Source organism: Lycium barbarum, chromosome 5, assembly GCF_019175385.1.
Source record: "Lycium barbarum isolate Lr01 chromosome 5, ASM1917538v2, whole genome shotgun sequence".
In the NCBI taxonomy this organism is placed as follows: Eukaryota; Viridiplantae; Streptophyta; class Magnoliopsida; order Solanales; family Solanaceae; genus Lycium; species Lycium barbarum.
The window spans coordinates 112,727,279-112,799,367 of NC_083341.1; the positions used below are offsets into that span (position 1 = coordinate 112,727,279).

The following is a 72,089-nucleotide window of genomic DNA, read 5'->3' on the forward strand; positions in this document are numbered from 1 at the left end:
AATTTTTTTTTTTTTTTTTTGGGTTTAAACTTAATGTGCCTAGACTATTTTAAATTTTTTGGGTAATGTATTAAATTTCAATGGGTGTTCGGTTCTTCGATTTGGCTATTTTAGTTTCGATTTTTTGAAGGTGGACACCAAACACCGAACCAAACTAGTTCAGTTTGGCTCGGTTCATTAAAGTTCTGTTCGGTTCAGTCCGATTTTTTGATTTTCGATATTTATGCCCAGCCCTACTTCCATGTGACAGAGTTAGTGGGAGATGCCCAAAGATAGACTCCACAGAGACACCCATACCCGCAGTCTACAAAATAATTGCATGAACTATGCTCCATAATGGGTTTTAACCTAGGAAAGGTTTGGGAAAAAACTTACACAGCATCACAGAGCCAATTCTCATTCCCCAGGATTATTTCTACTTTGGACTCGGTTATGTCCTAACTGAGGATGAGATAACTACCAAGAAGAAGAGAGATGTTGCAGAGCTCCGCAAGACTAATCCCGATCTGTACCAATCATATCCGAACAAAATGCCTATGTCAAATAATGCAGACACGGAAGAAAGGATATGGATGCTATTCCAAGAAGAAGACTGCTCACGGATACTGGCTGAATGTGCAGTAGCGCCACTATCCGAGATGCTAATCCAGGAAAGCAACTGTCCAACTGGATCTCTACCCCGATTTTAGCTCTTCGTAATAAAAATAACAAAGCAACCCTAAGTGTCATGACATGTTACGAAACGAATGAGTCAGACGGTATAAAGGAAGAAAAGTATGAGGAATATGATGAAGAAACGATACTACCTGAGGGTCTTGTAAGAGGAGGTAGAACATTTTGAAAAGGAGCAGAAGTAGAATATGGACAAAACAGAAGCAGTAAACCTAGGTGACGAAGAAAATGTCAAAGGAACTAGGATAAGTGCACACCTAGAAGTACCTCATAAGGAGTTGATAAGTTTACTAAAAGAGTATGTGGACATTTACGCATGGTCATGCGCTGACATACCGGAATTAAGCACTAGCGTAGTGTCCCACTAGTTGCCCATCAATGCGAGCTTCACCTCCATCAAGTAGAAAACCCGATAGTTCAAATCGGATCTCAATATTTGCATTAAGGACGAGGTGGAGAAACAAATCAAATCAGGAGTGGAAGAAGTGACCTCATACCCTACATGGTTGGCCAACATAGTACCGGTACCCAAAAAGGACAAAAGGATACGGATATGCATGGATTATCTGGACTTCAACCGAGCCAGTCCCAAAGATAACTTTCCACTCCCAAACATCCATATACTCATAGACAACTGCGCCAAGAACGAGCTACAGTCGTTCGTGGATTGTTTCGCCTATTATCACCAAATCCTAATGGACAAATAGGATGCTGAAAAGACAGCTTTCATCACCCCATGGGGAGTGTACCACTACAGGGTAATGTCGTTCGGTCTTAAAAACGCCAGCGCGACCTACACAAGAGCTATGACTACTACCTTCCATGACATGATCCACAGAAAGATTGAAGTATACGTGGACGATGTTATCATCAAGTCAAGGGAAAGTTCGGAGCATACCGCATATTTGAAGAAGTTTTTTTACAGGCTCTGAAAGTTTAACCTGAAGTTGAACCTGGCCAAATGTGCATTTGGAGTACCCGCCAGAAAATTACTAGGGTTCATAGTCAGCCGAAGGGGCATAGAATTAGATATGGCCAAGATTACAGTAATCCAAGAGCTCTTCCCAAAACCAAGAAAGAAGTCATGAGTTTCTTGGGGAGACTAAATTATATTGGACGATTCATAGCCCAATCTACCATTATTGTAGAGCCCATACTTAAGCTCCTGAAGATAGACACGCCCACAAAATAGGCAGAGGAATGCCAAGAAGCTTTTGATACCATCAAGAGGTATCTGTCTAATCCACCAGTTATGTACCTCCCAGGCCCAGGAGCCCACTTTTGCTATACCTGTCAATTTTCAAAAACTACTTTGGGTGCGTGTTAGGACAACACGACAAAACATGGAAAAAGCTCCATCTACTACCTAAGTAAGAAATTCACCGCCTGCGAGGCAAGATATACACTGGTGGAAAAGACTTGCTGCACATTGACTTGGGTGGCCTAGAAGTCAAGGCATTATTTGCCATCATATACCATACACCTCATATCCAAGATGGATCCATTAAGGTATATCTTCCGCCAGCCCATGCCCATCGAAAAGTTGGCCAAGTGGAAACTACTGCTAAACGAATTTGACATTGTGTACATAACACAAAAAGCCATTAAGGGACAAGCCTTGGCCGACCTATTAGCTGAAAGTCTAGTGGATAAGGATGTCGAACCCTTTCAAACTCATTTCCCGGACAAAGAGGTATTGGCCATAGAAAAAGAAACAGTGGAGCCCTACATAGGATGGAGATTGTTCTTTGATGGAGTGGTCAACTATAAGGGTTCTGAAATTTGAGCAATTCTGATATCAGAAACTAGACAACACCACCCAATGGCTGCAAAGCTCAAATTCCGTTATACCAACATCATGGCTGAATACGAGGCTTGCATCCTAGGCCTCAGGATGGCGCTGGACATAGACATCAATGAATTACTGGTCATAGGAGACTCCGACCTCCTAATCCATCAAGTGCAGGGCGAATGGGCCACTAATAATGACAAGATCTTGCCATATATGAACTTGGCACAAAGGTTGTGTAAGAAGTTCAAAAAGATTGAATTCTGGCATACCCCAAGAGCTCAGAATGAGTTTGTCGATGCGTTGGACAAGATAACGTCAATGATTTAGGACCCCGAAAGCAGTCACATTGACTCGCTGGAGATAAGCCTGAAAGAAGAGCATGCCTACTGTTTCCATGTGGAAGCAGAATCGGATGGAAAGCCATGGTACAATGACATCAAGATGTATTTGTAGAAGCGGGAATATCCTGAAGGCATCACAAGTGGGCAAAAGAAAATCATCAGAAGAATAGCTAAAGGTTTCTTTCTAAACAAGCAAGTACTGTACAAACAGATGCCGAATTTAGGTTTACTCCGATGTGTGGATGCCGTTGAGACCATGAAACTCTTGAAAGAAGTACATGATGGGACTTACGGGCCCCATATGGACAAATTTGTGCTAGCCAAGAAAATTCTCCGGACAGGATATTACTGGATGACAATGGAAAGCGATTGCTGCAAGTTTGTGCAGAAATGCCATCAATGTCTCACAATGATTTGATCAAGGTCCCACCGAGCGAGCTCAATGCCATGAGTTCATCGTGGCCCTTCGTGGCTAGGGGTATGGATGTCATTAGACCTATTGAGCCCACCGCTTCAAATGGGCATCGATCATTTTGGTTGGCATCGACTCGCGCTTACCAGAAATTCCTCGTTGAAGATCAACAATTGCAATGATCTATCCCCACCACGATGAAATTTCAAAGATTACTCGGGCTTATCGGCATTGACTAGTTTACTAAATGGGTGGAGGCAATGTCACACAAATCAGTGACGAAGAAAGTAATAGCCGACTTTGTGTGAAACAACATCATATGTCGCTTTGACATGCCTGAGTCCATTATAACGGATAACGGGACAAATTTGAATAGCCACTTAATGAAGGCTATCTGCGAGCAATTCAACATTACTCATCGGAACTCAACAACTTATCCGCCGTAGATGAATGGAGCCATAGAAGCAGCCAACAAGAATATCAAGAGGATATTGAGGAAGATGACGAATAACTACAAAGGTTGTCATGAGCAATTACCATATGGTTTATTGGGATACCGTACCACAGACCGAATTCAACAGGGGCGACACCTTACTTGCTCATTTATGAAACTGAAGCGGTCATACCCGCCGAGGTCTAAGAATCATTCAAGAGGTGGAATTGGACAATGCAGATTGTGTCCAAGCTCAATATGAGAAATTTATTATAATTGATGAAAAGAGGACGGTTGTCGTATACGATGGTCAACTATACCGATACAGGATGGTGCGAGCCTTCAACAAATGAGTCATAGCTCAAATTATTCAAATAGGGAAAATGGTGCTCAAAAGAATTTTCCCACACTAGGATGAGTACAAAGGGAAATTTGCTCCTAATTGGCAAGGCCCCTATGTGGTTTGCAAAGTACTATCTGGAGGAGAGGTAGTACTAGCAGAGATGGACGGGCAAGAGTGGCCCAAGCCAATCAAATCGGACGCAATCGAGTGCTACTATGCGTGAGGATGCTTTCGTTTCAATTATAATGGTATCTATTTGTAATCGTCATTTTATTTGCTTGTATTAGCTATTCCTTTACTTGTAATCGTTTGTAATAGATAGGAAAAAACCAACAACTTCCTTGTAATATGAACTACGCAATGACTTGATTTCCCCACAGTGGGACATAGGCATTCCATTTGGGACCCAATCGCATTATTAATAAGAACCAAAACTCATTTACTTTTATTTCGAACTACGTTCGACTTGATTGCTGCTGTGACAGGATACGTAGGCGCTCTTTGAGCTTAGTTGCACCAAAAGAAAAAACCAAGGAACCCCTAGAAAGCCTCATCAATAGGACATCAAGAAGAATAAAGATCTAGCACGAGGAGATTTCCACACATGCCTAACTAGGGCAGAATTTTTAAGAGGGTCTAGAAAATTCGCGCCACCAACCCATCACAAGAATCAGACAGCCCAAAGTCTTAAACTGGGGCAGAACTTTTGAGAGTATCTCAAAATTTGAAGTCATTAACTAGTTCAACCCTAAACTGGGGCAGAAATTTTGAGGGAACCTCAAAATTTCCAACATTTAAAGATTCGGCGCGGGAGTTCGCCAGTCAGATAGATCCAAACTGGGGCAGAATTTTTGAAAGGGTCTCAAAAATTTCGTAAAAGGAAATAAGGAAACCTTAGTCATCAAGCAACACAGAAAGAATTGTTTCTCATTTAAAGACACATGTCATGACAATTAGTTTCACAACTCTAAAAACGATGCATTTGTTTTCATAAATGATTATCTCTTGATTAACATTGACGAAATGATTTTCTTCCATGATTGAAATAAATTCATCTTTCGACTATTGAACCCAAGGGGGTTTGAGTCCAGGAAATTCGGCCGGCGAGGTCAAAGATGCGGCCAGAGTCAGCAATACAGATCAACTTTAATAGGAAACTAACCCTTTGCTAATGCAGGCTCCCAGGTCGTCAGGAGGACAATCGTTTTCTCTAACTTTGTTTCATGTGCATGTAAAAATGGTTCGCCATAAGAGATTGGGGCCACCGCCAGAGACAGGGTTTTGAAAAAATATCTAGCCACAAGGGCTATAAAGGATCTGAACGTCATAAGGGCAAATACTAGCCACGAGGGCTGACAAAAGGACATGAATGCCATAAGGGCAAATATCTAGCCACGAGGGCTGACAAAGGACATGAATGCCATAAGGGAAAAATATCCGACCAAGGGGTCACAGCAAAGCAAAAAGGCATATCTAACCGTGAGGATCACAACTGATATAAAGAACGAAAGAAAGAAGATTTAGTCGAAAGAGCCATATCTATCATTTTTTATATTTTCCATGATGTCCATTCGTTCTTTTATTTGACAAGTGGGCCATTCCATACAAACATTGCCATGAGGACCATTCATACAAACATACCAATAGGGCCATTCATACAAATATTGCCAAAAAGGCCATTCATATAGACATGCCATGCGGGCCATGCATACAAACACTGCCAAGAGGGCCATTCATACAAACTGCCAAGAGGGCCATTCATACAAATATTGTCGAGAGGGATATTCATTAAAGCACCAGCTGAGAGAGACATTCATACAAATAAGCCATGAGGGTCATTCATAAAAACATGGCAATAGGGTCATTCATACAAACATGCCGAGAGGTCCATTCATACAAATATGCCGAGAGGGCCATACATATAAACATACAGAGAGAGTCATTCATACAAGCATGCTGAGAGGGCCATTCATACAAACACGCTGAGAGGGCCATGCAAACAAACACTGCCAAGAAGGCCATTCATACAAACACTGTCGAGAGGGTCATTCATACAAACATGCCAAGAGGGTCATTCATACAAACTGGCAAGAGGGACATTCATACACACACTGTCGAGAGGGTCATTCATACAAACTGCCAAGAAGGACATTCATACACACACTGCCGAGAGGGCCATTCATTCAAACCCTACCGTAAGTCCATGCATCCATACAAATTATCAGACGTAATTAAAGGGTCGAAGTAAAGTAAGTCCGGTCAGATGACCGCAGTTTTCGCTCTGAGGGACAAGCAATGTAAACTCGATCAGATGATTACAGTGTTCACTCCGAGGGTCTAGACGATGTAAATCCGGCCAGATGGTCGCAATATTCTTCATCAAAATCAATCACAACGTTACTCATCAAGTGGGAGAATATTAGCAGTCGCCAAGTGTCGCAGGTTGATCAAATCAGTTCCAGATACATGTGGAGCAAACATGAAACTTTTTCTTACGTTGCCGATTGAGATAGGGTGCCTATGAGATTCAAGCTCTCCGTCCAGGATTTGGAAGATCGCTCTACTCTATGCTCAGCCACACAAAATTATTTATTTGCTTATTTTCTTTATTTTTCTTTTCTTTAATTTTCCTGCGACCAGTCAGACACACTCCAACACACACACACACACACACACACACACACAAAGGCATTCCCGCATAACATATATTTTTCCTTCTATTAAGTCGAACTATAAGTGAATTGATTTTCAAGACCAGGCATATGTAGGCGGGCTCAATATCAAAGAGTCAGTCACTCTCCAACCAATCACGCCTGACTTCTCGATTTTGATAATTGGGAAATTCAAAATTTGCTAAATTCACATTTAGAAGTCCGAATTGAGTTGAACTACAAGTGGCTTAAATTCTCATGTAACCTGAGATATGTACCCAGAAACCAGGGTCCGGCAATATATTTGAAAATCAACAAAAATGAGAGGTAGTTTGGAATTAGTCAGTCACAAATCAAGGTTAGTCAAATTTCATTGCTCAGGAATGGTCCTACCATCCCCGAATGCTAAAAAGGCAGTTGTTAACACCTAATTTTTGACCTCCCGCAATTTATTTTAATTACCCAGACTCCTTGGATATCAAACGGAGTGAAATGTATATTTTATACAAGTCAAAATGATTTTATAAAATTATTTAGATAGTATTTTTCCATTTCATTTGGCAACTGCTATAATATTATAAATCATTTAGAAATTAATTTACACATTTTTTATAATTAATATGGAACATTTGCTAAATTCAACCAAGAAGATAATTTGAAACAATTATTTATTTAATTGTTAAAATTACTGGAAAATCAATTCGCAGGCATTTTACTCTATTTAATTCAAGGAAATCTGATTAATGGAATAAATTAATCATTTTTAACCCCCTCAATTCTTAATTTTGCATATTCAAGGTGCATTTGTATAGTTTATTATAATTAATCATAATAAATTAAGTGTTTAATTATGGTTAATTCCATAATTGTTCATTATGTGGCTAATAGTGGCTACAACTGAAATAATCTATTGTTAGTTTAATTCTGATTCTAATTGAAATAGCCAATTTCCTTGGTTTAAATCAATGGAGGTCATTATTATAAACTTAGCCTTTAATTGTTAATTAGTTTAATTCTGGCTTTAGTTGAGATAGCCAATTTCTATGGTTCAGGTCAATTGAGGTCAATATTGCAATTCTAGCCTGAATTGAAATAGTCAATTGCCATGGCTTAAGTCAATTGGGGTCGATATTGCAAAATTAGCTTCTAATTGGTTAATTAGGCCAAATGTGGCCATAATTAAAATGAACTATTCCATGGGTTAAGGTCAATTAAGGCTATGTTTGCAATGGGAGTCCATTTGCATAATTAACCATGTTTGTTAGTTTGTTTAATTAGTTAATTAATCATGTTTTATCTGTCACAACCCAAACCGGAGGGCCGCGACTGACACCCAAGACCCTACTCGACTGAGTGCCACACTACCATTCCATCCACGAGTCATAACTTTTTGTGAACCTTTAATTTATGAAATGACGCTTCCGTCAAGTAAAACAGGACAAACTTTTCAATAAAACTCTTTCGTCAAATGAGGGACTTCTCCCTTATCGTCAATTCGAAGAAAACCTTTAGTCACAATAAAATCTTTAAAACAAAGCATAAAAACACTTCGACCTATATGGTCGCTTTACACAACTGTCGACATCTCGACTCGCTATCCACAGGACACTGTCTGCAAAAGTCTCTAACATACACGAGATACCATAACATAAGTACTCGTGACTCGGCAACACTCCGAACTGAGATGGAGCTCACCAATCCAGCTGATAGCCTAGGAACATCCTATAGTCAATGTCTTCTACTCATCTCTATACACCTGTGTGGCATGAAATGCAGTACCCCCAGGCAAAAGGACGTTAGTACGAATAATGAACTCAGTATGTAAGGCAGAACTGAAACAAGATATCTCAACTCGGATAATAAAAGAGTAACAGAATCTGTACCTGTAACCAACTCTGATAAACATGTATGTGCACATGAATTTTTGATGCAACATGAGTGTCACGACCCAACCGGAGGGCCGCGACGGGCACCCGGTGCTAGCCCACCCGGGCACCCCTTAACGTACCTTTACATTTACATCTAGGTGAGCCACATATTTAATCATACATTCCCATCCATCAATCATGCTAGTCCCATTAGACAATAAATACCTTTATATCATCATTGGCGTTTATGCCATATCCATGTATATAAGCCGACAAGGCTAACAAAATGATATATAAAATATAGGCCGACAAGGCCAAACACATCTAACCACATACACATGTCTACAAGCCTCTAAGGAGAGTATGTCATAACACATAGGCGGGACAGGACCCCGCAATGCCTATAATTATGCACACAAAAGAATCAATACCAAAAGCTATAGCTCCAAATGAAATGGAGCTCCGCTATGTAGTCTCTAAGAATGTAGCTATGGATCAAGTCTGTCTCCCTAGGCACCTGCGGGCATGACGCAGCGTCCACAAACAAAAGGACGTCAGTACGAAGAATGTGCTGAGTATGTAAAGGATGATCAATATCAATATAGGAGCATAATAAGCAACAAAAGAAATAGCATAAGATGGGAGATAGTAGCAACGTCGTCATAAGCACTTACTTGCTTGTCATAAGGACTTTCCATTTCTAGCGTATATTCGTGTACATACATCCATATCCGTATCCGTACTCATATCCGCATTCATTTACATTGCGTCCATAATCGTATTCATATACATAGTCTTATTCGTATTCATAGCCGTATCATGTTCGTATTCATACTCATATCTGCATCATATACATAACATTTACATAGCATGCCCGACCACGAAGGTTCGGTGTTTCATACATACTTGGCCAACCAAGGCTCAAGGTTACACATACTTGGCCCTACCAAGGCTTCAGGGTTACATCTACCTGGCCCTACCAAGGCTTCAGGGTTATCCGTACCATCTGCAGAGGTGTGCGCGTGTTACGTAAATAGATACATATCCTACCCGGCCTCATAAGCTCGGGGTTCCATAATAGTCATACATTGATACACATACATAATAGCTCATAAGCATATTACTATTATCATCACTATCATTATCATCATCGTTCATTCCATCTATCCTTAAAGGATTACTCGTTGTATGAGGAACTTAGTACAATCGTAATACATATCGAGAGTCATAAGCTGAGTAGCTTTTGAAGATATAATCATTTGGAATACGTCATAGACTTATAGAAGATTTAGATGATTGGCCAACGAACCATGCCCTATGAAAGAAAGGATTAGCCTTACATACCTTTCCGTTCGACTATTCTATCACTTGCACGTGCTTCTTCAATGCTCACGTTCTACCTTCATTAGAGTGCATACTAACATTAGAGAATTGATAGCTTAGCATTCATGACTAAAGCTAGGGAAAATTTGACAGCATCTCCTTTATTTATACGACTTCCTCCATATCATATATCAACTCCCAAACATCAATAATAATATTCACAATATCATCACAATAGCCTTTATTCACCTACATCATCCTTACTTCTCATTTCACCCCAATTCATCCATATTCATGGTCATATCACACAATTTCGTTCATTCATATACAAAGTCTATTCCACGTTCTCAATGTTAATTATAACATGATTATAATCATAATGTATCAAGAGTCATAACTCAATCCAAACATTTACTCAAAAGTGACACTATTCCCACATTCATGACCCATTTCCTATTTCCTTATATAATCCAAGTGTTTCAACTTGCAAGTACCTTAAACAACAAGGAAATGTCATAAAACTTACCTTAGATGGTGTAGGAATGAACCTTGGGTGCAAACACTTCACTTGAGAAAAACCCTAGTTTCACCTTCACTTGGATTTCTTGCTTTGGATGAACTTTAATGGGTTTCTTACACTTGATTCACTTAGCTTGATGTAGATGATCACTAATATCTCTTGAATTTGTATGGGAGAAATGTTCTAGAGAGTTCTAGAGAGAAGGAGTGAAATGTGGAAATGAAATAATGACCCTGGTCCCCTTTTTAATAACCCAAAAATCTGATCTGTCAGGACATTATACAGACACTTATACGGTCCGTATAAGTGACCGTGAAATGGACCATTCCTTCACTCGTCTTTGTGACCAATATACGGTCCATTATATGGGCCGTATAAATTTATGCGGTCCGTATAACTAATCGTATAATCCCACCAGTGAGCGATCTTCACTGTGATGGTTCTGCGATCCATTATACGGTCTGTATAATGAGCCATATTACCCATCAGTCCACTGAACTTGTTCTCGCTACTTCGTTTGATCTCCAATCCTTATGGGATCTTCTCACCACTTCTTTAACACTTCATTAACAATCCAAGGGACGTTATAACTCTTCCCCAAACATCATTAAGCCGTCATCAACTTGTTACTCATAATTCTGGTCTGATACTTATCGTATGCCTTGCCTTCTTTTGGCAACTTTCTTGTCTAACATCGGATGTCTTTGAAATCTTACTTAGGGTCATCAAATGTCATTATTTACTTATTGAAGTACCATACACTTCGTGCTCTTCGTTATCCCATTCACTGTGCATCGATAGGAAATTTTTCCGAGGTGTAACATTCTTCCCCCTTAAGAACATTCGTCCTCGAATGTTAAGCACTCGGGGATTCTACGAAAATTTCGCCAGAGTTTCCCCTATAATATGGAACTACCATCCTGTCACAACAATCCACAATAACAATGCCTCACAGGGCCACAACATAATAGCAATGGAATTTGGCCACACACGACCCAAATGCATAAAAAGGAAAACATACATACCTTATGATCTTAATGTCTCATCTTGGCCCTCTTCCGGGGGCTGAAATAAGTGTGGGTACTTGGATTTCATGATTTCTTCCGCTTCCCATGTCATCTCTTCTCGGTTATTATTTCTCAACAAAACTTTAATTGAGGCCACTTCTTTGTTTCTAAGCCTCCGTACTTGCCTATCTAGTATGGCAATGGGTATTTCTTCATACGTTAACCTTTTTGTCACTTGAACATCATTTACTGGGACGATCCTAGTGGGATCTCCAACACATTTACGAAGCATCGAGACATGGAAAACTGGATGAACTGACTCCAAATCAGGAGGTAGATCTAATTCGTAAGCCACTTTTCCTACCTTGCGCACAATTTTATAAGGCCCAATGTAGCGGGGACTAAGCTTCCCCTTTTTGCCAAATCTCATAGCGCCCTTCATTGGAGACACTTTCAAGAATACCCAATCTTTAACTTGGAACTATAAGTCCTTTCGACAATTATCCGCATAGGACTTTTGACGACTTTGGGCTGCTAACAACCGATCTTGTATGAGCTTAACCTTCTCTATGGCTTGCTGGACCAAGTCTGGCCCTATCAATTTAGCCTCTCCTGTTTCAAACCACCCAATTGGGGATCTACACTTTCGCCCATATAACGTTTCATACGGTGCCATTTGAATGCTAGAATGATAACTATTGTTATAAGCAAACTCAATGAGTGGTAAGTGATCATCCCAGTTACCTCCAAAATCTAACATACATGCCCGTAACATATCCTCAAGAGTCTGAATGGTACGTTCGGCTTGTCCATCAGTCTGCAGGTGAAATACCGTGCTAAGGCTCACCTGAGTCCCCAAACCCTCTTGGAAGGACTTCCAAAAATTAGCCGTAAACTGGGTTCCTCTGTCTGAGATAATAGATACTGGAACACCATGAAGTCGCACTATCTCTTTAACATAGAGCTTTGCATAGCCTTCTGCCACATACGTCGTTCTGACTGGTCAGAAATGAGCTGACTTAGTGAGTCTATCCACAATCACCCATATGGAATCATACTTACGTCGAGAACGGGGTAAGCCTGTAATGAAGTCCATGTTAATCACTTCCCACTTCCAAGTTGGGATTTCTATAGCTTGCAACAATCCGCCCGGCTTTTGGTGCTCGATTTTTACTTGTTGATAGTTGGGACATTGAACTACAAATTCTGCTATATCCTTCTTCATCCCATTCCACCAGTATATAGACTTAAGATCATGATACATTTTCGTTGCTCCGAGGTGGATAGAATAACGAGAACAGTGAGCTTATCTCAATATTTTGTGGCGTAGACCTGCCACATCGGGGACACATAATCTGCCCTAGCATCGAAGAACTCCGTCTTCTGAAAGCTCAAATGATGAATCCTCCTTCCGAGGGAGTACATCTCTATAATGCATTAGCATGGAATCTTCGTATTGCCGCTCTCTCACTTCCGCTACTAGCGACGAGACTGCTGAATTCTGAATAGTAGTTCCCCTGTTACCTGAGTCCACTACTCGAACTCCTAGGCTAGCTAACTGTTGGAGCTCACAAGCCATTTCTCTTTTCTCTGGTCGAACATCACACAAACTTCCCATAGATCTACGGCTAAGAGCATCAGCCATAACATTCGCTTTTCTGGGGTGATACAAGATATCAACATCATAATCCTTTAGCAGTTCCAACCATCATCGTTGCCGTAAATTTAACTCTTTCTGCTTGAAGATATACTGAAGACTCTTATGATTTGTATAAATATCCACATGGACACCATATAAATAATGTCTCCATATCTTTAATGCATGAACCACTGCAGCCAATTCTGGATCATGGGTTGGATAATTTTTCTTATGTTTCCGTAATTGCCTTGAAGCATATGCAATCAGCTTACCATGTTGCATCAACACACAGCCTAGCCCAACGCCTGAAGCATCGCAATAAACAACAGATCCTTCCATTCCATCTGGAAGTGTCAGGACTAGGGCAGAAGTCAATCTACCTTTTAACTCTTGGAAGTTATGTTCACAAGCATCTGTCCATTGAAACTTTGCTGATTTCTGGGTCAGCTTTGTGAATGGTGCAGAAATAGAAGAAAAACCCTCAACAAATCTCCTGTAATAACCTGCTAGGCCCAGAAAGCTGCGAACCTCCGTAGGAGTTACGGGCCTTGGCCAAGTCTTCACAACCTCAATCTTTTGGCTATCTACCCGAATACTGTCGGCTACAACAATGTGCCCCAGAAATGTCACTCAGTTCAACCAAAACTGACACTTGGAAATTTTTGCAAACAACTCTCGAGTTCGAAGAACTCTAAGGACAGTACGCAAATGATCCGCATGTTCTGCCTCGGATCTATAATACACCAAGATATCATCGATAAATACGATCATAAAAAAATCTAGGAAGGGCCTGAACACATTGTTCATCAAATCCATAAATACTGCCGGTGCATTAGTTAGCCCAAACGACTTCACTCGGAACTCGAAATGGCCATATCTTGTTCTGAAGGCTGTCTTAGGGATATCTTTATCCCTAACTCTCACCTGATGATACCCGGATCTCAAATCTATCTTTGAAAACCATGTGGCGCCTTGTAATTGATCAAACAAGTCATCAATCCTCGGAAGAGGATATTTATTCTTAATCGTCACCTTATTCAATTGCCGATAATCGATGCACATTCTCAAGGAGCCATCTTTCTTTCAGACAAATAATACGGGTGCTCCCCACGGGGATGAACTAGGCCTAATAAAGCCTTTCTCAAGCAAGTCTTTCAATTGCTCCTTCAACTCTTTCAATTCAGCGGGAGCCATTCTATAAGGAGGAATAGATATAGGCTTGGTGCCTGGCAACACATCAATGGCAAAATCAATCTCCCGCTCAGGAGGAAGGCCTGGAAGCTCTTCCGGAAACACATCCGGGAATTCATTCACCACGGGAACTGACTGAACAGTTGGTGATTCAGTTTCTACATCTTGAACCTGAACTAGGTGATAAATGCAACCTTTTGTGATCATTTTCCTCGCCTTTAGATAGGAAATAAACCTACCCTTTGGTGACGCCATATTCCCTTTCCATTCTAAAACTGGTTCTCCCGGAAATTCGAAACGAACCATTTTCATTCTACAATCAACATTGGCATAGCAAGAAGCCAACCAATCCATGCCCATAATAACATAAAAATCCACCATTTTTAGCTCATGCAAGTCAATCATGGTACGACGATCACAAATCACAATTACACAATTTCTATATACTCGGCTAGCTATTACCGATTCACCAACGGGTGTGGACACCTCAAAAGGTTTGATCGACTCTGGTTTGACTCTAGACCGACCCGTAACATACGGAGTAACATATGACAATGTGGAGCCCGGATGTATCAAAGCATATACATCATGAGAAAATACCGATAATATACCTGTGACAACATCAGGAGAAGTCTCAAGATCTTGGCGTCCAGCCAAAGCATAAATATGGTGCTGAGGACCGCTAGAACTGGGAACTCTCCCTCTGCCTCTACCATGGCCGACTGGCGCATGTGAACCTAGCCCCATAGGGCGTATAGATTCTGAAGACCCGACTACCGACCTTGATGGCTGGGTCCTACCTCTAACATGAACTGAGGGGCAATCACGCATAATATGGCCTGGTCGACCACATGAATAGCAAACATCTGAACCTGATCGGCATGGACCCCAATGTAACTTCCCACACTGGGAACATCGTGGCACGTGTGATCTCGCCTGACTCGAATCACCTCTAAACTGAGATCCTGAAAAGCTCTGACTCGGCCCGGAATGAGTGTATCTATCAAATCGCTGGCCTAAAAACCGTGGAGTCACACTAATCATAGAATGGCCCGAATGTTTAGAAAACTGTTGTCTGTGCCCGCCTCTAAACTCACTCATCGAAACCGAAGATCTAGCCGTCTTGCTATGTCCCTTATCATGCTCACGTTCACTTCTTTGTTGTTTCAGACTTTCTTCTAAGTTCTGAGCATGAACCTGAATGCGTGCAATATCCATATTGTCCTAAAGAGATGCAGTCAAGCACCTATCTATCAAATGAGGCCCTAGGCCCTTCACAAATCGTTGCACTAGGTCACCCATATCCAAAACCATAGCCGAAGCATACCTAGCCAAAGAATTAAAACTGATACTATACTCTAAAGTATGTATCAATCGAAGCGTCGTCAAATTCAAGAACTTACCGGCTCTAGCTAGCCGAACTTCTGGAGGCATATAATGTCAGAGGAAAGCATCAACAAACTCTTGCTATACCAGGGGAGGTGCATTGGCTCCCCGTGAAGCCATCCAAACTGTGTACCAATGGATCGAGACATCTCTCAATCTATATGACGCTAACTCTACCGATTCGGTGTCCGAAGCATGTATCAATCGAAGAGTCCTCAACATACCATCAATAAAATTTTGAGGGTCCTCATCCGGCTTTGATCCAAAGAACTCCGGAGGATTTAAGCTAATGAAATCACGGGCCCTTGCACTAACATCCCTATCACCTTGTCCTGTACTTTGCCGCTGAGTCTGGGCAGCAACTAATTGAGTAAGCAAATGAATGGCCTCTTTTACATCTTGGCCTGAAGCATCCGGTAGAGGATCCAGAGGTGCTGGAGCTGGGGCTGAGTCTCCCTCACGCTCCTCTAATATAGGTACTGAACGGGAGGACTAAGATTGAGCCGCACTCGGGGACTCACTTCCCTCTACTACCGGGGGCGGTGCTCTTTCAGCCCGCTTTTCTGCCACCGGCTTGCCCTTTTGGGCTGATGTAGCCTTTCTCTTTACAGGCATTTCTGAAATACACAACACACGATTAAGGAACAAGAGGTTCTTATATCATAGCCCTATCGCACGATTCTTATGAAGAAAGAAGGTCATTTATTCCTAAAATGCCCGCAGCTTCTTGTTTATAAGTGTGGCACGCAACATACCCATAACCAAGACTCTACTAGACACGGCTCGTAGACACCCTAGGACTGAACTGCTCCGATACCACTTTTGTCATGACCCAACCGGAGGGCCGCGACGGGCACCCGGTGCTAGCCTACCCGGGCACCCCTTAACGTACCCTTACACTTACATCTAGGTGAGCCACATATTTAATCATACATTCCCATCCATCAATCATCCTAGTCCCATTGGACAACAAATACCTTTATATCAACATTGGCGTTTATGCCATATCCATGTATATAAGCCGACAAGGCTAACAAAATGATATACAAAATATAGGCCGACAAGGCCAAACACATCTAACCACATACAAATGTCTACGAGCCTCTAAGGAGAGTATGTCATAACATATAGGCGGGACAGGACCCCGCTATGCCCATAATTATGCACACAAAAGAATCAATACCAAAAGCTATAGCTCTAAATGAAATGGAGCTCCGCTATGTAGTCCCTGAGAATGTAGCTATGGATCAAGTCTGTCTCCCTAGGCACCTGCGGGCATGACGCAGCGTCCACAAACAAACGGACGTCAGTACGAAGAATGTACTGAGTATGTAAAGCATGATCAATATCAATATAGGAGCATAATAAGAAACATGAGAAATAGCATAAGATGGGAGATAGTAGCAACGTCGTCATAAGCACTTACTTTCTTGTCATAAGGACTTTCCATTTATAGCGCGTATTCGTGTACATACATCCATATCCGTATCCGTACTCATATCCGTATTCATTTACATTGCGTCCATAATCGTATTCATATACATAGTCTTATTCGTATTCATATCCGTATCATGTTCCTATTCATACTCATATTTACATCATATACATAACATTTACATAGCATGCCCGACCACGAAGGTTCGGTGTTTCATACATACTTGGCCAACCAAGGCTCAAGGTTACACATACCTGACCCTCCCAAGGCTTCAGGGTTATCCGTACCATCTGCAGAGGTGTGCGCGCGTTACGTAAATAGATACATATCCTACCCGGCCTCATACGCTCAGGGTTCCATAATAGTCATACATTGATACACATACATAATAGCTCATAAGCATCTTACTATTATCATCACTATCATTATCGCCATTGTTCATTACATCTATCCTTAAAGTATTACTCGTCGTATGAGGAACGTAGTACAATCGTAATACATATCGAGAGTCATAAGCTTAGTAGCTTTTGAATATAGAATCATTTGGAATACGTCATAGACTTATAGAAGATTTATATAATTGGCCAAAGAACCATGCCTTATGAAAGAAAGGGTTAGCCTTACATACCTTTCCGTTTGACTATTCTATCACTTGCACGTGCTTCTTTAATGCTCACGTTTCTACCTTCATTAGAGTGCATACTAACATTAGAGAATTGATAGCTTAGCATTCATGACTAAAGCTAGGGAAAATTGGACAGCATCTCCTTTATTTATACGACTTCCTTCATATCATATATCAACTCCCAAACATCAATAATAATATTCACAATATCATCACAATAGCCTTTATTCACCTACATCATCCTTACTTCTCATTTCACCCCAATTCATCCATATTCATGGTTATATCACACAATTTCGTTCATTCATATACAAAGTCTATTCCACGTTATCAATGTTAGTTATAACATGATTATAATCATAATGTATCAAGAGTCATAACTCAATCCAAACATTTACTCAAAAGTGACACTATTCCCACATTCATGACCCATTTCCTCTTTCCTCATATAATCCAAGTGTTTCAACTTTCAAGTACCTTAAACAACAAGTAAATGTCATAAAACTTACCTTAGATGGTGTAGGAATGAACCTTGGGTGCAAACACTTCACTTGAGAAAAACCCTAGTTTCACCTTCACTTGGATTTCTTGCTTTGGATGAACTTTAATGGGTTTCTTACACTTGATTCACTTAGCTTGATGTAGATGATCACTAATATCTCTTGAATTTGTGTCACGACCCAACCCCGTAGGCCGTGACTAGTACCCGATCTGGGCACCCAAACACATATATCCAATGCTATCTCAACTTATATCAAACGCATTCAAGTACAAAGCAGAAGTCGTCAAGGCTATATTTCAAATTTAGATAATTTCCAGAAAAATTTTGGCAGAGTTTCCTTTGTTTTACAGACTATCCAAAATAACCCTGCGCACAGAAAATACCAACAAAGGCCACACCGGCCAACAAAGCAACATATAAACTTATGCGGACCGGCCGCCGCGGCGAATGGGGTCGTCCCAAACACAACATATACACACATCCGTACAGAAAGACCCTAACCCACAAATATATCTACAGGCCTCTAACAGACATACAGAGTCATATGACGGGACAGGGCCCCGCCGTACCCGGAGTTGCCATACATACAGAATATACAGAAGACAGAAGATATATACCAAAAGTACACGCTCCGGACCAAAGGAGCTCTTCAAAACAGCAGAATCTGAGCCCTAGACTGGCGGCGTATCTTCAGGTGCGTTTGTACCTGCGGGCATATAGCGCAGCCCCCGAAGAACCGGGGGTCAGTACGAAAAATGTACCGAGTATGTAAAGCGGAAATATAACAAACATAATCATAGTCTGAATCAGAAGCACAGAAGTATAGCAAACGGAATCGTAATCCAACGAACAGACAGAGATGTACCGGACAGAGTCGTAGTTCAGACAGACAGACGGAAGGATTCCGGACAGAATCATAGTCCAGACGGATGGATAAAATCATAATCCATACGGACAGACAGAATCAGAATCCAATCAGACAGGCAGAATCATAATAGGGCACAAGAACGTGGTCGCCACTCCTACCTTTGGCGCCACAACATATCACATTTCAAAAGATTTCATATCTTCAAACATCTCCGCCACATAACACATCATATCATAACCACGGTAACCCCGGGAAAAAATCACACGCCGGGAAACCGGACACATCATACTTCGTAACATATTCACGGTAGCCGGGGACGGACATATACCACAGTACCCCGGAACCGGACACATCATACTTCGGAATTCATACATGGGACCCGGCCCCCAACAAGGGACTCGGCGGCCCATCCGCACGATATAAACCGGCCCAGGATCCGGTGAAAGGAATCATAGCACATGCACGAACTGATTAATGAGAAACCATATACATACGGATCATTATACAGACCCAATCAAACTGAAGTAGGCCAAATGGCGAGTCAAATCAGGGTATTCGGATAGCGTTCATAATATGCGCCTATATCCTGCTTGGGAAGGCACGACGGATTATTACCAGAATCAAATTTTCAGATGTCAAAGCCATTTTGTAAAATTTATATAAAAAATAGTCATATCATGATCAGAATAATAGTCCAGATGTTGCCTGTGAGAAACGGACAGAAATAGGGCAATTTAGGTCATATAAAGAGTGTCGGGGCCTTGTGGGCCCACCTCGGACCAACTTGAGGCGACATACGTAAATTATTGATAATAGACCTTAAGAGGTCATCCATAATCATTTGGGAGTATTCCGACTTCGTTTAGGAAGGTTTCATACAAAAGTTCACTTTAGGGACAAATTATAAGAAAAGTGGTTCAGTCTCGCTGAAGGAATTGGAGCGGGTTTCCATCTCGGATTTCGGGGAACGAAGTCGTATTTAAGGCTCGCGGCCGAGCCTACTATGTTCAGAACATGCCTAAGAAGGAAGGGGTAGGCTTTACATACCTTGGTTGCGTCCTACGCTCGTCCAAACTCGATTCCTGTTTCGCTCAAAAACTGCAAATGGTCACATTTACCAGTTACTATTCATGAGACTTAACATTTCTAACCTTAACCAATACTTGTCTATAAGAATTTGGGCAGCACCTCCCCTATACATATAGCCTCCCCGAGATTCAACTCGGCTCCAAACAACCAACAACAACCCAACAACAATATCAACAACATCAACAATTATCATAATTCATAATATACACAATTAGTCTACTTTACGACATAATACAATAATCCTCATTTCGACTTCACGCTCCTAAATCAATACCAACATTCTCTCATTTATTCTAATCAAAGTCATTACAATACCATTCGGCATCATATCATACCATTTTCACAAGATATACATAAGGTATACACCATATACAAGTTTCCTACCAAAAGCATAATTCGCTCACAACTTCCAATCTTTTAGCAAACATGTTCATGATATACTTCTATCTTTCAACTTCATCAATGCCAACCATAATTTGCCTCTTACTACTTTCATTCCCACATTTACATAAGTTAAAATAAACTTGCATAATTTCCTACAACAACTTAACAACTATTCTTCCATGACAACAAGAACCATTATTCTTTCATTCACTTCACAATAACACAATTAACATACTAGAGAAATTTAGTTCATCTTCCTTCATTAACATGGTACCACACGGCCATATTCTATATTTTTCCAACTTCCACCAATTCATTCAACTTTCATTTCCAATACAATTTCTACCATAGCCATAACTAGATTTCATCATGAATTCAAGTCATCATGAATATGCAACACATGCATACATACGGCCAATATACATACACACCCAACACACAAAATTTTCATGTTTTTCATTCATTTCCACACACTACATCATACAAGCATCTTCCATAACATAACAAGGCATGAAATCCTTACCTTTTCCAAGACTTTCCACTTGCCACTAGAGTTGTCCTCTTGCCAAGATAATTGTATCACTTTGTAGAGAATCTTGAGCTTAGTAGTAATTTCCAAAGAAGTTGGATTTTTGAACCAAGAATTTAGCTCCAAGAATTTTTTTTCTTTCTCCTTTCTCTTTTTTCTCCTCTCTAGCCGTGACCTCTTTCTTTTTTTGTTCTTGATTTTTTTTGTTTTTCTTGAAGCTTCTTTGGATAGAGATGACTATATAATGTCACATGGAAATTAATTAATTCCATGGACTTGGGCCATGTTGTGGCCGGTTGGGCTCCCATGTTTTGGGCGTTATTTTCTTATTATTTTGTGAGCCCAAATTGTAGGCTAAATATTATGATTCCTGGAACAAATTTCCAAAATTCCAATTTTGCCCTTGGCCTCCTTTCATAATTTCACACCAATGTATTCATAGCCGACACATTCATACCAAGCAAGGTCCAAATATAGCCTTATTCATTACAAGTCAAGTTATCTCAAATTTTTCGAATATGCAAAAATGCCGGATGTAACAATTTGTGTGGGAGAAATGTTCTAGAGAGTTCTAGAGAAAAGGAGTGAAATGTGGAAATGAAATAATGAACTTGGTCCCCTTTTTAATAACCCAAAAATCTGATCTGTCGGGACATTATACAGACACGTATACGGTCCGTATAAACTTATACGGTACCGTATAAGTGACCGTGAAATGGACCTTTCCCTCACTTGTCTCTGTGACCATTATACGGTCCATTATATGGGTCGTATAAATTTATACGGTCCGTATAACTGACTGTATAATCCCACCAGTGAGCGATCTTCACTGTGATGGTTCTGCGGTCCATTATACGGTCCGTATAATGAGCAGTATAACCCATCAGTCCACTGAACTTGTTCTCGTTACTTCGTTTAATCTCCAATCCTTATGGGATCTTCTCACCACTTGTTTAACACTTCATTTACTATCCAAGGGACGTTATGACTCTTCCCCAAACATCATTAAGCCGTCATCAACTTGTTACTCATAATTCTCGTCCGATACCTATCGTATGCCTTGCCTTCTCTTGGAAACTTTCTTGTCTAACATCGGATGTCCTTGAAATCTTACTTAGGGTCATCAAATGTCATTATTTACTTATTGAAATACCATACACTTCGTGTTCTTTGTTAGCCCATTCACTGTGCATCGGCGGGAAATTTTTCCGAGGTGTAATAATGAGTATGTGTTTGTGTGTGTATATATATATATATATATATATATATATATATTTAATGCATGCCTTCACCCTGCTCGCAGCCCCTTCAGGCATAATAGCATAATGGCCCCTTCGGACATCATAATCATCGTATACCAGCTGATTAGGTGGTTTGTGTATATAACGCCTTAGCCCTTTTTACCTTCCCCATGAAATGATGTCATGCATGTATGTAAATATGCAATGCATGAAAATCTTTGGAAACCATCAAAAGACTCCCTTCGGAGCAACTTTTAGTTCAAACGGGAACCTCTTCCCTTTTCTTAAAAATGGGAACTTCTTCCCCTTTTTCTCAAAAATGGGAACTTATTCCCCTTTTCATTTGTGTCCTTCAAGACTCAAAAATAAAATGTGAAATGCATAGGAATAAGGAAACCTTGAGAATGTCCCCTTCGGGAATTAGAAATCGTTATGAAATCACACAACTTACGGATGCCCCTTCAGGACTTAAGAGGTCAAGGATACGAATATCCCTGCATTGTCTAGGAATAGAGTCTTTGGAATCCGTTTATTTGCTGGGTTCATTTGGATAATAAGGATCTTCATCACTACCATAATCATCACCACTATCACGTCTCACTTTGAATGATCCATAACATAAGCTGAGGCCATATGTTATATGGCACGCTCAGACATAAGCTGAGGTCATATATTATATAGCACACTCAGACATAAGCTGAGGTCATATGTTATATAGCATACTCAGACATAAGCTGAGGCCATATATTATATAGTACGCTCAGTCACGTCATGAAATCATCTAGAACCTTAGGCTTGAAAATCTCTAAGTTTGGAGTCATCGTAAGATTCTTCAGAAACTATAGACTCCTGGCATTTCTAGGAGTAAAATATTATTGATGTCATGTATGGAATCAAAACATAGGAATCATGCCTTTGAAAGAAAGGGACGAGCCTTAACATACCTGGAAGCTTGCTTCTCGACTTTCCAACCTACCTCCTATCTTGAAATCTACATATAAAACCATTCATACTATTGTTAGGCCCGTTGTTATATACTTATCCTAAGCCTCCAAATAAATCTTTCTAGAATCTGCCGAAATTTTGGCAGCATCTCCTCTGTTTATATGCCTAGCCCAAAATCTCAATTCAGCAACCAACAACAACAACAACAATACCAACATCAACAACAATATTATCAACACCAAAATATTCCATAAACACCCCACACGATGTTTGATCCAATTTCTCGACCCATAAATTCATTATACGCTCATGTAGTAACTTTTCCTCCATAGATAAGCTTAAATCAATACTAATAAGGAAAGATTCATACCTTTCACCCGCTAGAATTGCAATATGTTTGATTATTACCTTGAATCCAAGCCAAGTTTCGCCGCAATTTAATATTATAATCGCAGCTATGTGTTTTTGAATCTCTTAGCCGTATCTGACCTCTTTTTATGTTTTTATTGAGTCGAGGGTCTCTCGGAAACAGCCATCCTACCTTGGTAAGAGTAAGGTCTGCGTACACTCTACCCTCCCCAGACCCCACGTTGTGGGATTTCACTGGGTTGTTGTTGTTGTTGTTGTTGTAATCGCAGCTATGTGTTGTCCGAACTTAAATTCGGGAATTTCATTTAATTTGTGTTAAAATCTAGTGGACGGAAGTTGGGAGAATATTCTAGAAGCTTTGTGAAATATTTGGAGTATTTCTTGGCTGAAAAATGAGGTTTAGGATCACATTTGATCCTTAAATAGTGGGTCAAATTCAGGTCAGGGTTACTGTAGCAGTATTGTATCAAGTCGTATGTAGCAGACTATAGCAGTGTTTCTGCTATGTCAGCCTAACTTGTAACATCCATAATTCTCCACTTCGATGCCGTATCGACAAGCGGTTTGTTGCGCTGGAAACTAGACACGACGAACTTTATTTTAGGCATTTATTTTGCTTCAAAACTCCTCATCTACTAAAAGATATTATTTCTCCAAGTTGGACAAAAATTACCCCTCATATTTTCTTCCAAGTTTCAACAAATTTAATTTTCTTAATTCACTTGCCCTTCAATCCTTCTATAGCTTACTATATGAACTTAAACCCTTATAACCATAAGATAGGCGCATATCACTCTAGTGTTCACAATTAAGCAGTTAACACCTACAAAACTCAAAGTCCAAACAACAAGGTGTAACATCTCCTTCCCGGTTACGACTTACAAGATCATAATTCATCCCTTACTTAACAATATACTTAATAATGCTTCGTTCCTGACAATAAAAAATTGTTTTAACTAGACATAGCTTGACATACTTACGTTCAAATTTAACAAGTGCTTCTCCGAAAGTACGGGGTGTAACATCACCATAATTAGGGGATTTAAATTGATTGAACCGCTTAAACTGTGGCAATTTATTTAACTAGAGTCAAGTCCTTGCACATATATACACATATATACATGTGTATACATGTATATCAATTATATATGAGTGTATACATAGCAGTCCCTTCTTTTCCTTTTAAATTAGCCGGGTCCGATCTAACAAGGACTAACCTGACCGACATCAGCAAAGTAAAGGAGGGGTATACCCTCTCCTTTCCTCATTTTAATACCAAACACCCCCTGATGTGTTTCTCTCTCTCTCTCTCACCATAGAGAAAAACCCTAGCAGCTTCATTGCGTTTTTCTCTCGCACGTCATTTTTCGGAAATGGCAATCGTTTACGGGCCCTCAAGGCGTAATATGGACTCGGTGTGGTTGAAAATAGCTAGAGCATTAATTGCTCTGTCATTTCTCACCTATTACCACCCAAAAACCACTCCGAACGTGGTATAATTCGTCTCTCTCTTAATTTTTCCTGTCAATCAAATGGTCCGTGGCTGAATTTTCTTAATGGTTTTATTTCCTGCGATTTTGAATTCTCGATTCTTATTGGTTCGGGAAAGACCGAACAGATCGACCCATTTTTGGCCAAATCTACCCATTGATTTGTTTGTTTGCTTAATTCCCAACCATATATATGGTTTTGGAGAGATGCAATTCTAAGAATTGCAAGACTCCCACATCGAGAAACCCTAGGTTATGGGGATTTTGGGGATATTATATAAAGAACCCCAATCCACAGTTTATACAAGATCGAATATAGTGCATACTCACACAAAACTTTAAATACCTAGGGTTTTAGCAATTTTTGCTTGAGAACTTTAATTCTTCAAGTTAGTTCAAACTTTAAAAGTTTTATTTTTTTGTTTCTTTGTTGTGTTTGGGGCTGAGCATTGGAGCTTAAGAGAGCAAAGGTTTCTTCCAAGTCCAATTCTACGTTACATCATAGCAGCACAACCAAATGGAGGAGGAAAGCCCTTGTATAGGTTGGGCGCCTCTATACCTTAATTGAACTGCCCCGCTCTTAGCTCGGGTTCTAGCTTAATGAGGTTCCCCCTATATGAGTGCTTGTGACTTATTTAGAATCTTAATTGCCAGACTTTGAGCGTTCCGAGGTACTACGGAAGGGAAAGGCTATAACAGAGTGATTCGCATTGTTCAAGCTCTGCAGTTGAGGTAGGTTATGGTCTACTTAAGTTAGACTTTGATTAGTTGATCGTATGTGTTGCGAGATTGAAAGGAGAAAACATGTCTAGTCTTCGGGCATAATGTATGGTTGATCCTATATGCTATTGATTGAGTGACAGTGTGGGCTTAATGCCATTATTCGATGTGTTGTGATCTATAATTTGATGAAAATTGTGCTGAGAAGTTAATATGATCTTCTTATGAAAATGAGATACTACTTGATAATCGATCATTGAAAGTGATGTGACAATAAATATGTATATATATAAAAAGTCACATTTGACTGGGGGTGAGGATGTGGCCTAGATATGAAATTGCACATTTGACAAGAGATGAGAATGTGACCTAGTTATGAGCTCGTGGTCTGAGGTTCATTCCAAAATGAGTGGTACATGGACACCATGGGTCCCCTGAAAGTCATGGCTATTGGGCAAAGACACCAATTAGCATGTATGTACATGAGTGATCAGTGGCTGAGTGAGTGAGAATGTTGTTGGGAGGTTTTATTTCATTGTTTGGTCCCGTTCACTTGATTGTAATATCAGTGATTTACTTGGTGTTGGCTATTTGATTATGTGTTGATGACTAGTCTGTCTATTTTATTGATTTTGTGATTCATGCATGATACTAATCTTAGTCGGCCTAGGATATCTACCGGTACATAGTGTTTGTACTGATACTACCTTGCTGCATTCTTTTGAGTGCAGATTGTGATCCAGAGACTGCTACCCGACCTGACATTTAGTATTGAGGCCATTTGCTGACAGATTGAGAGTGAGCTTCTATCCATGCCAAGCCGCCCGAAGATCTTCCTTATCTAATGTCTTTTTCCATTCCAGACATTGATGTTTATTTATTTCAGACAGTATAAGTTCCTTAGACATGTTTTGGATTAGAGTCCTTGTACGGTGACTTTCAGATTTTGGGGTTATAATAGTTAGGACTTCCACATTTACATTTTTATTTTATTGGCATGACTACGTTTGATGAATCTTGCGTTTATTTTGTTATGAATTGGATAAATAAAAATGACTTTGAATGAATAGATGGTTAGGCGTATTGGTTCGCCCACTAGGAGTTAGCGTGGGTGCCAGTCATGGCGGGTTGGGTCGTGACAAGATGCCTCTCTAACCCACCTTTTTTCTTCCCCCTCTTATCCTATTACATGTGAAACCTCGTGGGCCACTTGGGTCACTGCCTTCTGCTTCAAACTATTTGGGCCTGATATATAAAGTTGTTTTCATAACCAATTGAAACATATATATAAAGCTGCTTTCAAAACCAAGGTTAAAATTTTGACATTGTGGACTTGGATTCTTTTCAGAATTTAACTGATCTGTTTGCCTAAAATCTGGACAATGTTTTTAAAGAAAAAATGAGATTTATGGGCCAAAAGCCCAAACTTAAAGTGCATAAAACAAGAGAAAATACACTTGTACCAATTTAGAAATAAGATGGCTTTGGTATGAATATGACTTGACCCAATTGAGCTTCAATGGATTAAAATGGATTTAATGAAACTTTCAATTTCAATTGTACACTTATAGTATAAAATGGGAGATATACTCCATATTTTCTTGTATATGTATAATTAAAATCTATAAGAACTAAACTCATTTTATTAGGACCAAAATAGTTAGGACTTCTGTATTTACATTTCTGCTTTATTGGCATGACTACTTTTGATTAATCTTGCGTTTATTTTTTTATGAATTGGATAAATAAAAATGATATTGAATGAATAGATGGTTAGGCATATTGGTTTGTCCACTAGGAGTTAGCGTGGGTGCCAGTCATGGCAGGTTGGGTCATGATAGAGTTGGTATCAGAGCCTTAGGTTCATCGATCTCTCGTACAAACACATGTCTAGTAGAGTCTTGCAAATCGGTAATGAGACGTTTATACTTATCTTCGAGAGGCTATCGGACACTAGGAAAATTCCCTTTTCTTTCTTTCTTTCTTTCGTGCTATTTGATTCCAATTGATATCTGGATGATTCAAATTGGTATCTGACTATCCTTCATTCTCTCGCAATGGCAACAACACGTGCGGTAGCAGCCAGAAGCAGTGGTGGAGGTAGAGGAGCAAGTAGAGGGGCAACACCAGCTGGGGACAGAGTCGCAATAGTTGATCCCGTGCCACCAGTGGCTCCTAATGAGGCCGCGGAAGATGCAGCCGCACCAGCTCAACCAATGTCAGTGCCAGCTCTGCCAGGGGCTGCAACTGCTACAGGTTTACCAGAAGCGATGGCTCAGTGCTGAACTGGTTACATAGGTTGGCACAAACCGGAGAGATACCAGTCGTTCCAACAGATAGGGGTGTAGGGATAGCAGCCCCAGGCTCGGAAAGAATCCAGGCTCTAGGAGTTCAGCATGCCGCAGCAGTGGCTCCTCGCTTGAATGAAGTTTCGGGTTTTGAGGTATTTTCGAGACCAGTTACAGGGTCGGTCATGACCGGTGAGGAGCATGATTTATTTTGGAGATTCACTAAAATGAAGCCTCCGATTTTCTATGGCACAGAGTCAGAGGATGCGTGCGATTCATCATAGATTGTCATGAGAGGCTCCATAAGTTGGGGGCAGTGGAAAAATATGATGTTGATTTTGTGACTTTTTCAATTCTTGGGTGATGCCAAGTTGTGGTAAATGGCATATTTGGAGTGCAGGCTAGCTGGGTCACCTCCGTTGACTTGGGTTCAGTTCTATTTAGCGTTTCTAAAGAAGTATATCCCGCGTACTCTGAGGGACAGGAAGAAGGATGACTTTGCTAATATTGATCAAGGGAACTTGTCTGTTGCTGTTTTTGAGTCCTATTTTCACTCTTTGTCCCGATATGCTCTTCAGTTGCTGCCCATTGAGAAGGAGAGGATCGGGCGTTTTGTGAAATGATTGAACACTGGACTTCAGCTATCAGCTTGTAGCCAATGGGGCTTCATTTTAGGAGATAGTGGAGCATGTCCGTGTTGTTGAGGGATTAAATAGGAGGGTTATGCAAAGTAGCAAAAGAAAAAGGCCCGAAAAGGTGAAAGTTTCAGCAACTCCTTCTTTAGGGGTCAGAGTTCTTAGGTGTAATCAGGGCGTCCGGTTCAGTCTGTCATGCTAGTGTCTACTGAGGGCCCATCAGGGGCCAATTATCATTCTTCGGGTCAGCATGAGGGCTACACCACTTCATCAGCTTCTGTTCAACGACCTACGTTAGACCATTCGTGCTTCGAGTGTGGTAACTTAGGGTATATTAAGAGGTTTTACCCCAGACTCACACAGAGTAGTCAGGGGGATCAGTATCAGGCTCCCCGAGCTCTGTTCGCATCGGATAAGGGAGGCAAGGACTGTGCACAGGCAGGGTGGGGCGGACAGCCACACAACGGGTAAGGGTGGTGCCCAGCCTAACCAAGACGGTCCTCAAGCAAGCAGAGGTGGACAGTAGCCCGACAGAGGCGGGGCTCAAACTATACAGGGTAATCGTAATGGTTCACAGGCTACAGGAAGGCACAATCACTTTTACGCTTTCCCAGGTAGACCTGAGGCTGAGGCCTTCGATGCCGTCATCACAGGTACTATCTCAGTTTATGACCGAATGGCTTTTGTTTTATTTGATCCGGGTTCTACTTTTTCGTAGGTGTCTTCATATTTTGCTATGGGTTTGGATATGATTTGTGATAATCTTGATGCCCCTATCGATGGTGGTAGATAGAGTCTACCATTCCTGTGCGATTAGATTTATGGGCTATAGTACTTGGGTAGATTTAATGATCCTAGACATAGTAGACTTTGATGTCATCTTGGGCATGAGTTGGTTGTCCCTGTATTATGCAATTCTAGGTTGTCACTCAAAAACAGTTACTTTAGCTATGCCCGAGGTACCTAGGCTTGAGTGGAAAGGTAACCATAGTACCCTCCCTAAGAAAGTTATATCCTTCATTAGTGTGAAGAAGCTATTAGAGAAGGGTTTTTTAGCTTATTTGGCACATATCCGTGATACCAACGCAGATAATCCTTCTATTGATTCAGTCATAGTGGTACACAAGTTTGCGGATGTGTTCTTCGCGGACTTGCCGAGTATGCCACTTAACTGTAACATCAATTTCTGGATTGACTTAGTCCCAGAGACTCATCCTATCTCTATTTCACCCTATAGGATGGCGCGAGAAGGATTAAGAGAATTGAAGGGCCAGTTGCAAGATCTTTTAAGTAAGGGGTTTATTCGCTCGAGTGCCTCTCCTTGGGGTGCTCCCGTGTTGTTTGTTAAAAAGAAGGGCTGGTCTATGCATATGTGTATTTATTATAGTCAACTAAATAAGGTTACTATCCGAAATAAGTATCCCATCCCCCGTATTGATGATTTGTTTGATCAGCTACAGGGTACTTCTGTGTTCTCTAAAATTGACTTAAGATTAGGGTATCACTCGTTAAAGATTCGGGCAGAAGATGTTTCTAAGATAGCGTTCAGGACCATGTATAGATACTATGAGTTCTTGGTTATGTCTTTCAGGCTTACTAATGCCCCAGTTACGTTCATGGATTTGATGACCAGTGTGTTTAAGACTTATTTAGATTCTTTTGTGATAGTGTTCATTGATGACATCTTGGTGTATTCTAGAAGTAGGGAGGAGCATGAGAAACACTTGAGGATTGCTCTTGAGGTATTACAGGAGAAGAAGTTGTATGCTAAGTTCTCCAAGTATGAATTTTAGTTGTCTTCTTTGTCTTTCTTGGGGCATGTAATTTCAAAGGAGGGTATTATGGTGGATCCGCAGAAAATTCAGGCAGTCAGGGAACGGGCTAGGCCAACGTCAGTGACCGAAATCGGCAGTTTCATAGGTCTGGCTAGCTATTATCGTTAGTTCGTGAAGGGGTTTGCCTCTATTGCTTCTCATTTGACCTGTTTGACTCAAAAGGAGGTAGTGTTTCAGTGCTCCGACGAGTGTAAGGAGAGCTTCCAAAAGCTCAAGACCTTGTTGACGACAGCCCCTATTCTAGCATTGCCCGTAGAGGGCAAGAATTTTGTTGTTTATTGTGATGTTTCATGCCCTGGTTTGGGTGCTTTTTATATGCAGGAAAAAAAGGTGATTGCTTACGCTTCTAGGCAGTTGAAAGTGCATGAGAAGAACTAACCTACTCATGACTTAGAATTGGTAGCAGTGGTGTTTGCGCTTAAAATCTAGAGGCACTGCTTGTATGATGTCCATTGTGAGGTGTACACTAACCATCGCAGCTTGCAGCATGTGTTCACCCAGAGGGATCTGAATTCTAGGCAGCGTAGATGGATGGAGCTACTGAAGGATTATGACATCACCATTTTATATCATCCTGGTAAGGCAAATGTGGTGGCCGATGCGTTGAGCAAGAAGTCAGCTAGTATGGGAAGTATGCCTCGTTTGATCTCTTCGGAGTGTCCGTTAGCCAGAGAGGCTTAGACTCTAGCTAATAGTTTTATGAGGTTGGATATTTCTGGCACGGGCAGAGTGTTGGCTTGTGTTGAGGCTCGATCATTATTTCTGGAGCAGATTAAGGCTAAGCAGTTTGAAGATGCTAAGCTGTGTAAACTTCGTGACAAGGTGTTGCGTGGTGAGGCAAAAGAGGCCGTGATCGACAGAGAGGCGGTGTTACGGATTAAGGGGAGATTTTGCGTGCCACGTGTGGGTGACTTGATTAAAACTATTCTAGTAGAGGCTCATAGTTCGAGGTATTTCATATACCTTAGCGCTACTAAGATGTATCGAGACCTGAGGCAACATTACTTGTTACACCTCGAAAATTTCGTATGTGTTGATTTGTGGATAGGTTAAGGTGAGCTTAAGGTCATTATGAAATCCCTACGATTTTAAGCGAAGGATTAGATAGCTTGAAGTTCATTTAATAAGATTTTGAAGTTCTATGAATATGTGAAGTTTAGTTTGTTGAAAAGAGCGAAACGTAAGTCGTGTTCGGAAAGATTTCGCTATGATTGAGCTAATGTTTATGTGGTGATGTTTTAAAGGGCTAATATAGATCCTATTGTATTGTTAATGAAGTATTATACAAGTGCTAAGAAGGTTCTATAAGGATTGGAGATCAAACGAGTCGACGAAAACGAACTTCGGGAAACTGGGGATTATACAGCCAAACATACTGGCCGTATAAAACATACGGACCATATGTTGGACTGTACATTTAGCCCAGATTGGCACCCATCTCTGGACCAAATCTACGGCCAGACATACGGTCAGTATAATTTATACGGACCGTATGTTGGTCCGTAGAAACTGGTGGGGCAGATTTGGTGTATTTAATAAGGGACCAAGTTTCATTTCATTTAATTTCACACCCCTTCTCTCTAAAACATCTCTCTACACTTCTCCCACAAGAATTCAAGAGATAATAGTGATCATCAACATCAAACTAAGTGAATCAAGTGTAAGAAACCCATTAAGGTTCATCCAAAGCAAGGAATCCAAGTGAAGGTGAAACTAGGGTTTTGCTCAAGTGAGGTGTTTTCACCCAAGATTCATCCCTACACCATCTAAGGTAAGATTTATGGTATTTCCATGTTATTTAAGGTATTTGAAAGTTGAAACACTTGGATTGTAGAAGATATAGGAAAATGGGTCATGAATGTGGGAATAGTGTCATCTTTGAGTAATAGTTGAATTGAGTAATAATTCGTGATATGATATGATTATAATCATGTTATAAATGATGTTAAGAACATGGGGTATACATTGTATGTGAACGAACGTAATCGTGTGTTATGACCATGGATATGGATGATTGGAAGTGAATTGAGAAATATAGATAATGTGGATGAATAAAGACTATTGTTATGATATTGTGAATGTACTATTGACATTTGGGAGTTGATTTACGATATGGAGGAATGTCGTATAAATAAAGGAGATGCTGTCCAATTTTCTCTAATTTTAGTCGTGTATGCTAGCCATCGATTTCTAACGATAGTATGACTCTAATGAAGGTAGAAACGTGAGCATGGAAGGAGAACGTGCAAGTGTAAAATAGTTGAACGGGAATGTATGTAAGGCTAACCCTTCTTTCATAAGGCATGGTTCTTTGGCCAAATATCTACTCTTCTATGAGCCTATGACTCTCTCCAAATGATTCTATCCTCAAAAGGCAACAAAGCTTATAATTCACGATATGTATTACGATTGTACTAGATTCCTCATATAACGAATAATCCTATAAGGATAGATGTAATGAATAATGATAATGGTAATGACGTTGATGATAACGATGATAGTAGTAATGATGCTAAAGATGCTTATGATCTATTATGTATATGTGCCTGTGTACGACTTTTATGGAACCCCGAGCTTATAAGGCCGGGTAGAATGTATATATTTATGTAACGCGTGCGCACCTCTGCAGTTGGGTACGGATAACCCTGAAGCCTTGGTTGGGCCAGGTATGTGAAACCCTGAAGCTTTGGTTGGCCAGGTATATATGATAACCGAGCCTAGTCATGGTCGGGTACGTGAAACACTGAACCTTCTTGGTCGGGCATGCTATGTAAATGTTATGTATATGCTATGGATATGTATATGATATAGATATGAGTATGAAGACGAATATGAATATGAATAAGAATACGTATATGAGTACGACTATGGATATGAAATGTAAGTGAGTATGGATACGAATACGGAGGTATGTACACAATCTCGCATTAGAAATGGAAAGTCCCTATAAAAGTCAAGTAAGTGCTTATGACGATGACGCTACTATCTCCCATCATATTCTATTTCTTATGTTGCTTATTATGCTTCTGTATTGATATTGATCATGCTTTACATACTCAGTACATTCTTCGTACTGACGTCCTTTTGTTTGTGGACGCTGCGTCATGCCCGCAGGTGGCCAGGGTGACAGACTTGATTCATTGCTACATTACTCAGGGACTATATAGTGGAGCTCCATTTCTTTCAGAGCTAAAGCTTTTGGTACTTATTCTTTTGTGTATATATTTATGGGCATAGCGGGGTCCTGTCCCACCTATATGATATGACATACTCTCCTTAGAGGCTCGTAGACATGTGTATATGATTAGGTGTGTTTGGCCTTGTCGGCCTATATTTCGGATATCATTTTGTTAGCCTCGTCGGCTTATGTACATTGATATGGGCATAGTTGCTAATGTTGATATAAAGGTATTGATGTTAAATGGGATTAGTATGATTGATGAATATAAATGTATAATTTTATATGTGGCTCACCTAGATGTAAATGTAAAGGTATGTTAAGAGATGCCCGGGTGGGCTAGCACCAGGTGCCCTCGCGGCCCTCCGGTTGGGTCGTGACATTACTGGTGGGCCAGGATTAAGCGTAACATAGTGGAGTTTATTGCTCAGTGTTTGAACTGCCAACAGGTGAAGTATGAACATCAGAAACCTCGGGGAACACTTCAGAGGATGCCCATTCCTGAGTTAAAGTGGGAAAGAATAGCTATGGATTTCGTAGTTGGTCTTCCGAAGACGTTGGGGAAGTTTGATTCTATATGGGTTATTGTCTATAGGTTGACTAAATCTGCTCACTTTATTCCGGTTTGGATAACTTATGACGCTGAGAAATTAGCCAAGATCTACATTCGTGAGGTTGTTAGACTACATAGGGTTCCTATTTCCATCGTGTCTGATAGGGACACAACCTTTACATCTTGGTTTTGGAAGCATTTGCATGAGGAATTGGGTACTAGGTTTGACCTTAGTACAGCTTTCCACTCTCAGACTGACGGGCAGTCCGAGTGGACTATTCAGGTTCTTGAGGATATGCTTCGGGCGTGTGTGATAGATTTTTGTGGTCATTGGGATCAGTTCTTACCATCAGCAGAGTTCTCATATAATAATAGCTACCACTCGAGCATCCACATGGCTCCATTTGAGGAGTTATATGGGAGGAGGTGTAGATCTTCTATTGGCTGGCTCGATGCGGTTGAGGTGAGACCTTGGATTATGGACCTTCTTAGAGAGTCCTTAGAGAAGATGAAGGTGATTCAGACTAAGAATTTGGCAACACATAGTAGGCAAAAGGAGTATGCGGATCGAAGGGTCCGAGGTCTTGAGTTTATAGAGGGAGAGCAAGTTCTGTTGAAGGTTTCAATGGGTACAATGAGGTTTAGGAAGAGAGGAAAGCTTAGCCTAAGATTCATTAGGCCATTTGAGATTCTCAAGCATATGGGGGAGTTAGCGTATGAGTTGGCTTTACCTCCGGGCTTATCAGGCGTTCATCCGGTATTTCACGTTTCGATGTTAAAGAAGTATCATGGCGATGGTTCATACATAATTAGCTGGGATTCGGTGTTACTAGATGAGAACTTGACATATGAGGAAGATCCCATTGCTATCTTTGATAGAGAAGTTCGTAAGTTGAGTTCAAAGGAAATAGCCTCCGTGAAAGTTCAGTGGAAGAATCACCCAGTTGAGGAAGCTATTTGGGAAACAGAATAGGATATGCGTAGCAAGTATCCTCAGCTTTTCGCTGAAACATGTACCTTTTCCTAGATTTCTCATCCTTGTCCGTTCAGGGACGAACGGTGTTTTAATTGGTATCTGATGTAACGACCCTCCCGGTCATTATGAAAAATCTGGGATCACCCTACCAAATGGAACACTTCCAAGGATAGAACGAGCTAATAAAAACTCAAATGTAGAAGTCTAAGAACTGAAAATTAGCTTATTTATGATTATTGTTTAGTTGTGTTGAGTCCATTAGGGGTAACGTAGGAAATTAGACCTCTGTTGGGGATTCTGACTACATGGGTGAGTCTATACGGCGTTTTTACATTAATATGCATGTTTTGTTTTTGTTTGTGAGGTCTTGGATAAAGTGTTGGGGTAGAGTGAAAAACTTTGGGAATTAGCCAAGTTAGTAGCTCAGTGGTACTGCTACGGCAGACGAAGTACCCCTGCGATGGGACCGCTGCAGTGACGGATCTCTCGCCGCCGTGGTCAAACGGGAATCAGGGTGTCTGTTATGGCGGGCACTGGACCGCTGTAGCGCTTGCGCTGTAGCGGAACTAGGCTCTCCATAGCGGAGGGAAATATTCGGTTAGGTCCACTACAGCAAGCACTTTCCCACGATAGTGAGACCACTGTAGCGCGCATAATGACCGCTGCAGCAGTTGACGGAGACAGAATCCCAAGTTTTAAACACTTAGTTCCGAATTCTTTATTCATAAAACTCCAAAATAGTTTCCATGGAGTACCTAGGGAGAAATTCTAAATCTAGGGCAAGCATATTCTTGAGAGGTGATTCTCAACCATTTCTTCCTTCATTGCGCTTTTATCTCTAAGCTTGTCATCATTCTAATGGGTCTACAATGGTGAATTGAGAATAGTAACCCTAGAACTTAATAGACCTTCAATAGTTGGTGGCTTATGATTATTATTGTGTGATTATCATCTAAAGGCTTGGGTTATCACTTTCTAATCAAGAATTGAGCCATTAGAGACATGAACTAAGTGGATTGAGACTTAGGGTTTCATAAAAATGGTAGCTTGACTATAGAAACTACTTGTAGGAGATAACTTGATTGAATAACCTTATAAATTGATAGTTAGGGTTGCTAAGGCCAATGCTAGGATGATTTATACCTAGCCATGATGGGTACCCAGAGCTGGCTATCAAGCACCACTCATCATGCTATCTATCATATTCAACCTGGACATATATCATTTTCAACATAAAACTTGTCATAAACCAATTTCCAAATCTCCCAAAACATGTATATATGCAGAAGCCCACGAGGCTACAAAATGATGTACAAAATATACTTTGAAGGAGTGTCATAACATCTACAACCCACACATAAGTATCTACGAGCCTCTAACTAGAATACTAGAATCATAAGGACGGGACGGGACGGGACCCCGCCATGCCCCATATATATACACAAAATAATATACAAATAGGCTGCACCTCCGAATTAGTGGGGTGCTCCTATACAACTACTGATAAGGCTCCTAGGTATTCGGTCCGTCTCCCTGTCTACCTGTGGACATGAACACAGCATCCATAAAAAACGGACGTCAGTACGAACAATGTACTGAGTATGTAAGGCATGTATATCAACACAATAAAGAAGTAAGAGAACATGGTATGAAGAGATAACCTGTAACTGATTGCCTCTTAAGGTGGAATCATGCATGCTAACTTTCATAATAAACAACATCATAATATGTATACATATATATAAACTGCCCGTCCATATAGGTACGGTGTGATCATCATTAGCCCGCGTCCGGGGTAACATCTCAAGCCTCCCACTAGTGGTGTCTGCCCATGCCATCTAGACATGGGGTAGTCATCATTATAGCTGCCCACTACGCCTGTCGTAGTGGCCCGGCCATATAGGCGCGGTGTAATCATACGTAGAATAAAATCATAAACCTTACAAAAGCATCCATTCATAAACTTTGGAATCTTTAGAATTAGAACCATCAACCTCATCATTATCATAAAACACATCTCATTGCTATCTCATAAGGAGCTCTTAAGGACCTTTAACCTTCATCTTTTAGGATGTAAGAAGATTATGGGAATATAGAAAAGAAATCATAATATAGGAGTCATGCCTTTGAAAGAAGGGACTAGCCTTACATACCTTTACGTCTCCTTAACGACTAAGAGTTCTCCTTTCAAGCTCACAACTCTACATTCAAGAGAATTCTTACCAAGGTTAGATCATTAGAAGCATGCTTAAGTCTAAGCTAAAGAGACAAAAAGGCTAACAAAAATTGGGCAGCATTTCCTTTATTTCTACAACTTTATCCATATAATATAACAACTCCCAAACATCAATAACAACACCCATAATATCATAATCAATAATTTCTTCAAGTTAGGCATTATTCAATCCTTAGAATTCTCTTTCAAATCCTCCACAACCATGACTACAATACAATGACATATTCATTTTTCACATAATACTCCCTCGACGACATTAGCATCATTCGTAACAAGGTTATACTCATTTCATGCTAAGAATCATGACTCAAATTAATTTACTACTCGAAATACCATTATTTCCATATTTGAGCTCATATTCTATATTCTTCTCTAATCTAAGTCTTTCAACCATTCAATACCTTCAATAACATGAAATAAGTGTAAAACTCACCTTTTATTATGTAGGAATGGTCTTTGGATGAAGATACTCCACTTGAGAAAACCCCAACTTCAATTCCAAAGGAAACCTTGGCTTCCACAAACCTTAGTAATCTTTTCTACACTTGATTCTCTTGGTTCTTGATGATGAATCTTTGATCTCTCTTGACTTTATGTTAATAAGGTGTGTATAATATTCTAGAGCTCTCTTGAAGTGTGGAGAAGGTGAGAAATGAAAAATAAGACTTTGGTCACCTTTATATAAAAAAAACAAAAGCTGCCAGCTTGGATTTATCCGGACACTTATATGGTCCGTATAAGTGACCGCATAATACTTCCAGTGATCACCCTTCACTGTGACTATTATACGGAACGTATAAATGGTCGTATAGCCCACTTTTTTCCAAAGTTGATCTCGTCGTTTCGTTTGATCTCCGATCCTTATGGAACCTTCTTAACACTTATTTAATACTTCATTAACCATCTAAGGAACCTTATAAATTATCCTCGAGACCTTATTAAATAATCCTTAACTCGATACTTGCAAAAACCTCTCCAAACACGACTTATACTTTACTTCCTTCGACGAACTTTCTTCTCTTGCCTCAAATGTCTTTGGAATCTTAATTAGAATCATTAAGTATCCCTTCTTACTTGTAGGTACATCATGTACACCTTAACTTGTGTTAGTCTATTTACCTTAGTCTATTTTATCGCACAATGACATGAAATTTTCCGAGGTGTAACATAATCATTCACCCATTATAAAAGGGTAAGGTGGAAGGGGGTTCACTGTATTGATATTGTTGACTAGAGTGTTTGTGACTTATTTATCATCTTAATTGCTAGACTTTGAGCGTTCCAAGGCATTACGAAAGGGAAAGGCTATAGCAAAGTGATTCGCATTGTTCCAGCTCTGCAGTTGAGGTATGTTACAGTCTACTTGAGTTAGACTTTAATTAGTTGATCGTATATGTTGGGAGATTGATAGGAGAAAGCATGTATAGTCTTCAGGCATAATGTGTGGTTGAAATTCCTATATGCTATTTATTACGTGACAGTGTGGGCTTAATGCCATTATTCGATGTGTTGTGATCTATATTTTGATGACAATTGTGGTGACAAGTTAATATGATATTCTTGATAAAAATGAGATACTATTTGATAATCGATCATTGAAAGTGATGTGACAATAAATATGTATATATATGAAAATACACATTTGATCGGGGGTGAGGATGTGGCCTAGTTGTGAGCTCGTGGCCCGAGGTTCATTCTTAAACGAGTGGTACATGGACAGCATGAGACCCCTGCAGGTCATGGCTATTGGGAAAAGACACTAACTAGCATGTATGTACATGAGTTATCAGTGGTTGAGTGAGTGAGAATGTTGTTGGGAGGTTTTATTTCATTGCTTGCTCCCGTTCACTTGATTGTAATATCAGTGATTGACTTGGTGTTGGCTATTTGATTATGTGTTGTTGACTGGTCTGACTATTTTTATTGATTTTGCGATTCATGCATGATACTAATCTTAGTCGGCTTATGATATCTACTGCTACATAGTATTTGTACTTATACTATCTTGCTACATTTTTTTAGTACAGATTATGATCCAGAGACGGCTACCCGACCTCACATTTAGCATTGAGGCCATTTCCTGACAGATTGAGGGTGAGCTTCTATCCATACCAGGTTGCCTTAAGATCTTCCTTATCTAATGTCTATTTCCATTCCAGACATTGATGTTTTTTTATTTCAGACAATAGACGTTCCTTAGACATGTTTTGGATTAGAGCCCTTGTACGGTGACTTTCAGATTTTGGGGTTGTAATAGTTAGGACTTCCACATTTACATTTTTGTTTTATTGGCATGACTACTTTTGATGAATCTTGCATTTATTTTGTTATGAATTGGATAAATAAAAATGACTTTGAATGAATAGATGGTTAGGCGTATTGGTTGCCCACTAGGAGTTAGCATAGGTGCCGGTCATGGCGGGTTGGGTTGTGACAAGATGCGTCTCTAACCCACCTTTCTTCTTCCCCCTCTTATCCTATTACATGTGAAACCCCGCGGGCCACTGCCTTCTGCTTGAAACTATTTGGGCTTGATATAGAAAGTTGTTTTCATAACCGATTGAAACATGTATATAAAGCTGTTTTCAAAACCAAGGTTAAAATTTTGACATTGTGGACTTGGATTCTTTTCAGAATTTAACAGAACTGTTTGCCTAAAATCTGGACAATTTTTTTAAAGAAAAAATGAGATTTATGGGCCAAAAGCCCAAACTTAAAGGGTACAAAACAAGAGAAAATACACTTGGACCAATTTAGAAATAAGATGGCTTTGGTATGAATATGACTTGACCCAATTGAGCTTCAATGGATTAAAATGGACTTAATGAAACTTTCAATTTCTATTGCACACTTATAGTATAAAATGGGAGATATACTCCATATTTTCTTGTATATGTATAATTATAATATATAAGAACTAAGCTCATTTTATTAGGACCAAAATAGTAGTGATTCTACTTGGGAGAAATCCCGAGTGTGTCTTGGTTCAGCAATAAAGTGAGTTTAATACTTATGCAAATTTTGAAACCAAAAATCCCCTTTTTATAAGGGGACATTTTGCCAAAATTTTGAATTTATGATCAAGAATGACATATTACGATAGATTAAACACCCTTAAGAAAATAATTACACTAATCACACATTGAAGCTCGTATGTCAACCGTATTCTACGAATCCTTAATACTATGGTGCTTAAAACCTTCCCTAGGGGATCACCAGAACCCTTACCTCGAACTCTCATCCAAAAGGATTTTTCTCTTGTTTGATAAACCTTTTTAAAACCTGGTTTTCCTAATTTTCCTTAAATAAATTAGGTGGCGACTCTAAAAATACGAAATCCAATTAGAGCACCAACAACCTCTTAGTAGCTTTTATGCACCCACGTAAAAGTGAACCATAACTGTTATAGTCTGTGATCGTCATACTGTCGCATATTTGATCGAGCTAGATATGATAGATTTCGATGTCATTATGGGTATGGATTGGTTGGCTTCTTGTTATGCTAATGTCGATTGTAGAACGAAGATAGTTTGATTTCAGTTTCCAAGAGAGCTAGTTGTAGAGTGCAAGGGTAATACAGCATCGCCGAGAGATAGTTTTATTTTCTATCTCAAGGCAAGGAAGATTATTGCCAAAGATTGTATTTGTCATTTAGTTCGGGTTTAGGATACAGAAGAAAATCCACCGACTCTTCATTCTGTTCCAGTGGTTAATGAGTTTCCATATGTATTTCTGGACGAGCTTCTAGGTCTTCCGCCAGAGCGTGAGATTGACTTTGCCATCAACGTATTACCTGATACTCAGCCAGTATATATTTCTCCTTATAGGATGGCGCCTGCTAAGTTGAGGGAATTAAAGGAGTAGTTGAAGGACTTGCTTGAGAAAGTCTTTATCAGGCCTAGTATGTCACCGTAGGTAGCACCAGTGTTATTTGTGAGGAAGAAAGACAGCTCCTTGTAAATGTGTATTGATTATAGGGATCTGAATAAGGTGACAATAAAGAATAAGTATCTACTTTTAAGAATTGATGATTTATTTGATCAGTTGCAGAGTGGTAAATGGTTCTCGAAGATAGATTTGAGATCAGGGTACCACCAGGTGAGGGTTAGAGATAAAGACATTTCGAAGACAGCTTTCAGAACCAAATATGGTCACTTCGAGTTTCGTGTAATGTCGTTTGGGTTGACTAATACACTGGCGGTATTTATGGATCTGATGAACAGCGTATTCAGGCCCTTCCTAGATATGTTCATGATTGTGTTTATTGATGATATTTTGGTATACTCTCGATCAGAGGCAGAGTATGCGGATCGTTTACGTGTTGTCCTTAAAGTTCTTCAAACTCAGGAGTTGTATGCAAAGTTCTCTAAATGTGAGTTCTGGTTGAACTCTGTGACTTTTCTGGGGCATATTATTTCAGATAAAGGTATTAGGGTGGATACGCAGAAGATTGAAGCAGTGATGACTTGGTCGAGACCCACAATACTCACGGAGGTTTGTACTTTTTGGGGCTTGGCAAGTTATTACAGGAGATTTGTAGAGGGCCTTTCTTCCCTTTCTGCACCACTGACGAAGCTGACCAAGAAATCAGCTAAGTTCCAGTGCACTAATGCTTGTGTGCGCAGTTTTTAGGAATTGAAGAATAGATTGACTTTGGCACCAATAGTGACGCTTCCAGAATGATCGGAAGGCTATGTTATTTATTGTGATGCTTCAGGAGGTGGGTTAGGTTGTGTATTGATATATCAGGGTAAAGTTATATCTTATGCTTTAAGGCAGCTGCAGAAGAACGAAAAGAACTACACAACACATGATCTAGAATTAGCCGCGGTGATTCATGTATTGAAAATGTGGAGGCACTACTTGTATGTTGTTCATATCGATATCTATACAGACCATAAGAGCCTCCGGTATATTTTCAAGCAAAAGGAGTTGAATTTGCGTCAGAGGCGATAGTTGGAGCTATTGAAAGATTATGATGTCAATATCTTGTACCATCCTGGAAAGGTGAATGTAGTAGCCGATGCCTTTAGTCGCAGATCCATGGGTAGCTTATCTTTTGTTCAGCCAGAGAAAAGGGAGCTAGTTCATGAGCTTCAATAGTTACCAAGCCTAGGAGTTCGATTATTGGACTGGGGCGATGTAGGGGCTCCTATTCAGGATTCAGCAGTCTCATCTTTAGTGGCCGAGGTTAAGGAGCCCCAGTACAAGAATCCTATGTTAGTTCATTATAGAGATATAGCCCCTTAGAAGAAAAAGGCACCATTTGAGATTTCTGCAGATGGAGTTCTCAGATATCGAAGCAAACTGTGTGTTCCTGATGCTGCAGGATTACGTCATCAGATTATGGGAGAGGCTCACTACTCTCTCTACTCTATTCATTCTTGGACGACGAAGATGTATCATGATATTAAGGAAGTTTATTAGAGGGATGGAATGAAGAAAGACAGAGCAGAGTTTGTAGCTCGGTGTCCTAACTATCAGCAGGTGAAGATTGAGCATCAGAAGCCCAGCAGATTATTGCAAGCTATCGAGATTCCGACTTGGAAATAGGAAGAAATTAATATGGATTTCATTACGGGCTTGCCCCGTTCTCAGCGCAAGTTTGATTCCATATGGGTGATTGTTGATAGACTTACAAAATCAGCCCATTTTCTACCTGTCAGGACTACTTACTCAGCCGAGGATTATGTGAAGCTTTATATCAAGGAGATAGTATGACTTCATGGTATTATGGTATCCATTATCTCTAACAGGGTGTGTAGTTCACATCTAACTTTTGGAGGTCCTTCCAGAAAGGTTTAGGGACTCAGGTGAGTTTTAGCACAACATTTCATCCCCAGATAGACGGACAGGCTAAGCGTACTATTCAGACGCTTCAGGATATGCTACATGCGTGTGTGATAGACTTTGGAGGTAGCTGGGATGATCATTTTCCACTTATTGAATTTGCGTATAGTAATAGTTATCATTCCAGTATCCAGATGGCCCCGTATGAAGCTTTATATAGGCAGAAGTGTAGGTCACCTATTGGGTGGTTCAAAGTGGGGGAAACTAATTTAGTAGGGCCATATTTGATTCAGCAAGCAGTGGAGAAGGTCAAGCTTATTCAGGATCGCTTATTGGCAGCTCAGAATCATTAGAAGTCTTATACAGACAATTGCCGATGAGATTTAGTATTCCAGGTTGGTGACTGGGTATTCCTGAAGGTATCACCTATGAAAGGCGTTATGAGATTCGGTAAGAAGGGTAAGCTTAGCCCTCGATACATTAGGCCTTATAGGATTGTGCGTAAAGTGGGCCAGGTAGCCTTTTAAGATCAGTCCATTCGGTTTTCCATGTATCAATGCTTTGCAAGTATATTACAGGTCTTTTAAGGGTCGTACCCGTTGATGATGTTCTGGTTACCAAGAAAATATCATGAGGTTCCCATTGCTATTCTAGATAGATAGGTTCGAAGATTGAGGGCTAAGGATGTAGCTTCAGTTAATGTTCTTTAGAGGAATAGGAATATCGAGGAAATAACTTAGGAAGCTGAGAAAGATATGAGATCATGGTATCTGCACTTGTTTCCACTCCCATAAAAGGTTCAGATTGAGACATGATTACATTCAGGTGCGTAATGTTTCTTTTTCTATGATTACTGGTCGTGTGAGGCCATTATGGTTATTACTTATTGTGGCCCTATGTGGCATTGTATATTTTAGGTTGTTGTGTCACAGGTTGGTAGTGGTACGGTTACAGGGGAGACTCTACCAAAAATTTTATATGACCCCTGAGAGTTCAACATTCGAGGATGAATGTTCTTAAAAGGGAAAGAATGTTACATATCATCTTTCGTGAACGTTAAAGTTTCGTTTTAAGTCGGTTGTTGCAGGCTTGTATTGGGAATCATTTGGGAAGTTGTGTATGAGGCATATGGTATATCTTGGAGATGGTTAAGTTCTTAAACATGTTTGGAAAAAAGTAGGAAGGTTAGACGTCAAACGAATCAGAAAGAATACGTTTCGCCGAAAAATTGGACCAAGGCAGTTTCATAGCCACTTCCACGGACCATGAAAATGGTGTTAGGCCACTGTGGAATGGGTGGAGTTAGGATTTCTCACTGGAAGTTTTTCATGATCACTTCCACGGACCGTGAAATATTTCACGGCCGCGAAAATGCACCATGAAATTGAGGCGGTGGAGATTTTCCCTTTTGTTATAAATTAATTGGCATGACTTGGGGTTCATTTGTTTCACCAAAATAGATACCTAGTGACCCTTTTATCTCTCTCAACCATCCCTACCCTAGTTCATAGAAGGTGTGTGTTTTTGCTTCTAGTTGAAGTTATGGTAACTAAGTCTTAGAGTAAGTGGTGTGGGTTGAAGTTCTTCAATCTATAAGGTATGTTATTCATTCTATTTCTTATGTTGAGATGATTTGAAGGTTTAGCAAGTCTTAAAAGTGAAAATAGTTATGGAGAAAAGGTCATAAGGTGTTGTGTTGAAGTTGTTGTTATGGACTAATTTTGAAAGGAATCTTTGGGATTAATTTGAGCTTAGTTCACATATAATATCTTGGCTACGATATTGTTGATGTTGTTATTGATGTTCTGGAGTTGGGAGGAAGTATATGATATAAGGGAAATGTTGTTCAATTTTCGTTAGCTCCTATTAGTTTAGCTTGATCGTATGAGTGTTTCATCGACTTACCCTTAGTGTGAATCATTTTGAATGTAGATTTGAAAGCTCAGGAAGATAGACGTTCAGTGGTTAAGTAGACGACAAGGTATGTCAAGGCTGTCCCTTTCTTTCATTCGGCATGATCATATCAATACGAATATATGCGAATGATATCCATAATGGCTCCACTCTTAGAAATATTAGGAGCTTATGTTCTTGATCTTTCTATGATGTTATTGATCTTTTCTCATGATTATTGATCTTGTTTATGGTTGTTGATCTCATCTTATGGTCATTGATCCTTCAAGGAGAGATATGTCGACGATGATAGTTCCATAATGGTAATTGGAGGTATACCGACCTTACGTCACTCCAATAGAGTCATAACGTTTCTTTGTGCTCTCATGCATGTTTTATATATATGTACCTATTAATGACATCGAGCCACGCTATAGTCGGCTGGGTACGACACCTATTGTGTACACCACTGCAGTTAGGTATGCTAACACCAAGCCTATTATGGCTGGGTGTGATAACATCGGGCCTTATTATGGTCGGGTATGGTATTATGATGGTATGACCTACATATATGTGTGGGAATATGCTTTTTTAAAAAGAAAAACATGCATGTCATCCGCTTTCAGAGGCACTCAGATGTGTAGGTTGTTTCTCTTTTATCTCATATTATCTTCATATCTTTATTATGTTTCTCTTCATGCCTTACATACTTGGTACATTATTCGTACTGACGTCCTTTTGTTGTGGACGCTGCGTTTATGCCAGCAGGTAGACAGGGAGACTGTTCAGACCCTTAGGCTGCCTTCTCAGCACTTGTACAAGAGCACTCCACTTGTTCAGGAGTTATAGTCTAGCTTGGTATGATTCTTTTGTGTACATTTGGGGGTATGGCGGGGTCCTGTCCATTCCTTATTATGTTATGCACTCCAGTAGAGGCTCGTAGACAGATATGTATAGTTAGATTTCTTATGGCCTTCTCGGTCTATATCTTGTTGCATCACCATTTTGATAGCCTTGTCGGCTTGTATACTTGGTTTAGCTCGATTACGTATGTATATATATCTTTTGGGCTAGTGGCTCTCTTAGTTTATGATATCTATTAGTTAACATCATGGCCCATACTCAGGTATGATTATGTAAAGCATGTATATCTTGTGGTGCTTGGTAGGTTAGATCCGGTTGCCCGTCATAGCCCTCCGGTTGGTTAGTGACATCAAGCTTTTGGCCCAAAAGTTTGAAAATAACCTTAAGTTAATGAGTTTGAAAGTCCATATTACACTTATTTTTTGGAAACCGGTTTTGTCCTACTTTCTGTCCAAAATCAGAATCTGTTTGCTAACTCCCAAATGAAAGGCCCAAAAATCTATTTAAGTCAATGTCCAACCAAATCTATTTTATTTCCTTGAAAGGGCTTAAGGCCTAAAGATATTTCATTTTTTTCCGAGTCCCTTAAACTTATTACGCCACTAATTTTCAGATTCATCACTTGAAAAACTTTACAAAAAGAATCTAAAGGTTTACCAATTACAAGCAATTATTAGCTTGGCACGTGTTTGATTTTTATAAAAAATCATTAGAAAGCTTTTCCTAATCTCTACTCGGAATTTCCTAAGTCCTAACATATATGGGTTTCAATATATTACAAGTGTTATTTATATACAACTATTATACAAATAATATACACATGTGTAGATATGAAATGAAATAGGAGAGGGTTTAGGCTAGTGGGCCTACCTAAGCCCACCAGTTAACCATTTTCACCCATGGTTGGGCCTTAAACTATTTTGTTATCCGGACTCAATCAAAGAAGAAGGTTGGGCCTCTAGCCCAATAGGTTTCAATGGAAATCGAACCAAGTGGCCCACGTCGATGGTTCCATGCAAAAAGGAGAGGGGAAAAGGAAAATTTCAATTAGTAGGTATCTATACTTAACAAATCAATTGTAATGACCTAACAGGTCGTTATGTGCTTTTTTGGCCATTTTACCCCATTTGACCAATTTCCAAGATTACAAAGCAATTCTAGTGAAAGCTAAAGGATTTAGAATCCTTAAGTGAAAGCGTTTGACCAATAGTTGATTTTAGGTAAACGGACCTTTTTGGAATTTCGTCGATTCCATGAGGTCCGGAGGGTAGATTATGACTTGGTGGGGTGGATGGTTTGGTTCCTGAGGCATTTGGTTGCCTTTTAGGCACTTGGTTAGAAACTTTATTTATTCTGTTTGGGGGTTGTCTACTTCCATTGAAAATTTCTAGGCCACGGGTGAGTTAGCGCATTTTTATGTGCGTGTTCATATCAGATTTATGTCGGGAAGATCTCTGATTGAAGTCGGGATTTTGAGATTGACTTGGTGAAAAAATAGATTTTCTAGTTGCTAGTGTTCTCGCCATAGCGAGCCCAGTACCACCATAGCGGGACCTCCCTGGCGGAGCTTGGCCCGCTATGGCGAGAACCTATAGTTAATGAAAATCTGCCATGGCAGATGGCTTGATGTTACACCTTGGAAATTTCGTGATGTTTGCCTTATGAGGAAACTAATGCAATCCTAAAGTGGGTATGAAGCCCTTATAAGGTTAGAAAAGGTATTTGATAATTTTAAGCGTATACCTCAAGGTTCCAGAGTCATACGAGGCAATGGAAGTAAGTTCGTCGAAGAAAGTTGAGGTTGAGTCATGTTTGGAAAGCTTTCATATCATTTAAGCTACACATTTCTTAGCATCACTTTGAAGGAAAGATATAGAGTCGCTTAGATGGTTAATGAAGTTCTATACAAGTGCCAAGAAGGTTCCATAAGGATTGGAGGTCAAACGAATCGAAAAGAATGCAATTTTGCGAAAATGGAGAATGCTGGGGCAGTATGCGGTCGCATACTGAGTATGCTGGGCTGCATACTGGCCGCAAACTTTCCATTTTTGGAGAGCTCAATGCCCAACATCACCCCCAAGCTGAGGAGGGAGTATGCGGCCGCATACTGAGTATGCTAGGCCGATAATCATCGCAAAGTAGGGTTAGGGGATGATTTTGCCACCTTTTTAAATCCCAAACGACCCCACCTTCATTTTCGAATTTCCTGTCACGACCCGACCCGAGGGTCATTACGCGCATCCGGTGTTCACCCACTCGGGTACCTCTTATCGTACATTGATATTCACATCTAGGTGGACCACATAGCTTGTTCATGAATGTTATACATCAATAAACGCTAAGCTCATTGGGCAACAACACATTTACACCATCATTGACAACTATGCCCATATCAATATACATAAGCCGACGAGGCCATCAAAATGATATACAAAATATGAGCCGACAAGGTTTCAAGACATCTAACCATATACCACTGTCTACAAGCCTCTAAGAAGAGTAAGTAACATCATATAGGCGGGACAGGACCCCGCCGTACCCATGTATGTACACAAAGGAATAATACCAAAAGTTGTAGCTCCAGATGAAATAGAGCTCCCCTAAGTAGTCCCTGAATAAGAAAAGCTATGGATCAAGCCTGTCTTCCTGGCCACCTGCGGGCATGATGCATCGTCCACAAACAAAAGGACGTCAGTACGAATATTGTACTGAGTATGTAAAGCATAATCAACATCATAATAGGAACATAAGAGACAGCATAAGAAACTGCATAAGATGGGAGAATTGGGAGATAATAAAGCCATCATCATCATTACTTACTTACTTGTCTTTCATAGGGACCTGCCCTTTCTAGTATGTGCTCGTGTACATATATACATATACATTCGTGTTCGTATTTATATTCGTATCCATACCATACCCGACCATGAAGGTTCGGTGTTTTGCATACCCGGCCATGACAAGGCTCGGTGATCACACATACCTGGCCCTACTAAGGCTCAGTGGTATCCGTACCCAACTGCAGTGGTGTGCGCGCATTTGGTATCATACCTGCCTATATAAGCTCGGTATCGCGTAATAGTCATACATACTTAGACACGTATACATAAGGGTCCATAAGAATCATCAACATCATTACCATTATCATTTTTGTTACGTCTATCCTTGGAGGATCAACTATCATATAAAGGGATCAATGGAATCATGAAAGTATCGAGAATCATGAGCTTTAGTAGCTTTGGAGATAGAATCATTGGCAGGACATTATGGTACTCATAAAAGGATATATATATATATAGCCAAGGAACCATGCCTTATTGAAAGAAGTTTTATCCTTACATACCTCTTTGCCTTCTCAACTATCTAACGTTCACCGTTGAAGCTTGAACAATCTACATTTAGAAGGATTCATGCCATGGTTAGGCCTTAATGAAACTCTTAAATTCAAACTAGAATAATTCATAGTGTAATGAAAATTGGGCAGCATTTCCCCTATTTCATCAACTTCCACCATATCACAAAACAACTCCCAACAACCACAATAACATCCATAATACGCTCATAATACCCAATTCAAGTAATCACATTAAACTAAGCCTTCAATAATCACCCCTATATTTAACTCATACTAACAACTTCATATCCATTTTAGCGCATTTTCATATAATGCTTCTTCATCACCATTATTACCTTCCAAAATAGGGTTATATCCATATCATACTAAGAATCATGACTACATATAGATTACTACTCATAAACATCATAAAAGCTACATTTAGACTCCATTTTCTACTTTCTTCTTCTACCCAAATTTTGCTACAGCCAAACATTCTCAACAACATGAAATCAGCATGGAAACTAACCTTTTCAGCCCATAGAAACAAGCTTTGGAGCAGCTACCAACTTTGTGCAAAACCCTAGCTACAATGCCCAAGTTTTCTTGTAGTATACAAACCCTAAGAGACCTTCCAACGTATGAACACCTTGATTCTTGCCTCTTGATCTTTGTTTTATCTTGGATTGGGGTGGAATAAGTTTAGAGAAGGGTTTTGAGCTCTCATACTTGTAGAAGATGAAAAATAAAATAAAAGACCCAAGGGCAACTATTTATACAAAACTCAAAAATTTGCCCGACCAATACTATACGGACACTTATACCGTCCGTATAACATTGTACAGTCCGTATAAGTGGTCGTGATTCACCACCATGAAAAACATCTTCCTGCTGGGGGTTATATAGACCCCTTATACGGACCGTATAAGTGGTCGTATAACTCCAATACCCTGAAACGGTTTCTGTCGTTTCGTTCGATTTTCAATCCTTATGGAACCTTCTTGACACTTGTTTAACATTTCATTACCAATCTAAGGAGATTTACAACTCTTCCTTAAGACATCATTAAGTCAACATTAGCTCGGTACTCTACGAAATTTGGCCAAAGCACAACATATACTTTGCCCTCCTTAAGGAACTTTCTCCTCTTACTTCCAACACCTTTGAAATCTTAACTAGGATCGTTAAATAACCTTTCTTACTTATAGAAACATCATATTCATCTCACCTTGAATTAGTCTATCTATCATATGACGACACGAAACTTTTCCGAGGTGTAACATTCTTCCCCCCTTAAGAACATTCGTCCTCGAATGTTAGGTTCTCGGGGATTTTATAAAAATTTCGCCAGAGTTTCCCCTATAATATGGCACTACCATCCTGCACAGCAACCCAAAATACATCGCCTCACAGGGCTACAACAACAACGATAAATACCATGGTCACACACGACCAAGAAAACATCAAGAAAAGCATTACATACCTGAGGATAATGGCGCCTCTGCCTGGGTCTCCTCTGAGGGTGAAAATAAATGTGGGTACCGGAATTTCATGTCTTCTTCAGCTTCCCAAGTCATTTCCTCTCTGTTATTATTCTTCCACAAAACTTTAACCGAAACTATCTCTTTGGTTTTGAGCTTTCGTACTTCCCTATCTAAAATGGCAATGGGGACTTTTTCATAAGACAATTGCTTTGTAACTTGTGTCACGACCCAACCCCGTAGGCCGCGACTGGTGCCCGAACTGGACACCCATACCTGAACCTGTTAAATATAACCAAACTGAAATTACGACAATACGGAAGCTTATAAAGGAACTCCAAAGTTCGTAACATCGTCATATGTATATATTTCCAGATCAACTGTCTCCTGAGGAGTCACAACTATTCATATCATGAAATAATACGCAAGCCGACAAGGCTGCCATCACATATCAATATCATGTGCAAGCCGACAAGGCTACCACTACAGACGAACATCATAGCACAGCACATCGTATAGACACAGCTGAACAGAACCCATACAAAACCCACACATATGTCTACAGACCTCTAAGAGTACGTATAGCGAAATATGACGGGACAGGGCCCCGTCGTACCCCTGGATATCATATACATACATACATATATATATATATATATATATATATCATAAGATCTGTACCAAAATCTAGGCTCCGGAACAACGGAGCTCTCCAAGACAGCAGGAAGGGAATCCTAAGCTGGTGGATCACCAAAGCGAGTATCTGCACCTGCAGGCATGAAACGCTGCCCCCCGAAGAAAGGGGGTCAGTACGGAATATGTACTGAGCATGTAAAGCATGAAAAACAATAAACAGGATCATATCTGAAACAGAAGTATAGAAAATAGGTACAATGTCCAGAATACCAAAACACTTGCCTTTGAAACATAAATCATGCATGTCAATATCATATATCATATATATACATACCGTACCCGGCCCTCTAGTGAGGGACTCGATGAATGAAGTCATCATATGCCCTTCTGGCCGCCATAACATATCATCATATCATCATATATATATATATACCGTACCCGGCCCTCTAGTGAGGGACTCGGTGAACAATGCAGTGAAACTGTGCACGATAACATACCCGGCCCAGGACTCGATAAAAGATATATTGAGGCATGCACGAGCAGAGTAGTGAGAAACCATATGCAATTTAAATCATTATCAAGACTCAAACAGGATAAGAAGAAAAGGTTAACAATTGAGTGTTAATAGCGACAATCTTATCAAGTGTCCCTCGAATGTCATTATAGAATATATCAAGAGACTTAGAAGTCATAACCATGTATCAAGATCATATAAAACAATTTATAGAAGTCTAGACATTAGTTATTACAGAGTTCCTGAGAATAGGAGCTTATGTATCGACAGTTATCCAACGTACAAAAATTGAAGAGGAAGGCTCAATCACTTGAGAATTGCAATATCAAGAGGTGAATAAGAATCATAAATATCACTCAAAGCTTATGAATGGAATTACCCCAAAGTTCATATCAGTCATCACTTAAGTCTAAGACATGCCAAAAGAAAGAAGGGACGGCTTTACATACCTGTTGACGACTAGTCGCAAAACCGTTCGCTTTGTCGCTCTTTTAGCCTATTTAATACAGGGGTAACGTTATCGTTAGTAACTATACTTTTTTGTCCATAAATCTGTAGCGTATCGTTTATAGAACTCTTTTTTTTTTTTTACTTATACATTCTCGTTTAGGGTTTTCCATTAGTTAAGGGCTTAACGAAAATCGGGCAGCATTTCCCCTATATATTCGCCTAACCCGAATTTCTAATTGTCCTCCTGTCAACACAGAAATACCAACAACAACAATATACACATAAAATTCTCACAATTTAGCCCATAACAAATCTAACAACCCAACAACTTCTCTAAATTCATTTCAGTCCACAATTTCCTATAACATCAATTTCATGCATTTTCTTAATTCCAATTTCGTCCAATCCAATTTTAATCCTTCCATTACAACACCATTAACATAATTACACCATAAAATAGGAAAATCTTACCAAATTTTTCTCGGAGGAATTTCTACTCTTAATTTCTCTAATTTCTCAATTTCTTCTTCCCCGATTCAATATCCAATGTTGCTATCACCTCCTTGGACTTGCTAATCACCTTAGAATTAATCTAACAAGAAATATTATTATTATTATTATTATTATTATTATTATTATTATTATTATTATTATTATTATTATTTAATGGGGGCTTCCATGGCTGAAGCTTGGCAGCCATGGGCGTGACCTCTCTTTTTCATTTGAGAGTGAAAATGAAGTATTCTTTCTTTCAATTCACTTTGGTTGAAATGTAGTGAATGACTGACTTAATCATCAATTGTTCATATTTATATGTTTCCTAAGCACAAAACACGTGCCCCTCCCTATGTGTCATCTAGTTGATGACTTGTTATTTTTTTTTAATTAAAATCGGGTGGGGCCCACTTGTATAATTAGCTTTAATTAATTTAATTAATTACTAATTCCCACTTAATAATCTAATCACAATTAATTAATTCCTAATCTCCAATAATAATTTTACACTAAATAAAATTTATAAACAATTTACGTTCTAATTAAAATTGAAAATTAAAGATTTCTATTTCGTGTCCGAAAATGATTCTGCCTTTAGCTTGAGTAGATTTGCTTGCGAATAATTCGACCTATAAATATACGGGGTATAACATCCTTCCCCCCTTTAGAACATTAGTCCTCGAATGTTGAACTGATTTTGAATTCCCAATACTTTCTCAAGTGTTCTATTAGTTAATTATGCCCTTCACATATCTCTTTCGTTTGTCGATTCGCTTCAATTCATTATAACGCATTCCAGGTCTTTACATAGTCATTCTTGTAATACTTCCTCTTTTTGTTGCTTTTCGAGGTAATTATTCCATGTCGTTGTCTTTTCTCTTCCCTTTGTTTCTCAGTTGGTTATCAGCTGTATTTCGAGCCGTTCAGCTGAAGTGTTACTGTCTCTCTTATCTGCATACTGTTCAGTTGTACTGTCATCGATTGATTCAGACTTGTATTCATGGTACACGTAGTCATGGCTCGACTCTTTAAATGTGATTTTTTTATAACGTGAAGACGTCCCTCGTCGGTTCATTAGACTTTAATATCCCTGAAGCATCGCATGCCTCTGGTAACCTGTAGACCCTTCGCAGGTTTTACGAGCAAAACGAAATTTCTCAGAGGGTAACATTTTTATACTCCAATATCCTTACTTTACTCCACTGTGACATTTCAATATTCTTACCTTATCCGACATGCCTCTTTCGCACCGTTACTTACCTATGTACTTTGTAACTTCCAATATCGTCAGTCGCTTCCTTCTGTCGATGTCGTTCTTCAGCTGAAATCAAAGGTTAGTACAAGGAATTTCATTTCCTATGGCTGGGCTCTATCGCACGATCTGAGATATGAAATAAAAGTAACATCCTAAATGTCCTGTAGCTTCCTGCTTATAGATGTGGTGCACAACACACCGATAAACAAGACTCTACTAGACACGGTCTGTAGACACTCCGAGGATGAACTGCTCTGATACCACTTTTGTCAAGACCCAACCCCGTAGGCCGTGACTGGTGCCCGACCTGGACACCCATATACATACCTACCAGACATAGCCAACTAAAACTACGAACAATATGGAACTTACGAAGAACTCCGAAGGTCCATAACGTCATCACATATATATATATATATATCCAGATAAACTATCTCTTGAGGAGTCACAATTGATCAATTCATGAAATAATACGCAAGCCGACAACGCTGCCATCACATATCAATATCATATGCAAGCCGACAAGGCTACCATCACATATCAATATCATATGCAAGCCGACAAGGCTGCCACTATAGACGAACATCATACCACAGCACATCGTATAGACACGGCTGAACAGAACTCATACACAACCCACACATATGTCTACAGACCTCTAAGAGTACGAATGGCGAAATATGACGGGACAGGGCCCCGTCGTACCCCTGGATAAACATACATGTATATATCATAAGATCTGTACCAAAAGTCTAAACTCCGGAACAACGGAGCTCTCCAAGACAGTTGAGTAGAAGTCCTATGTTGAAGGTTCACCAGACTGACTATCTGTACCTGCGGGCATGAAACGCAGCCCCCCGAAGAAAGGGGGTCAGTACGGAATATGTACTGAGTATATAAAGCATGAAATATAGTAAAAAGGATCGTAACTGAAATAGGGATTACCAGAAACAAGTATGACTTTTAAAACATCAATACACTTTCCTTATGAAATGAAAATCATGCATATCAATATCATATATCATATATATAACGTGTCCCGGCCCTCTAGTGAGGGATTCGGTGAATAAAGTCATCATATGCCCTCCTGGCCGCCATAACATATCATCATATCATCATATCATCATATATATATAACGTGTCCCGGCCCTCTAGTGAGGGACTCGGTGAACAATGCAGTGACACTGTGCACGAAAACGTGTCCTGGCCCGTGACTCAGTGAAAGACATATTGAGGCACGCACGAGCAGAGTAATGAGCAACTATATGCAATTTAAATCATATCTGAGACTCAATGGAATAATCAAAACGATATCATTTGGAAATCAAAACGATAGTCATATCAAATACCTTTGAGATGTCACTGTGGGTTATGTCAGAATAGAACTTCTGGAATCATATATACGTATCAAGATATCAAAGACCCAATGGAATAATCAAAACGAACTATCATTTGAAATCAAGACAATAGTCATATCAAATTCCTTTCGAATGTCACTCGGAAACATATCAAATAGAACTTCAGAAAATCATAGACACGTATCAAAACCATATGAAATAGCTTATAGAAATCAAGAACATAATTATCCTAGTGTCTCTAAGAATAGGAATTTCTTTGGATTCATATACACATCGTCTGTTTATTTCATAAGGATCATGCCAAAAAGAAAGAAGGGTTAACTTTACATACCTGTTGACGACTAATCGCAAAACCGTTCGCTTTATCGCTCTTTTAGCCTATTTAACATAAAAGTAATGTTATCGTCAGTAGCTATACTTTTTAGCTCGTAAATCCGTAGCCCATCGCTTTATAGAACTTGTTCCTTAACCTATACATTCTCGTTTAGGGTTTTTCATTAATAAGGATTTAACGAAAATCGGGCAGCATTTCCCCTATATATTCGCCTAACCCGAATTTCCAATTATTCTCCTGTTAACACAGAAATACCAACAACAGAAATATATATATAAAATTCTCACAATTCAGCCCATAACAATTCTAACAACCCAACAACCTTTCTAAATCCATTTCAACCCACAATTCCCTATAACATCGATTTCATGCATTTTATTAATTCCAATTTCGTCCAATCCAATTTTAATAACTCCATCACAACACTATTAACACAATTACACCATAAAACAAGAAAATCTTACCTTAATTTTCTCGGACGAATTTCTACTCTTAATTGCTCCAATTTCGCAATTTCTTCTTCCTCGATTCAATATCCAACGTTGCTATCACCTCCTTGAACTTGTAAATCATCTTGGAATTAAATCAAAGCAAAAAAAAAAAAAAAAAAAGCAGCCATGGCTGCTCCTCTTTTTTTTTTCTATCTTTAATCTTTTGGTGAAATGAAAATGAATTGCTAAGTGTTCATCCAACTTGTATATATATAGTGCCCCTTAAATTGACACGTGCCCCCCTTCATGACTCACCAATTTGACTTCTTGAATAATCTTTTTTTTATTTTATTTAAATCGGGTGGGGCCCACAATAATGATTAAGTTAATTAATTTTAATTAATCAATAATCTCTACTTAATAAATTAATCATAATTAATTAGTTCCTAATCTCCAATAATTTTTTTACACTAAATAAAATTTATAAACAATTTATGTACTAATTAAAATTGAAAATTAAAGATTTCTATTTCGTGTCCGAAAATGATTCTGCCTTTAACTTGAGTCGATTTACTTGCGAATAATTCGACGTATAAATATACGGGGTATAACATCCTTCCCCCCTTTAGAACATTCGTCCTCGAATGTTAAACTGATCCTGAATTCCCAATACTTCCCAAGTGTTCTCTTATTTAATTATGCCCTTCACATACTTCTTCCATTGGTCAATTCGCTATAATTCATCATAATGCATTCCAGGCCCCTACTTAGTCATTCCTGTAATATCTCCTCTTTCTGTTGCTTCCCGAGGTAATAATTCCACGTCATTGCCTTTACTCTTATCTTACTTCGCAGTCCGTTGTCAGTTGTGTTGCGAGCTTTTCCGCTGAAATCTTACTTTCTTCCTTGTGCGCTTAGTCTTAACTTGACTCCCTTCTTCTCCTATAGTTATTCCCTTAAGATATCGTTTCCTTCATCTTACCTCTCGATCTTTAAATATGATTTTTATAACGCGCAGACGTCTCTCGTCGGTTCATTAGACTTTAATATCCCTGGAGTATCGTATGCCTCTGGTAACCTGTGGACCCTTCGTAGGTTCTATGAGTAAAACAAAATTTCCCAGAGGGTAACATTTTTGTACTCCAATATCCTTGCTTTACTCTGTTGTTATAGTCTGTATTCTGGAATCCTCAGCATCATGTGTCACTTTTTAACTTTCTTTTAAGGGTCTTTAACTAACACTTGCTTTGACTTCTTGATCTCGATTTTTAGGGTTGGCTATCAAATAGCGCTAGGGTCCCCTCATATTATAACTTTACTGTCATCAGTAACCAGTAACCAGTAACCCGCTTGTTCTGATTGTCTTGGTTAAATCGTTTCGTAATTTCCTTTACACTAACTGGCAATACTTTAGGCATATTACCTCGTGTCGTTTCTCTATTTTTGACTCAAACTCTTCTATTGCCCCCTTTACTCAACTTGCTTTTAGTCCTCCTATCACGCATCGTATTGCAATCTTTACACGGGTATGTGTAGGTTCTCAAATCAGCCCAGAAAATACCTTAACGTCGCCATACTAGTCTTTATGCAGGTTCTATATGCTTCCCTTATCTCCTTCAATTGATATCAAGGCTCAACTATAGCTTTTGCCCTCAGTACTAATTTCATCTATGTAGTTGTGCCTCAAACCATCTTACACCTTTCCCTAATGTATCCAAAATATAGTAACCGCATTGTTATTACTGAATCCTTACTCTTTTCATCGAGTACTCACTTGGTCTCATCCTTGACATACAAATATGTGTAGATCGCATAACTATTCTTGTATAACTTGTACAAAGTGCATCCAACCTTAGTCATAGTCTTTCCTTCTCCTGGTTCATTCTGCTTTACATATCTTATTTGTACTAAAACTCACTTGCTGTCTATCTTGTCATACTCCTTTCCCTTCTTTTATTTACCATTTGATTTGTTCATATCCTACTATAGGAGATTTCCTATCCTTTCTCTTTTGCTACTTATAAGTTACAGTATCATTAGCAAGCAACCCCATTGCCAACGTCTTAATCTCTAATCCAATATAGCCTTGCTATCCTTTATAATATCTTTTAAGTTACTCGTTACCATTCTCTTGTCGTATTCTTCCCTTTTATAAGCATCCACCTTCTGATGTCATATTATCCAAGATCTTTACCAATAATTCTCAGCACTGTCTCAAATACCATCTTGGCTTCTACCCGTTTATTGCTGGCTTTCAAATCTTACTAACTTGTTTCAGCAAGGGATCTCACTTGAAGTTTAAGTATTCACCTTAAACGTGTTGCAGTGTCAGTTAATTTCATCTTACACTTGCATCTCTCTCATCCGCTTCCCCCCTTTTGGGTGTACCTACATCATTATCTATTTATATTCTACTCTATGTCCCCATTTCCAATTTTTAAATTCGTATGATTCTTTTCCAATACATTTGGTTACTGCACCATATCCATGTCTTCCTTTATATCACCCATAACTTAAATTACCCTTGTATGAAACCCCAACACAATCACGAGACGATGAGAACTCTCGATATATAGTATAAAATCTTATCTGATGGTTGGTACTCGAGTAATATAATTAATGTAGCAATTTATCCGAAGCCACATTCCATTTATTCCGATCAGCAATTTGCTAGTGCTTATAGTCGTTTCAATTTTTCCATTCGGTAGCACTTATATTCTAATGATAAGTGTCTCAAGCTTTCCTATAATACTATCTTTATCCCAACGGATATCACCTGTTTCCTTTAATAACCTCACAATACATTAGTTGTTTCGCAAATATACAATCCTTGTCCTTTAAGGATTTCATTATTTCCGAGGTGAAGTCACATACACGCAGTGCTCCTTTATGCCTCATGCTATTTCATTCTTGTTGTATACCCAACGCTAACTTCTAAATTACTCAAAATCATATCAAAGTCATCTTAATAGTGGTCTTGTCTTATCATCTTTTCGTCGTACTACATCTTTAATTCCATAGCTATGTGTTTTCCTGTTTTATTTCATACTCGTACTCAATTATTTACGTCCGTCTTGAGTGCTTCCTTTAGTATTCTTTTCATTTCTCCAGTTTATGTCCATCTTTTATTTTATGCACGAGGAATTTCATGCTACTCTTGTATCCTTCGGTAAACACTATTTCTACATAACCCCTACTTATCGGTTCACTCGATAGCTCAATAAAATGTTCTGTTACGAGTTGCTAGCTTTTTCTAAATCATCACTTAGTATCACAAGCCCTTCCGAATCATCCCAGCATTTCATCAATACACGTGGAACACATGATCCATGACGGCTCACAAGTTTGAGTTTTCCTTCCACAAATTCCATCTCCAATTAGTTGATTAAGAACTAATAAAATGTTACTATAAAGCATTCTCCAACCACCACCAGAAGAAAACTAGAATCTGACAAGCATCACAGGACCTCTTAGTGCTTGATTCACATGGTTTACCTCCAGGTTTATTCTTGAGTCGTGAACGAATTGTTTAGTTCATAAACTACTTGTTGTATGCTTTGCACTCTTCCAATAAAGTGAAACTTAATTGCTGGACGTTTTTGCCCTACAACATGAGCTTTTTCTAAGGAAAAAATGTGGTTGGGAAGTATTCTGGTCCGTTCAAATGAATTCCAAACTTTACTTCTCATATATGCTTTTTCGAAATAAAATTTTCCAAATAAGAATGGTGCCTCTTACGGATGACATAGAGGGTATCCCTTAAAGCTTTAGTCCAACACAATAAATTTACCCTATCGGTATCAACTTTCAAGACATATTATGAACTTATATCTCATTCTCTTCTTTTTCCTATTTCTGTGAAAATTTGGGCAGAGTTTTCTCTGTACTTCTTACTATCCCAAAACCTGCACGCAGGAAATACCAACAATGCTTCACAGGGCCAACATATATACGCATATATCATATCGTATCATGGCCACACAGGGCTCCTAATTTCCAGAAAAAGTATAAAGCTGTCGGGACTTACCTCACATATCGTACCTCGAGACGTACCTGATCCTTTAACGATCTGTTCTATTATACTTTCCTATCCACCTTCTTTTTCATCCTCCAACTTTACATTTCAGTCACATTTCAATATTCTTACCTTATCCGACATGCCTCTTTCGCACCATTACTTACCTGTGTACTTTGTAACTTCCAATATCGTCAGTCGCTTCCTTATGTCGATGTCGTTCTTTAGCTGAAATCAAAGGTTAGTACAAGGAATTTGATTTCCTATGGCTGGGCTCTATCGCACGATCTGAGATATGAAAGAAAAGTAACATCCTAAATGTCCTGTAGCTTCCTGTTTATAGATGTGGTGCACAACACACCGATAAACAAGACTCTACTAGACACGGTCTGTAGACACTCCGAGGATGAACTACTCTGATACCAGTTTTGTCACGACCCAACCCCGTAGGCCGTGACTGGTGCCCGACCTGGACACCCGTATACATACCTACCAGACATAGTCAACTGAAACTACGAACAATATGGAACTTACGAAGAACTCCGAAAGTCCATAACGTCATCACACACACACACATATATATATATATATATATATATATATATATATATATATATATATATATATATATATATCCAGATAAACTGTCTCCTGAGGAGTCACAACTGATCAAATCATGAAATAATACGCAAGCCGACAAGGCTGCCATCACATATCAATATCATATGCAAGCCGACAAGGCTACCATCACATATCAATATCATATGCAAGCCGACAAGGCTGCCACTATAGACGAACATCATACCACAGCACATCGTATAAACACGGCTAAACAGAACTCATACACAACCCACACATATGTCTACAGACCTCTAAGAGTACGAATGGCGAAATTTGATGGGACAGGTCCCCGTCATACCCCTGGATAAACATATATGCATATATCATAAGATTTGTACCAAAAGTCTAAACTCCGGAACAACGGAGCTCTCCAAGACAGCTGAGCAGAAGTCTTATGTTGAAGGGTCACGAAACTGACAATCTGTACCTGCGGGCATGAAACGCAGCCCCCCGAAGAAAGGGGGTCAGTACGGAATATGTACTGAGTATATAAAGCATGAAATACAGTAAAAAGGATCATAACTGAAATAGGGATTACCAGAAACAAGTATGCCTTTTAAAACATCAATACACTTGCCTTATGAAATGAAAATCAAGCATATCAATATCATATATCATATATATAACGTGTCCCGGCCCCCTACTGAGGGACTCGGTGAATAAAGTCATCATATGCCCTCCTGGCCGCCATAACATATCATCACATCATCATATCATATCATATATATATATATATATAACGTGTCTCGGCCCTCTAGTGAGGGACTCGGTGAACAATGCAGTGAAACTGTGCACGAAAACGTGTCCTGGCCCGGGACTCAGTGAAAGACATATTGAGGCACGCACGAGCAGAGTAGTGAGCAACTATATGCAATTTAAATCAAATCTGAGACTCAATGGAATAATCAAAACGATATCATTTGGAAATCAAAACAATATCATTTGGAAATCAAAACGATAGTCATATCAAATACCTTTCAGATGTCACTGTGGGTTATGTCAGAATAGAACTTCTGGAATCATATATACGTATCAAGATATATCAAAGACCCAATGGAATAATCAAAACGAACTATCATTTGAAATCAAGACAATAGTCACATCAAATTCCTTTCGAATGTCACTCGGAAACATATCAAATAGAACTTCAAAAAATCATAGACACGTATCAAAACCATATGAAATAGCTTATAGAAATCAAGAACATAATTATCCTAGTGTCTATAATAATAGGAATTTCTTTGGATTCATATACACATCGTCTGTTTATTTCATAAGGATCATGCCAAAAAGAAAGAAGGGTTAACTTTACATACCTGTTGACGACTAATCGCAAAACCGTTCGCTTTATCGCTCTTTTAGCCTATTTAACATAAAAGTAATGTTATCGTCAGTAGCTATACTTTTTAGCTCGTAAATCCGTAGCCCATCGCTTTATAGAACTTGTTCCTTAACCTATACATTCTCGTTTAGGGTTTTTCATTATTAAGGATTTAACGAAAATCGGGCAGCATTTCCCCTATATATTCGCCTAACCCGAATTTCCAATTATCCTCCTGTTAACACAGAAATACCAACAACAGAAATATATATAAAAAATTCTCACATCAGCCCATAACAATTCTAACAACCCAACAACCTTTCTAAATCCATTTCAACCCACAATTCCCTATAACATCGATTTCATGCATTTTCTTAATTCCAATTTCGTCCAATCCAATTTTAATAACTCCATCACAACACTACTATTAACACAATTACACCATAAAACAAGAAAATCATACCTTAATTTTCTCGGACGAATTTCTACTCTTAATTGCTCCAATTTCGCAATTTCTTCTTCCTCGATTCAATATCCAACGTTGCTATCACCTCCTTGAACTTGTAAATCATCTTGGAATTAAATCAAAGCAAAAAAAAAAAAAAATTAAAACAGCCATGGCTGGCCGTGAACAGTAGCAGCCATGGCTGCTCCTCTTTTTTTTTTTTTTTCTATCTTTAATGTTTTGGTGAAATGAAAATGAATTGCTAAGTGTTCATCCAACTCGTATATATAAAGTGCCCCTTAAATTGACACATGCCCCCCTTCATGACTCACCAATTTGACTTCTTGAATAATCTTTTTTTTTTATTTTATTTAAATCGAGTGGGGCCCACAATAATGATTAAGTTAATTAATTTTAATTAATCAATAATCTCTACTTAATAAATTAATCATAATTAATTAGTTCCTAATCTCCAATAATATATTTACACTAAATAAAATTTATAAACAATTTATGTACTAATTAAAATTGAAAATTAAAGATTTCTATTTCGTGTCCAAAAATGATTCTGCCTTTAACTTGAGTCGATTTGCTTGCGAATAATTCGACGTATAAATATACGGGATATAGCCCCAATGATTGTGTTGGGGTTTCATACATGGGGAATCTAAGTTATAGATGATATAAAGGAAGACATGGGTATGGTGCAGTCTACCAAATGTATTGGAAAAGAATCATATGAATTTGAAAATTGGAAATGGGGACATAGAGTAGAAAATAAATAGATAATGATTTGAGTACACCCAAAAGGGGGGAAGCGGATGAGAGAAATGCAAGTGTAAGATGAAATCAACTGACACTGCAACACGTTTGATGTGAATACTTAAACTTCAAGTGAGATCCCATGCTGAAACAAGTTAGTGAGAATATTGAAATATGATTGAAATGTAAAGTTGGAGGATGAAAGAGAAGGTGGATAGGAAAGTATAACAGAACAGATCGTTAAAGGATCAGGTACGTCTCGAGGTGCGATATGTGAGGTAAGTCTCGACACCTTTATACATTTTCTGGAAATTTGGAGCCCTGTGTAGCTATGATACGATACGATATATGTGTATACATGTTGGCCTGTTTGGCATTGTTGGTATTTCCTGCGTGCAGGTTTTGGGATAGTAAGAAGTACAGATGAAACTCTGCCCAAATTTTCCCAGAAATAGGAAAAAGGAAGAGAATGAGACATAAGTCCATAATATGTTTTGAAGGTTGATACCGACAAGGTAAATCTATTATGTTGGACTACAGAGTTAAGAAATACCCCCACATCATTCATAAGAGGTGTCATTCTTGTTTGGAAGGCCTTGTTTTGAAGAAGCGTATATGAACAGCGAATTCGAAATTCACTTGAACGGACGAGAATACGTTCCAACCATATTTTGCCTTAGAACAAGGCTTATGTTGAAGGGCAAAAACGTCCGCTAATTAAGTTTCACCTTATTAGAATAGTACAAGGCATACAACAAGTAGTTATGACCTAAATGGTTCGCTCATGACCCAAGGACAAATATGGAGGTAAACTATGTGAATCAAGCACTAAGAAGTCTTGTGGTGCTTGTTGGATTCTAGTTTTCTTCTGGTGATGGTTGGAGAATGCTCCATAGTAACATTTTATTAGTTCTTAATCAACTAATTAGAGATGGAATTTGTGGAAGGAAAACTTAAACTTGTGGGCTGTCTAGGATCATGTATTTCATATGTTGTTGGTGAAATACTAGGATAATTCAGAAGGACTTGTGATACTAAGGGATGATTTAGAAAAAGGTGGCAACTCTTAACAAAACATTTTATTGAGGTATCGAGTTGACCTCAGCGCCAGTGCTAACACTTCCAGAAGGATCAGATGGCTATGTAGTATATTGTGACGCCTCCGGTGTGGGATTAGGATGTGTGTTGATGCAGAATGGAAAAGTTATTGCTTATGCTTCGAGACAGTTGCGAAAACATGAACAGAATTATCCCACTCATGATCTTGAGCTAGTTGCGTTCATTCATGCATTGAAAATGTGGAGGCACTATTTATATGGTGTGCACGTGGACATCTATACGGATCACAAAAGCCTTCAATATATTTTCAAACAGAAGGAGTTGAACCTGCGGCAAAGGCGATGGTTAGAATTATTGAAGGATTATGATGTGAACATTTTATGTCATCCAGGAAAGGCGAATGTAGTAGCAGATGCACTTAGCCGCCGATCGATGGGTAGTTTATGTGGGGTTCCTTCGGAAAAGCGAGAAATGGTTCGTGAAGTCCATCGGTTAGCAAGTCTCGGCGTACGGCCAATTGATTCAGGAGATGCAAGTATTAGCATCCATGACCCCACAGTTTCATCATGGAATCTAGAAGTGAAGGAACGGCAATATGAAGATCCTCAGTTAAGACACTATCGAGATCTCTCTCAGGAAAAGGAAAAGTCTCCATTTGAAGTTTCCATAGAAGGGGTTCTTAGATATCGAGGCCGGCTATGTGTACCGAATGTGGCAAACTTGCGCCAACGGATTTTAGAGGAAGCACATTATTCCCGGTATTCTATTCATCCAGGTGCAACCAAGATGTACCACGATCTCAAATTGGTATATTGGTGGGATGGCATGAAGCGAAACATAGCAGAATTTGTAGCACAGTGTCCGAATTGCCAGCAAGTGAAGGCCGAGCATCAAAAGCCAGGAGGGTTATTGCAAGCAATGGAAATTCCTATGTGGAAATGGGAAGAAATTAACATGGATTTTGTGGTAGGATTACCCCGTACGCGAGGGAAGTATGATTCTATATGGGTGATCGTGGATAGACTCACGAAAGCAGCTCATTTTCTTCCCGTTAGAACCACATATTCAGCGGAAGATTATGCTAAATTGTATCTCAAGGAGATTGTACGACTTCACGGTATTCCTTTGGCCATTATCACAGACAGAGGGGCACAGTTCACAGCCAAGTTCTGGAAGTCCTTTCAAGAAGGTCTAGGTACTCAAGTGAAGCTCATCACGGTGTTCCATCCGCAGACCGACGGACAAGCCGAGCGTACTATTCAGACCTTTTGAAGATATGCTACGAGCATGTGTGCTGGACTTTGGTGGTAGTTGGGATGAGCATTTGCCTCTTATTGAATTTGCCTATAATAACAGCTATCATTCCAGTATTCAAACGGCTCCATATGAAGCCCTATATGGAAGAAAATGCAGATCTCCAATTGGATGGTTTGAAACCGGAGAAGTACAATTGATAGGCCCCGACTTGATCCAACAAGCAGTTGAAAAGGTTAAGGTGATTCGAGACCGACTGTTAACAGCTCAAAGTCGCCAAAAGTCTTATGCAGATAATCGCCGACGAGACTTGGAAATTCAAGTGGGCGATTGGGTGTTCCTGAAGGTATCGCCGATGAAGGGAGTGATGAGATTTGGCAAGAAGGGAAAGCTAAGTCCTAGATATATCAGACCCTACCAAATCATTCGCAAGGTGGGTCGAGTAGCCTACGAATTGGACTTGCCTTCAGAGCTCGAATCCGTGCACCCAGTATTCCATGTTTCGATGCTCCGCAAGTGTATGGGAGACCCAACGAGAATAGTTCCGGTTGATGATGTGCAAGTAACAGAGAAGCTAACATACGAGGAAATGCCCATTGCCATTTTGGATAGACAAGTACGAAGGCTTCGGAATAAAGAGGTTGCTTCAGTCAAAGTTCTATGGCGGAACAATAATCGGGAAGAAATGACTTGGGAAGCGGAGGAGAAGATGAAATCCATGTACCCCCATTTGTTCCAATCCCCAGAAGAGATTCAGGATGAGACGTCGATGGTGTAAGGTATGTATGTTTTAATTTTATGTTTTTGGTCGTGTGTGGCCATAAATGTGTTGATATTGTGATATAGCCCTGTGAGGCGAAGATATTGTGGGTTGTTGTAATGGAAAGGTAGTGTCCAAATTACAAAGGAAACTCTGGCAAAATTTTTCTAGAATTCCCAAGTGTCAAACATTCGAGGACGAATGTTCCAAAAGGGGGGAAGAATGTTACACCTCGGAAATTTCTCCGTACTTGTATTATAAGTGGAATGATGAAGAGTTTGAGTGAATGATGTTTTATTAAGTCGGGAATGACTAATTAAGAATTTTTGGAATAAGAAAGTCGCGAAATTTTTTTCAGCCCAGTGGTCGTATATGGCACTATACGGCCCGTAAAGTGATTTACGGACCATATAGTGCAATCGTCCTCCAGCTTGTCAAAAATCCTAACTTTCTGTAAATTGTGAAAATGGTTAAAAACGACTTGGAGGACGGCCCGTAAACTGGTTTACGGACCGTAAACCTCAGTCGTAAATTGCCATAATCCCCAGCCAAAATTTCTGTTTCTGGGATGATTAAAAACGACCATGGAGGACGGACCGTAAATCAAAATACGGTCCGTATATGGTGGTTTACGACCACTGTTCATCCCGACGAGAATTCATTAAAGATCAGATTTGTGATTTTTAAAGTGGACTTAAGCCTCATTTTAACTCATTATTCATTCAACCAACTCAAGAAAGTTCTAGACCTCTCCACATACTTCATCTATAGAAATCCCAAAGAATCAAAAGAACATCAAGACCAACAACACCAAATTCAGGAAATCAAGTGTAAGAACACAACAAAGGATCATCTAAGTGAAGAAATTCCCAAGAAGGTGGTACTAGGGTTTTGGCTAATTGAAGTATTTCAACTTAAGGATTGTTCAACCATCATCCAAGGTAAGTTTCATGATTTTTCCATGTTGTTTGAAGTATTGGAAAGCTTAGACACTTGAAATGTAGAAGAACATAGAAAAAGATCATTATTGAGTGAATAGTGGCATAAATGAATGATAGTGGAATCGAACTATGAATGCTGAAGTGTTGAGAGTACAAATACATTATAAACAATGTTTATATCATGAATCAAGCATTAAATGCATGAAAACGCAAAGACGAGTCATAAGGCTAAATATGGGGGAAATTGGAGGAAAATGGTGGATTTTGCTAAATGTACGAAAATGACGATTGTCGATGACGATATTGCCAATAATATTATGAATGTTGGGAGTTGATATAAAACATGAGAAAAATGGTATGAGCGAAGGAAGCGTTGTCCGACTTCTCCTAGAATTAGCGACGCGTTCTTATAGTTAGTTTACTAATGTTGATACGAATTCTCTTATGAAGGTAACGACGTGATATCGACGGAGAACAAGTGAGCGATATCTTAGCTAAACGACCAAGGTATGTGAGGCTAGCCCTTCTTTCTAATGGCATGAATCTTTTAACTTGAATCCTTATTCCTTTCATGAGTTCTTACATTCTAAGAAGTTAAAAGCTTATACCCATGAATGTCTATATGAGATAAGTTATACGATATGATGACACTAGAATGATGATGATGTTATTCCTTGCCTACACTCACCTTATGTACTAGTCCTTTCAAGGTGAGGCAGAATGTCCATAATGGTTCCATAATGTAACCGGGGGATCACGACCTTACGTCACCCCGATAGAGTAAAGTTGATCATGAGCCTTATACACGCATTATGATAAGCATATTACTATGAACATTTACATTGAGCATGTCATGAGCATTTCACACCGGGCCTAGTTGGCCGGGCAGACACCGCTTCGGCGGGCGGCGATACGGATACACCACGACCTACGGGCGTGGGCAGACACCACTAGTGGGCGGCATGAGATGGTACCCCGGACGCGGGAGGCCTGGACGCGGGCTAATATTATTGATTATCACACCGTACCGACATGGACGGGCAGCTTGCATATGATGCATACATGCTATGATGATGAGTAAGACAGCATGCATTACTTCATGTATGATTATCAGTCAGATTGATGTTATCCTCGTATTATTGATGTTTCCTTTCATTATGTATGCCTCTCATACTCGGTACAATATTCGTGCTGACGTACTTTCTTCGGACACTGTGTTCATGCCCACAGGTAGACAGGGAGGAGAGCTCGGCCCAGGTCCTCAGTAGCTGTCAGCTGATAGATAGCACTCCATTGTTCGGAGGTGCTTATGACTATTCTTTTGGTGTACATTCATATATGCATATTTTGGGCATGACGGAGTCTTGTTCCGTCCATGTATTCATTATGTTAGTAGAGGCTCGTAGATACGCAGTGTGGGTTAGATGGTCTCACAAGATGTTTTCCTATGTATGTATATTATTTTGATGGCCAAGAGGCAAATGTATATAAAGTATTTATATTTGATTAAATACGATTTCCTACAATTAGTATGTAGAATTGATAAATGAGTATTAAATGAGTAAGAGAAGTAATAGAGTGAGCGGTGCTCGGTAACTAGCTCCGGGTACCCGTCGCGGCCCCTAGCTGGGTCGTGACAGTTACCTTTCTTTCATATCTAAGATCGTGCAATAGAGCCCAGCCATAGGAAATGAAATTCCTTATACTAACCTTTGATTTCAGCTGAAGAACGATATTGACAGAAGAAAGCGACCGATGATGTCGGCAGTTACAAGGTACACAGGTAAGTTACGGTGCGAAAGAGGCATGTTGGATAAGGTAAGAATATTGAAACAAAAAAAAAACATAGGAACCATGGCTGTTGGCTCTCGGCCAGCCATGGTTTATGGGAAAAGTTGTACCCCGTATATTTATACGTCGAATTATTCGCAAGCAAATCGACTCAAGCTAAAGGAAGAATCATTTTCGGACACGAAATAGAAATCTTTAATTTTCAATTTTAATCAGAATGTAAATTGTTTATAAATTTTATGTAGTGTAAAATTATTATTGGAGATTAGTAATTAAATAATTGTGATTATATTATTAAGTGGAAATTAGTAATTAATTAAAGTTAATTATACAAGTGGGCCCCACCCGATTTTAATTAAAAAAAACAACAACAAGTCATCAACTAGATGACACATAGGGAGGGGAACGTGTTTTGTGCTTAGGCAACATATAAATATGAACAATTGATGATTAAGTTAGTCATTCACTACATTTCAACCAAAGTGATGAATTGAAAGAAAGAATACTTCATTTTCACTCTCAAATGAAAAAGAGAGGTCACGGCCATGGCTGCCAAGCTTCAGCCATGGCAGCCCCCATTAAAAAACAAAAACTCTTTTTAGATTAATTCTAAGGTGATTAGCAAGTCCAAGGAGGTGATAGCAACATTGGATATTGAATCCGGGAAGAAGAAATTGCGAAATTGGAGCAATTAAGAGTACAAATTCCTCCGAGAAAAATTTGGTAAGATTTTCGTATTTTATGGTGTAATTATGTTAATGGTGTTGTAATGGAAGGATTAAAATTGGATTGGACAAAATTGGAATTAAGAAAATGCATGAAATTGATGTTATAGGAAATTGTGGACTGAAATGAATTTAGAGAAGTTGATGACTTGTTGTTGTTTTTTTTTAATTAAAATCGGGTGGGGCCCACTTGTATAATTAACTTGAATTAATTTAATTAATTACTAATTCCCACTTAATAATCTAATCACAATTAATTAATTCCTAATCTCCAATAATAATTTTACACTAAATAAAATTTATAAACAATTTACGTTCTAATTAAAATTGAAAATTAAAGATTTCTATTTCGTGTCCGAAAATGATTCTGCCTTTAGCTTAAGTCGATTTACTTGCGAATAATTTGATGTATAAATATACGGGGTATAACAACTTGAGCATCATCTATTGGTACTATTCTAAAAGGGTCTCCAATGCACTTACGAAGATTGATACATGGAAAACTGGGTGAACTGACTCCAACTCAGAAGGTAGATCTAATTTGTAAGCCACTTTGCCTACTTTGCGCACAATCTCATAAGGTCTAATGTACCGGGGACTAATCTTCCCCTTTTTGCCAAATCTCATCATGCCCTTCATCGGCGACACCTTTAAGAATACTCAATCTTTCACGTGTAACTCTAAGTCCCTTCGGCGATTATCCGCATAGGACTTTTGACGACTTTGTGCTGTTAATAATCGATCCTGTATGAGCTTAACTTTCTCTATAGCTTGCTGGACCAAGTCTGGCCCTATCAATTTAGTCTCTCCTACCTCGAACCATCCAATTGAGGATTTGCACTTTCGCTCATATAAAGCCTCATACGGTGCCATTTGGATGCTAGAATGATAACTATTATTATAAGCAAACTTAATAAGCGATAAATGATCATCCCAACTACCTCCAAAATCCAATACACATGTCCATAGCATATCCTCAAGAGTCTGAACGGTACGTTCAGCTTGCCCATCCGTCTGTGGGTGAAATGTCGTGCTAAGGCTCACATGAGTCCCCAGACCTTCTTGGAAATATTTCCAAATATTTGTTGTAAATTGAGTCCCTCTATCGGAGATAATAGATACTGGAACACCGTGAAGCCACACTATCTATTTAACATAAAGCTTTGCATAATATTCTACTACATATGTAGTTCTGACCGGTAAGAAATGAGTTGACTTCATAAGTCTATCTACAATTACCCATATAGAATCATACTTACGTCGGGAACGGGGTAAGCCTGTAATGAAGTCCATATTAATTACTTCCCATTTCCAAGTTGGAATTTCTATGGTTTGCAACAATCCGCCTGGCTTTTGGTGCTCAATTTTAACTTGCTGACAGTTAGGACATTGAGCTACAAATTCCGCTATATCTTTCTTCATCTCATTCCACCAATATACAGATTTAAGATCATGAAACATTTTAGTTGCTCCTGGATGGACAGAATAACGAGAACAATGAGCTTCTCTCAATATTTGGTGGCGTAATCCTGCAACATCAAGAACACATAACCTGCCTCAGAATCGGAGAACTCCATCTCCAGAAATCTCAAATGATGACTTCTCCTTCTGAGGGAGTGTATTTCTGTGATGAATTAGCATGGGATCTTCATATTGTCGCTCTTTCACTCCCACTACTAATGATGACACCGCTGAATTCTGAATGGTTGCTCCCATGCTACCTTAGTCCACTACTCGAACTCCTAGGCTAGCTAACTGCTCAGGAGCCATTTCTCTTTTCTCTGGATGTACATCGCATAAACTTCCCATGGATCTACGGCTAAGAGCATCAGCCACAACATTTGCTTTTCCGGGATGATACAGGATGTCAACATCATAGTCTTTCAATAATTCCAACCACCTTCGTTGCCGCAAATTCAATTCTTTCTGCTTGAAGATATACTGAAGGCTCTTATGATCTGTATAAATATCTACATGGACACCATACAAATAATGTCTCCACATCTTTAATGCATGAATCACTGCAGCCAATTCAAGATCATGGGTTGGATAAATCTTCTCATGTTTCCGTAACTATCTTGAAG

General features: G+C 39.3%; 1 protein-coding gene across 1 annotated transcript; it reads left to right on the plus strand.

Moving 5' to 3' along the window:
- Positions 1–29,264: 29,264 nt before the first annotated feature.
- LOC132639636 (uncharacterized) lies at positions 29,265–35,237 on the plus strand. Its single transcript, XM_060356076.1, has 5 exons — positions 29,265–29,351; positions 31,305–31,483; positions 34,307–34,479; positions 34,618–34,978; positions 35,078–35,237. The coding sequence occupies exons 1-5, from the start codon at positions 29,265–29,267 to the stop codon at positions 35,235–35,237; spliced, it is 960 nt and encodes a 319-aa protein (XP_060212059.1).
- Positions 35,238–72,089: the final 36,852 nt, after the last annotated feature.

What these genes read in the sequence shown, in the direction of transcription:
- LOC132639636 (XM_060356076.1), top strand. Translation starts at nt 29,265, where the DNA reads ATGGTTCACAGGCTACAGGAAGGCACAATCACTTTTACGCTTTCCCAG. An exon ending in GCATTTGCATGAGGAATTGG is followed by an intron (nt 34,480 to 34,617) that starts GTACTAGGTTTG and finishes TCTTACCATCAG; the next exon opens with CAGAGTTCTCATATAATAAT. An exon ending in AAGCATATGGGGGAGTTAGC is followed by an intron (nt 34,979 to 35,077) that starts GTATGAGTTGGC and finishes ATACATAATTAG; the next exon opens with CTGGGATTCGGTGTTACTAG.